At 44.3% G+C, this 72,089-nt stretch overlaps 1 protein-coding gene across 3 annotated transcripts; it reads left to right on the top strand.

Moving 5' to 3' along the window:
- Positions 1-24,344: 24,344 nt before the first annotated feature.
- PLEKHA1 (pleckstrin homology domain containing A1) lies at positions 24,345-64,502 on the top strand. 3 transcript variants are annotated; one of them, XM_073546589.1, is made up of 13 exons: positions 24,345-24,503; positions 42,533-42,693; positions 42,919-42,975; positions 43,072-43,117; positions 50,799-50,896; positions 52,918-53,049; positions 55,183-55,317; positions 58,222-58,290; positions 58,394-58,458; positions 58,962-59,025; positions 60,241-60,330; positions 62,746-62,786; positions 63,263-64,502. In XM_073546589.1, the coding sequence occupies exons 2-13, from the start codon at positions 42,553-42,555 to the stop codon at positions 63,456-63,458; spliced, it is 1,134 nt and encodes a 377-aa protein (XP_073402690.1). In that variant the 5' UTR covers positions 24,345-24,503; positions 42,533-42,552; the 3' UTR covers positions 63,459-64,502. The 3 variants fall into 3 exon arrangements, with proteins under 3 accessions (XP_073402690.1, XP_073402691.1, XP_073402689.1); XM_073546590.1 differs by having other exon boundaries at positions 62,709-62,786; XM_073546588.1 differs by lacking the exon at positions 62,746-62,786.
- Positions 64,503-72,089: the final 7,587 nt, after the last annotated feature.

The following is a 72,089-nucleotide window of genomic DNA, read 5'->3' as shown; positions in this document are numbered from 1 at the left end:
GCTGCTATGCCACCAGCAGCATCTATTGTCCTCTCCCTGCCGCCACCACCGGAGGAGTTGTATGAGGCCCTGGGAGCCGAAGCGGAGGAGAGGAGCTCCCGTCTGGACCTGATGCGGCGGCGCAGGTCCCACTGGAGACTCCCGCGGACCGGGAGTCACCATCTGTTACCACCGCTGCCACCAGGAACCGCACTGTGCCTGTACCGGACCCGAGCTTACACCGCCAGGAGGTACCAGGTATATCTCCCGGCCCTCCTAACGAGTTGCCCCCTGAATTTACACTGTCAGAGGCTGGTCTGCTGGAGCTTGAAATGGGGATGTTGGATGAGCCGTCCGGAGGCACTGGACTGTCGGAAATGGGGAGGTGGAGGAGGTCCCTACTGAGGAGGGTACGGCTGGAACAATCACGCATGATTCGGCGTCTTGAGGGCTGGGACGAATCTAGGTAACTGCGGGATGTCGAGATCCTTTGGCTACCGAGTCCCCATGTAGTCGCCTATCAGCGCCAACAGGCTGTGGCCTCCCCAGATGTCAGGCCCCGCACCCGGGCAGCGGGACCAACCGCCAATAAGGAACAATGCCCATTGGTACCAGCTGCTACCCTCACTGAACTACCAGTAGCCGAGGAATCACCAGCAGCAACTGCTACACCACCCTGGTTGTACCTCAGGCAGCAGTTATACCAGATGAATCCACCAACCAATCAAGACACCCAAAGCATCTCCGCTGGAAGCAGCCCCAACAATCAGCTTCCAGAACCCCAGGAGGGGACCACCACTAGTAACCCACAGTAAAATAACTCTTGTTACCCAGGAGGGTATTTGCACCGTTGTGCCTTTTGTTTTCTATTTTTGTACCGGTTTCCTATTTTTGATCATCATGTTCTAGTTTTGCTTTTCCAGTGTTGCCCAGTTATATTGGCAGCTTTCATATTGAACTGCGGAGATCATGAACGCTGAATGGTCCAGTACTGTTTTTGTATATAGTTTGCACCTCTTTAGGTGCTCTCTCTTGGTTTTATATAGGAATCTTTTCGTGAAAGAAGAACTACCTCGCCATAAGGACATTTCCAGACATGTTGGCCGGACCAGTGTCTACAATTGCACTTATTGATAATGTTTAAAGTTATTTTTGAATAGGAACTAGGAAGTGATAGTGTGTATCGAAAGTACTAATGACAGATTTTATAGTATTATAATGAGAAAGAAATATAGTAAATGGTATACCAAAAGTATTGAAAGAAAAAAATATATAAAATATAAATATGCCTTGAATGTGAATAAAGAATTGAAGCTACAGGTGATGAACCAGACACCAGAGGTTGCCATGTAAGGAAGAAAGTAGAAAATTTGTAAAGTAACAGAAAGGAGATGTGTTGCTAGAAAATGTGAATTGATGCTGGATATTGAGTTTGCTTCCATAGCACTTTAATTTAGGTAGCGCAATTTTAAATTTAGATAGCTAGTTAAAACTGTTTGCAACATTCAAGAAACCGTGCCTCCCATATTGGGAAGTTTAGTATAAGAATTGTTTATTTAGCATTATAAAATTTTTGTATGTTCCAGGATTGTTTGTCTCTGTTTAACTTGCAGTCCGCGGACATGCTGTGTTTAACGGGGGGGGAGTGTGGCGCCCCTGAGGGTTCGGTTGTCACAGAGGTACTAAACCTCCTCCTGAGGTGTGGTATCCCACCATCCAGGTAAGCTGGAGGCTCCTGACCACGCTCCAACACCTGCACCCATCATCACAAAGTAGTGTAGCAAAGCCACATTGCGGCTCCCTGCTTGGAGGGTAGCAGAGCACCTTTGGTGGCTCCCTGCTTGGAACACGAAACATGCTGGGAGGCGGGTGGAGTTAGAATACATAAAAGAGTGGGAAGGTTTAGGATTTCAGTTCAGTTCAGTTGAGTTCAGTTCAGTTGAGTTCAGTTCAGTTCAGTTGAGTGGAGAGAAGATCCCAGAGAGAGGGATGGAGGAAGGAAGTGCTGCAGCAGATCACAGTGATCTGGGTCTGCTGGCACGGGAATTGAAAGAAAGAGAAAGACATTGAAGAGAAACCTGATTTTCCATAAGAAGGAGAGATTAGCATGGAACGTGAGGAGAAAAGGGAATAGAGGACGTGGGTTAGAGAAGAATCCTGCCTAGAAGTTCTAAGCGCAAGGCCGGGGCCCGGTCCCCGAGGTTGTATGGATACTAATGATCCTGCAGCAGACACCGAAGGAGTAGTGGGCTCTAAATGCACTACTCCCATCTAAGACTTGGGGGCACAACAGCAACATTGATAGTGAGCCGGGACTTAGGAGCAAGGAGTCCCCAAAGCAGGCTACAGCTGTCTGCCGTACAAGTAAAGTTCTTGGGAACATCTGTCAGGAGGAACTCCAGTGTAACTCAGTACTGGGAGTACTTCATTCAAAGGCGCTATAGAGGAGACGTTCAGAAAGGCACATGTTGGCGGAGTGTTGGAAGGGAGCATTCCATCTTGCCTGGAGGTTGACTGAGTCCTTGACCCGGAGGACACAGCACGGAGGCAGGCACCTGTATGTACTACAGACTGTGAGTAAAGCTTTGGAACTACAAGCCCTGGTGTCCTCCACTCATTCCGGCGTCAACACCCTCAGCACCGCTACATCTCTGCACCGTCCACGTCTCCCCGCTATCATCCCCTTTACACTGCCCTGGTACAACAGCTCCACCTGTGGGGAGCTTCAACATCTTTACTGCACCACACCACCAGTCCCAGAGGATCTGCATGCAGCGTCGGCTTAACATGTCAATTGCCGAACACCTCAGGTGGCGTCACTAACTATTCATCTAATCTAGTGTATTTTCACCATTCAATCTCCCCGATTACTTGGGCGCCCAGGGCCACGGACCGGGTCACCGCTGCTGTGACACTTCCCGCCGATACCGGCCCGGTACCGAGTTCCCCACAGCCCTGGGAGGGCGACCCATACTTGTGGTTGTGTGTTGTGAGTTCATTTTCCCCTTCACCCTTGAGGTCTGATGAACTCCCTCTTCTGGTGAAGGAAGGTAGTGAGGCTGATTGCCAAGCACCTGGGCAGGATGATGATGACTGGGTGACGGGAATTGCTGACTGGATATAAGGCAGCCGACGCCCTTCTGCCTTGCTGGTGACCTCTCTGAGGGATTCTAGGAGACCAGTCTGATTCCTGCTCCTCCAAAAGCTAAGTTTTCTGCTCTGCTTTTTGCATTTGTGTTTTGGTTTTGTTTTGCCTTGTTTTTCTGGATTTCTGCCATTCCCTGCTGGGGTGAGCTGAATTCCTTTTTGCTCTGTCTTCAGAAAATACCTGAGTGCTGATATAGTCTTTTTAAGGCCTAGCGTCTTCAGGGCTTTTTTCCCTATCAGCTGTTGGCTCTTGTTTTGATAGGGTTTTGGCGGATTACAGACAGCAGCTTTTCTATCCTGTCCTATCTAGTTAGCTTGGGCCCCATCATTTGCTCAGCCTATCTTTCTGTGTGAGTGTTTTTTCATCTTGCTTCACCGTCATTATATGTTTGGGGCTGCCTATTGCTTTGGGGTCTGCTCTGGGGCAGTTTAAATTTCCCTTTCTATCTTTAGGCTATTTAGTTCTCCGGCTGTGATCGAGGGGTCTAGGGCACCGTAGGAACCCCCCCACGGCTACTGCTAGTTGTTGTTGATAGGTTTAGGGGTCTGCAATCCGATAGCTGCCAACTTCTCTGGTTTTCTGGACTTAGCTAGTATTTCTGTTTTTGCCTCCTACGGTGACTCATTCATAACAGTTGTGTGTTAAATACAAGTTCCTCCTTTAAGATGTTCCTTTTAACTCTACTTGTACGGCAGACAGCTGTAGCCTGCTTCAGGAACTCCTTGCTACCAAGTCCCGGCTCACTCACGTTGCTGTTGTGCCCCCAAGTCTTGTGTGGGAATAAAGTGGTGACAACTTCTATTCCTCCGGTGTCTGCTGCAGGACCATCAGTATCCATACAACCTCGGGGACCGGACCCCGGCCATGCGCTTAGAACTTGAGGAAGGGCTCTGCTCTAACCCTAGTCCTTAGTCCTCTTCTTCTCCTTACGTTCCGTGCTAATCTTTCTTTCTTATGGAGAATTAGGCTTTCTGAATATAACTCTTTCATGTGCCAGCAGACTCAGGTCACTGAAGTCTGCTGCAGCACTTCCTTCCATCCATCCCACTCAGGGGATCTTCTCTCACAGACTGCACTCGTCCTAATACTCTACCGCTCTCTTGTGCAGACTAAGCTCCACCCACCTCCCAGCACTCTTCGTGTTCCAAGCAGGGAGCCACCAAAGGTGCTTTGCTACACTACTATGTTGTGTGGGATGCAGGTGTTGGAGTGTGGTCAGGTGTCTCCACCTTACCTGGATGGTGGGCTACCACACCTCAGGAGGAGGTGCAGTACCTCTGTGGCGACTGAACCCTCAGGTGCGCCACATATGCATCCCAGCAATCCTCCATGAGTACTCCAAGAAGAGGCTAGCATACTGCTAGTACTTCTAACCAGACAGTGGGAAATTGAGCTAATACCAACATCTTGCTGAAGAGACTGAAGGGATTTAAACTTTCAGCAAGGGTGTGTTAATTAGCAGCAGAAGGTGAAGATAACTGTTGGGTCCTAAAGGGAGAAGGATGTCACTCCATAGAGAGATATAAAAATCAAGAAGGTGCTTGTAGAGGTAATCGCAATGACCTTCTACAGCCGAATCCAGGAAGACTGTTTGTTACACCTGGCACACTCCTGACAGACAATGAATGCTAGCCAGGGCTGAGATAATATAGGAGATGGGAGTGGCTAACAGTGCACATCTAAGAGCCTTAATGCTCCAGGACCAGGAGCTCTCAACTGAGCAGATTAACCCCTGCACTGCTAAAATAAACTTACATTGTTTAATATGAAGGTGAAATGCTTATAATCAGTGCAGGACTAGGAGAAATCAGACGCTGCGCTTGTAAGAAGATGAGCTGAGACAGAGTCAGCGGTGTCCAGTGCCTTTAAAGCCGGAACTATCGGGACTGTCACCACTGTTGGCAGGGGAGGTTTCTTCTAGGAGGGAGAGATCTTTCTGTTGGACAGCAGGGGGCATGGGGTATGTAAGGAGACCTGAGCGTGGGAACAGGTCAGACTTGGTGGGAAGATGACAGGGGACGGTTGATTCCTTCTCCACTGCTCGCGTTGACAACTTAACGTCACCCAACTCTCAGCGTGCTGACCTAAAGACTTCCTTTGATGCTATTAATTTACTGTCTGGACCCGTGCTTTCGGATATCCCTTTTGCCACTATGATAGAGGATAAAATGCCTAGAGACTATTCTGAAAGACTGCCAGTTGCCGTGGACTGTAAGCATACCCATGTTTCGTGTCCGGCGCCATTGCTGAGGAATCTGCCTAAAAGACTGTTTCCACATTCCGACGCACTCAAGTCAAGCAAGACCGAATCCATCAGCACCATCGGGAGACAGTGCTTCTCGTATCTCCGTACCAGAGCCAGAGACTTTGTCCATGATTTGCGACGTTGATGGGAGATTTTCTAGCCTTTTCCCTGCAAGATCTGCAAGCGATAAGTTACCGTGTTTCTTTATCTCTTATTCCTGAGCATTGTGTTTGTATGTGTTTTCCTCTGCTCTTTACTGGTCTTGCCTCCCTGCGTGGTGCATTACCTGCTAATTCCCTGTTCAGTAAACCCTTGTTAACACCTTCTCTTTCTCCGGCTATTCACTGCATCCAACGGACCTCTCCTGTTTACACGCTCTTCTGGATCCTCTCTGTTGCGGTAAACCCGTAACAGTCCCCCATTAAAATCACCAGCAAAAGCTAAGCAAACAGCTGTGAGCTGTTATTAATAGCCTGGTAACCTTATGAGATACCCGTTTCCCAGATTATTAACCTCAACCCCCAACCATGAGCTTTCTCTCTGCTGGTTATGAAAATTACGTGGGAACCACGCCATTTTTCTAATTTAATTCTTAATTTTACACATGATATAGACAGCGGGTGTTGAATACAGCTGTCATCATTGTCGCATGGTCGCGCTTAACTCAGGGAGACTAGGCGACAATGATGACAGCTGCCTTCAGCAGCCTGCACCACGGATCAGTGCAATCTGTACTGCTTTTCCCAGGCGCTGGTATGAGCACAAGTATGCCACACGGATGTGAAACATGGACAGCAAATGGGTACACGGATGTCACATAGATGTCACATACATCCATACATACGGATGGCACATGGATCGCACCAGTACTGGTTTTTCCTGTACTGGAATCACCAGGATATTGGAAGGAGGTCTTAGAACAAATCACTCCATCCACCCCATGCACAAATATCCTGTTTTGACAACTCTTAAATATTTTGCTCATGAAGGGAATCTGTCGGCCGGTCTTTGCTATGTAATCTGAAGACAGCGTGCTGATTTTTACCAACTGTGAAGGATTTATCAGTAAGCGATTAACATTAATGGATTAGTCATTCATTTGTAAACTTGCCTGATGAAGGGGCCTCTGTGCTCTGAAAGTGTGCAAATACAATTTTTTCTTGCTAGTCAATATAGGTATCACTTCTAGAATACTTTTGTTTGTTTGTTTTTTGGCACAAAAGTATTTACATATGTGTAAGAATAGATCAATTCTGCAGCTATAGGGTCAGACCTATTCTGCCATGTGACTTTACGTGAGCATAGGATGCAGAGGCAGATTATAATGAAGGCAATATGGGCTACCACCTGGGACCCGACAATCCATGAAGGTCAAAAAGTAATTGCCCCCATTATAATGTGCATTGAGGTCGCACGTTGCCTTAGTGGCAGCAGGTGCCTGACTGCTCCTTTAAATGATGCTGCGCCACTGCCCTGGTGCGGGCACATCAGATGAACACACGGATACCGACACTCTACCAGGGAGTAACTTGGAATGGCGCTACAGCATGTCTGATGACTATGTGGAGGCTTTTTCCATGTCTGATGTGTTGGCTGCTGCTTGTGTGTGCACTGCTACAATGCTATTTGTTAGAAATTATGTGGCAGTAACAGCAGTGCTCTGTATATAAGTTCAAAGAACTACACTTAGGTTCAGAAAAATGTGGACATTGACGCAAGTTTTGGCATTTTAACTGTTTGCCAAAACCTATGGAAGATATAATCAATATGGGCCTAACGTGTATGAATTACAGCTCTTTAATATGTAGCTGCTTCTTTTTCAAGGCACCTAAAGTAATTGGACAATTATCTGAAAAGCTCTTTAGTGGTCTGTATGGGCTTTTCCTTCATTAATCCATCAACAAATAATCAGGTAAAAGGTCTGTAGCTGATTCCAGGATTCCATTGGCACTTGCATTTGGAAGCTGTTGCTGTGAACCTACAACCTGCATTCCAGGGAGCTCTCAATGGAAGTGAAAGAAGCAATCATTTTCAGGGTATTCACATTCTCATTGGAATAAGGGTTTAGCCCTAAATAGTGGCTCTCCAGGGACAAAATACAATCATTGTTTGTCTCCTTAACCCTTAATACTCAGGATACAGATGGTGAAGGGCTCTGAAAGTTAACTGTCAAAAGGGTGTCATGTCTCCCTGGAAGACCTGGAGTTAGACAGTCACGGCAGGTAATGAATCGCAGGTCTTCTTTAGAGATGGTGTCATTTGTGTCCAATATTAAATGGTTTAGTTTATTCTTGTACTGAGGAGGTTAACCACCCTTTTTATGCTGGTGAGAAACATGCAGCTTCAGTTCAGCTGCTTCTGATCTGGTCATTACCTCTTCCTATAAAAACTGGTCAGGCCTTCTTCTCCCTGCCAGTGAAAGAGTCATCTTTGTTGTGAGTTCATTTTCCCCTTCACCATTGAGGTCTGATGAACTCCCTCTTCTGGTGAAGGAAGGTAGTGAGGCTGATTACCAAGCACCTGGGCAGGATGATGATGACTGGGTGACGGGAATTACTGACTGGATATAAGGCAGCCGACGCCCTTCTGCCTTGCTGGTGATCTCTCCGAGGGATTCTAGGAGACCAGTCTGATTCCTGCTCCTCCAAAAGCTAAGTTTTCTGCTCTACTTTTTGCATTTGTGTTTTGGTTTTGTTTTGCATTGTTTTCCTTGATTTCTGCCATTCCCTGCTGGGGTGAGCTGAATTCCTTTTTGCTCTGTCTTCAGAAAATACCTGAGTGCTGATATAGTCTTTTTGAGGCCTAGCGTCTTCAGGGCTTTTTTCCCTATCAGCTGTTGGCTCTTGTTTTGATAGGGTTTTGGCGGATTACAGACAGCAGCTTTTCTATCCTGTCCTACCTAGTTAGCTTGGGCCCCATCATTTGCTCAGCCTATCTTTCTATCTGTGTGAGTGTTTTTTCATCTTGCTTCACCGTCATTATATGTTGGGGCTGCCTATTGCTTTGGGGTCTGCTCTGGGGCAGTTTAGATTTCCCTTTCTGTCTTTAGGCTATTTAGTTCTCCGGCTGTGATCGAGGGGTCTAGGGCACCGTAGGAACCCCCCACAGCTACTGCTAGTTGTTGTTGATAGGTTTAGGGGTCTGCAATCCGATAGCTGCCAACTTCTCTGGTTTTCTGGACTTAGCTAGCATTTCTGTTTTTGCCTCCTACGGTGACTCATTCATAACACATCTTCCTGTGCTGTGTGCGAAAGCTATGTGGTTGGAGTGCAGTGTTATAGTAGTGTTCTGTGGTTTGCTGTAGTACGTGTGAATTTATTTCCTGGTCCCTGTTCCCATTTAGCTTATTCCTCCCTGTCCATATTATCGTCTCTGTTGTTGGTTAGTACTTTTGTATGATAGAGTTTTCTGTTATCCCTGTTTTGTTTTTTTTCTTGTTTACCTTACATTTCTGTCCCATGCCTCATGGGTTGGGAAAGGGGACAGATCAGGGGATAACAGAAGCATACTAAGGTAGGAGACTCGGGCCTCTCTACCTTCAAGAGTTTCCCCAATACAGGGATAGGTAGGGTCCCAGTTCCAGGGACAGTTTGAGGGCCCCCTTCCTTATCAAAGACTGTTACATGGTGACATTACCATCCTCCATTGTTGAGACTAATTCTATAACATTGAAAATTCTAAAATAGCTTCTAAGCATCTGATTGGCTGTCATCGTCTCAGCATATATTGTATATAACTAGAGTTACAGTCTTCCATAATTATGACATGGAAAGTGGAATATAATGTGTAAAGAGCATCTGTCACTGCATTTTTATGGCATTGGGTGGCATTGGAAAAATCATTATAGAATCATATGATTAATCTATTTCATTCAGCCAGACTGTAATGTTTTCCTTCGGCAGCTGTTCTGTGTACGACGGAGCCAAGAGAAAGCTGTGGACCAGCTGTATTCAGCTAATCAGTCGACCGTATGACCTGACCAGGGCCGGTTTTAGGCAAAGTGGGGCCCTAGGCAAAGTTTAAAATGGGGCCCCAAAAGCTAACATATTGCACATCACACAGAAGCATTTGGGTTGTATTTACATGCGCTGAGTTCAGGCTGCTAAATGAGTGTGCTCGACAATATTTATGTCGTTCAACACTGGTTTCCCAGCCTCTTTCTACCGTCTGAGAAAGAATGATGGGGACAGAACAATCACTAATGGATCATTAACAGATCACCATACAGTATTATGTTATCAGCAGCACATCTACAGTTTACACCCCATAGTCCTCTATACAGTATAATACACTCCTCAGTCCTCCATATACTATAATACACTCCTCATAGCCCTCCATATAGTATAATACACTCCTCATAGCCCTCCATATAGTATAATACACTCCTCATAGTCCTCCAAAATACACTGCTCAGTCCTCCATATAGTATAATACACTCCTCATAGTGCTCCATATAGTATAATACACCGCCAGTTATCCATGTAGTACAATTCATTTCCCATAGTATAATGCACCCCATAGTTCTTCACAAAGTATAATGTATTCCCCATAGTGCTCGACACAGTATAATGCAGCCAACATAAAGTAGAATGCAGCCACCCCACAGAGTATAATGCAGCCCCACCATACAATATAATGTAACCATCCATACAGTAGAATATAATGCAGCCCCCCCTTAGAACATAATGCAGCCACCCCACAGAATCTAATGTAACCCCCCATGGAATATAACGCAGCCCCTCCATAGAATAAATGGCAGCCCCCTCATAGAGTATAATGCAGCCCCCCATAGAATATAATGCAGCCCCTTATATAGTATAATGTAGCCCCTCCATAGAAAACAATGTAGCCCTCCTCATATAATACTGTATAATGCAGCCCTAATAGAATATAATGTAGCCCCCTCATAAAGTATAATGCAGACCCCATACAATATAATCTAGCCCCAATAGAATATAATGCAGCCCCCCATAGAATACAAGGTAGCCTCCTCATATAGTATAATGTAGTCCCCTCAGAGTATGATGTAATCACCCCCATAGAATATAATATAATACAGCCCCCCATAGAATATAATGTAGCCCCGAATAGAATATAATACAACCCACCTCCACATGATAGAATATAATGTAGCCCCCCTGATATTATATAACACAGCCTCTCCCATAGAATTTAATGTATAATGTACCCCCCAGTATAACACAGCCACATAGTATATAACACAGCCCCAAATAGTATATAGCACAACCCACATGGTAAATAATAATAATAATAATAATAATAATAATAATAATAATAATAATACATTTTATTTCTATAGCGCCGACATATTCCGCAGCACTTTACATTTCAGAGGGGATTTGTACAGACATTAGACATTACAGCATAACAATAATCACATACAGTAGATTATAACAAAATACCAAGAGGAATGAGGGCCCTGCTCGCAAGCTTACAGTCTATGAGGAAAAAGGGAGACACGAAAGGTGGGTGGTAACAGTTGCCCTGATTGTTTGGACCAGCCATAATGTTAAGTGTGTAACAATACCGACACAGAGGGCTGATGGATGCATAAAGCATGTGGGAACATGATGCGGGGAACCTGGTTATGGTAAAACTTTTGGCTGTGCCACACAGGGATAGATTAGGTTAATGTGTTGAGGCGATAGGCTAGTCTGAATAAATGCGTTTTCAGGGCACGCTTAAAATTGTGGGGATTGGGGACTAATCGTATTGACCTGGGAAGTGCATTCCAAATAATTGGCGCAGCACGTGTAAAGTCTTGGAGATGGGAGTGGGAGGTTCTGACTATTGAGGATGCTAACCTCAGGTCATCAGCAGAACGGAGGGTGCGGGTAGGGTGGTATACTGAAACAAGGGAGGAGATGTAAGTTGGTGCTGAGCTATGGAGGGCTTTGTGGGTGAGGGCAATAAGTTTGTACTGGATTCTGGAGTGGATGGGTAGCCAGTGTAATGAGTGGCACAAGGTAGAGGCATCGGTGTAACGATTGGTGAGGAATATGATCCTGGCTGCAGCATTCAAGACAGATTGGAGAGGGGAGAGTTTGGTAAGAGGGAGACCAATTAGAAGAGAGTTACAATAGTCGAGACGAGAGTGAATAAGAGAAACAGTAAGAGTTTTTGCAGAGTCAAAAGTAAGAAAAGGTCGGATTCTAGAAATGTTTTTGAGGTGCAGATGACAAGAGCGAGCCAGTGATCGAATGTGGGGGGCAAAGGAAAGCTCGGAATCAAGTATGACCCCAAGACAGCGGGCCTGGAGTAATAGTGGAACCACACACAGAAATGGCGATGTCGGGTATAGGTACATTAGTAGCGGGAGGAAACACCAGGAGTTCAGTCTTTGACAGGTTCAGTTTCAGATATAGTGAGGACATGATGTTAGACACAGTGTTTAGACAATCGCCTGTGTTTTCTAGAAAGGCTGGCGTGATGTCAGGAGAAGAAGCGTATAATTGGGTGTCATCAGCATAGAGATGGTACTGGAAACCAAATCTACTGATTGTTTGACCAATAGGGGCAGTGTACAAGGAGAAGAGGAGGGGGCCTAGAACCGATCCTTGAGGAACCCCAACTGTAAGGGGAAGGTGAGAGGAGGAGGAACCGGCAAAAGATACAGTAAAGGAGCGGTCGGAGAGATAGGAGGAGAACCATGAGAGAACAGTGTCCTTGAGGCCAATGGAACGGAGCATAGTGAGGAGGAGGTAAATAGCACAGCCTCACATGGTATACAGCACAGCACCACATGGTATATAGCACAACCCACATGGTATATAGCACAACCCACATGGCATACAGCACAGCCCCACATGGTATACAGCACAGCCCCACATGGTATATAGCACAGCCCCACATGGTATATAGCACAGCCCACATGTCATACATCACAGCCCCATGGTATACAGCACAACCCCCCCAGCACAGCCCCATGATATACAGCACAGTTTTCCCCAGCCGAGCCCCCCCAGCACAGCACCATGGTATACAGCACAGCCCCCCAGCACAGCACCATGGTATACAGCACCCTCTCCCAGCACAGCACCATGGTATACAGCACCTCCCAGCACAGCACCATGGTATACAGCACCCCCCAGCACAGCCCCATGGTATACAGCACCCCTCCAGCATGGCCCCATGGTCTACAGCACAGCCCCCACAGCACAGCCCCATGGTATACAGCACCCCCTCCCAGCACAGCCCCCACAGCACAGCCCCATGGTATACAGCACCCCCTCCCAGCACAGCCCCATGGTATACAGCACAACCCCCCAGCACAGCCCCATGATATACAGCACAGCCCCCCAGGACAGCCCCATGGTATACAGCACAGCCCCCCCAGCACACCACCATGGTATACAGTACAGCCCCCCAGCACAGCACCATGGTATACAGCACCCCTTCCCAGCACCATGATATACAGCACAGCTTCCCCCAGCAGAGCCCCCCAGCACAGCACCATGATATACAGCACAACCCCCTCAGCACAGCCCCATGGTATACAGCACCCCCCAATCACAGCACCATGATATACAGCACAGCTTCCCTCAGCAGAGCCCCCCCAGCACAGCACCATGGTATACAGCAACTCCTCCCAGCACAGCCCCATGGTATACAGCAGAGCCCCCCAGCACAGCACCATGATATATAGCACAGCACCATGGTATACAGCACCCCCCAGCACAGCCCCATTGTAAACAGCACCCAACCAGCACGGCCCCATGATATGTAAGACAGCCCACCCCAGCACAGCCCCATGGTATACAGCACCCCCAGCACGGCCCCATGATATACAAGACAGCCCCCCCAGCACAGCCCCATGGTATATAGCACCCCCCCAGCACACCCCCATGATATACAAGACAGCCCCCTAGCACAGCCTCATGGTATACAGCATGCACCCCCCAGCACAGCACAGCCCCCCCCAAAATGGCCCCACAGTCCAGTACTCACTGCTGCATTAAAAAAAACTCCTCAATTTCTCATCGTGCCCGCCCTGCTCCCAGCTCCTGTCTCCTGCTCTGCCTGGCACACACAGTGAGTGCGCAATGATGTCATCGCGCACCCGCTGTGTCAGAGGCAGAGCGGGGAATGATGGGTGAGGGAGCGTCAGCTGATGCTCTCTACTACATCATTGCGGCGGAGGCAGGAGGCGGCGCTGGGGGCTGGCGGTGGCGGGGGGAGTCGGCGCTGGGGGCAGGTGGGCCCCCCTACTTCACAGGGGCCCCATAGCGGCTGCATGATATGCTGCTAGCTGGGGGCCCCTGGGGGAGCGGGGGCCCTAGGCAGCTGCCTGGTCTGCCTGCCCCTAATGCGGGCCCTGGACCTGACATAGTCCATAATTCTGATTGGTCAGAGCACTCCCTGCAGCTCCAACCTTTTACATTCATTCAGGGACCGTGTTTAACATTGAAAAGTATAGGAGAAGCTTTGAGGGACGTCTGGAGTGAACCCGCAGGACCACGACGACGAACGTCCGTCAGGCGAGCTGGCCTTGTGAACCACCCCCTATACAGGGAGCGTTAGGGGCAGGCCCAGGGGAGACTATCGCCGCGGAAGCTGATACCCGGGGACAGGCTGAGGGAGACACAAGCAGGAGGTTGGCTGGAAGATAGGGAGCGGCAACCGGCGACCACAGGGGAGACTGCTGCAGGTCCGGAAGGAGGAGACTGAAGAGAAGGGACTAGCGACACAGGGGGAGGCAGGCTCAGGCTGGGACCGACGGGCACCAGAAAAGAGCACAGGCAGGTCATAAGGCGAGGCCAAAAAGGTGCAGAGGCGCAAGGCAGGTAGGGAGACAGGAGAACGCAGGGAAGAGTTGGCCTGAATCAAGCATGGGACACAACTGATAGTCAGGCACCGAGCAGGGGGAGAGGCTACCTGATATAGGGTGCGCGCTGCATCAGTTCCGGTTCAGGGTCCGCCCGGGTCAGACAGGAGGGAGTGCGCGTGCACCTCCAAGTCTATGATGCTAGGAGCGCATGCGCACCCGATGGGTCCCAGAATCCGGCCGCAGGACCGGAAGTGAGGGGGCCGGTTGACGCGCGCTCACACCGGCAGCGCGCCAGGAGAGGTGAGCATGCCGGGGTTCAGGGGGTGGAGAGCGGTGGAGGCGGAAGGCACGGCAGCAGAGGCAACAGCGGCAGGTGTGATATTTTTCTTTTGCCATTCCGGAAAAACACTGATTGCACACTGATCTAAAACACTAATGATACTGGTACTGTTTTTTTCCGGTACAGGTTTTATATGGACTTGCAAAGGGAGCTTTAGACACAGTTACTTGGACGTAACATACTGGTGTACGCAGCTGAAGAGAGGGCTTAGAAGATGCTATCTGTGTTATATAACTGGCATATGCCACTAATAGGGATGAGCGGACTCATGGAAGTTCGGGTTCTGTTACCCGACCTGAACTTTATTCGAAAGTTCGGTCCAGGCACCAGAAATGTACCCCGACTTCAACCAGAATCCAAAACCCTTTGAAAACAATGGAGACCCAGACTTTTGAACTGGAATATATCTTTCTCTCATCTTCCCCAAGAATTTCTTTCTCTTTCTCTCATTTACTCTTTCTCTCATCTTCCCCCGGAATCTCTCTCTCTTTGGCCGGGATCACACATGTGAGGAATAAGGCCGAGTCTCATATGCTAATATCCAACATTGCCGCCGGCACTCGGATCGGAGCGTGCGGCTGCATAGCAATATATGGAGCCGCACGCTCCACTCCTGAGTGCCGGCAGCAGTGGCGGGTATTAACATGGGAGACTCAGCCGTATTCTTCGCATGTGTGATCCCGGCCTTCCTTTGCAACTCTTAGGCTATGTACCCACGTTAGCGTTTAAAACCTGACACAAAACCGGACTCCTTCCCAGAAAACGAGCGTTTTATTTCCGCTCGTTTTTTGCACGTTTTTTGCTTAAAAACCGCACGTTTTTGATGAGTTTTTTCCGCGCGTCTTCTGGACTCATAGGAAATAGCTAAAAATGCGGACTTATGCGGAAAATAATGAACATGATGCGTTTTTAGCCGCTAAGGCTGGTTTCACACTTGCGTTTTTTTGCGCTGTTTTTTAGCGCAAAAAAAACATGCGTTTTTCCCTATACTTTAACATGGGTGCGCATAGGTGTGCATACGCATGCGCTTGTACGCGTTTGTATGCGCATGCGTTTTTTTGTAGTGTGCGCTCGGGCGCACAAAATGCATCCTGTTGCATTTTTTGTGCGTCCGACTTGCACCAAAAAACGCATGCGCACGCAATGTGTTTTTTTACAGCAAAACACCCATTATAGTCTATGTGTGTGCATACGTGCGCAGCATGCGCAAAAAAACGCACCAAAACCCGCAAAAAAAGCACACAAATGCATGATGCGTTTTTTTCATGCATTTGTGTGAGCAAAAAACGCGCAGCAAAAAAACGCAAGTGTGAAAGTAGCCTAAGCATTTCCTATGCGGAAAAAATGCATCAAGTGGCACAAAAAGGCCAAAATGCATTAAAATGAATGGGATGCTTATTTTAAGCATTTCTGGAGCATCTGATCCGGCACAAAAGCTTCAAAAACGCTTAAAAAAATGCAACGTGGGCACACAGCCTTAACATTGCAACAGACTCCTGGGTGAAGTCTGTGTTCGGCGTTTAGCACTGGACACTTAACTACCCCAATGGCTGCCATCTTGGTACTCCTCTGAAGCCCAGCCACGGACTGAGCATCATAGGGCACTGTGATTGACACCACAGGGTATTTAAAAAGTCTATGCACCCAAGATAATTTGCTAGGTTTTTTGATCATAGAAAAAATCATTCCAAGAAGAATCAGAATTTCAGAACTTTTTCCACTTTTAACGTCAGCCATAATCTGTTCAAATCCATTGAGAACCAACCGGAACAATTTTGAGAAAGGAAAAGAAAACTAAAATAATATGGTTGCATAAGTTTGAGCACCTTCTTATAATTGAGGATTTGGTTGTGTTCAGAAGTAAGCAATCACATTTAAACTCATGTTAAATAGTAGCCAATACCTGCTGCCATCATTTACAGGAATACTGATTAACCCCATATAAAGTTTAGCATATAATGTTTAAACATTTACTTACCAACTGAAGAATGGTTTCTCTAGAAGATCAAAGTTTTGGATTGTCCCATCCAGAACCCAGACCTGGATCCAACTGAAAATCCTTGGGTTGACCTGAAGATGGCGCTGTATAAAGGAGATGCCCTTGCAAGATTTTGAGCTACTGAAAGATATTACGGCGGTAACTGGCATGCCCTCTCAGTACTTCCCTACTTACCAGGTCACCAAGAGGCATCTCAGTATATTGTTTCCCCTTAGGGGGCCTGGACACTTTATGCAGGAATTTAACCCTGCTGTGTCCTGCAGAGATTAGTTTCCCAGGCCTAACCCGTGCTAGCAGGTTCTATATTAGGCAGCTCCTCCCACCACGCCTTGCCCGAACATTGGTTCCTAGCTTGATAGCACCTAGTTTATGCAGTCCACCATATTATGTTTCACATTCCAAGTTTTGACAACACTGAGTTTCATAGAACATTTTTTTAAATTCAGGATCTAAAAGTAAGATTAATAATATAACTTCTATGTCCACGTCTACCAACGGCACAGAGTGATGGCAGCATCTTCTCTTTCAATCGAGAAAAGTACATCTGTGAATTCAAGACACCATCAAGGAAATGTAGCTCTCCAACACCATCAGTATTCATGTAACTCCACATTAGAACACTAAAGTGAATTTTAAGGATGGTGAGTGCCACTGTCTTTCTACTTGCTACATGGCCTACATAAGAACACTTCCGCCACCATGTTTCACTGTAGGCACAGTGTATTTTTCTAAATTAATTTTTCTAAATGCATGGTGGTGGCAGTGTTCATAGGTGAGGCTGCATGAGTGCTGCTGGTGTCGGAGAGCTACATTTCATTGATGGTGTCATGAATTTACAGATGTACTGATCTTGATTGAAGGAGAAGATGCTACCATAACTCCATTCCCTTGGTAGACGTGCACTTTTCCAACATGACAATAATATAAAACACACATCTGTTGTATTTCTGAAGAAAAGGGTAAAAGTAATTCAGTGGCAAAGTGTCTCCTGAACTGAACCCAATCAAACACCTATGGGGAATTCTGAAGAGAAGTTGAGCATCACTCTCCATCCAGTATCCAGGCTCTAAAAGAGGTTGTTCTTGATGAATGGAAAGGATAGATGTTGGAATATGTCAGTAACTTGTTCATTCCATGCGTAGCAGACTTGGTGCTGTCCTTGGGAGCACTAAACTTTATCAGCATGCAAAGGAGACCAATGTACCTGATAAAAATCAGCAAAATCTGTTTTTTTTTGTAAGCAGGTTCTTTACTGCCAAGAGAGCAGCAGATTTTGGCTGCAAAAAAAAAAAATGCCGCAAAACTGCAACGTGGGAACATAGCCTAAATGCAGTATACGTTCTGCACAAAAAAAAACATACAAGAAAAAACCTCAATATTTGCACTAGGTGGAAACATGGACTAAAATGACTGTAATTGTTGTGAAAATAAATTTCAAATAGAAATGATTATGAAATGGAACCTGACTGATCCTGACCGAAGCACAGGCAACAAGAATCAGACACTGGGTTTTACAATATTAAGAATATATAGACCCATTATCATTAGGATCAAAAATATATATTTATGGAGGTACCATAAACTTAATCATGTTCAGACTATTACCACGATATTTAAAATTCAAGAGGTTAAAAAAATTCATATGTATACACATAGATTTAGATTATATCAATTATTGTATTATCTATTATTGAATATATCACACAGCCAAACACACATTACATATGACCTGCCCCTAAAAACCCTATTTAAAAACAGTCAAGGGCAGTGTGGTTCTAACATCAAGGATTGGTAGACAATTAATTATATACTGTAGCACACAAGTCACTATATTCCAATCACAGACAGGGGTATAATCCTATAGCATACTGTATAAGCATAAACAATTAGATATGATCAACAGCTAACAACAATTCACTAATATATATTATAGATAGATAGATCATAGGTCATAACTCTGCCATGAAAAGATATTATAAACATGCCAAGTCATATTGCCCTTCATTTACAATGAATAACAATATACAGTATGCAGATAGAAAGTTCAATATGGTTAGTGACTCAACAAACCATAAGACATAGGGCTTGAACCACACTGCCCTATACCCCAACGCGCGTTTTGCATGTTGCTTCGTCAGGACGATTATGGGGCCTGTGAATCGCGAGGTGGGGGCGTGGTGCCGATGCCAGGACTATGGGGGCCATAAAACTGTGTTGTGAGTCTGTGTGGGCCATAATGTTGTGAAACTGGAAGGGCAATTATACTGTGTGGAGGGTTGAGGGAACCTCAAAGTGTGTTGAAGCACTGTGTGGACCGCAATACTTTGTTTTGGAACTCTGGAGGCAATCATACTGTATTGTGGGACATTGGGGGGCATCCTACTGTGTTATGGGACTTTGAGGGTCATCAAACGGTGTGTGCTAGCATACTGTGGATTAATTTATTGTGGGGGTACTATTCTGTGTTTGGGTGGTGTTTTTGTTCACATCATCTTTTATGGGGGCCATGAAAGAGTCGTTGCGCTGGATGACAACACTAAGGGGCTTCAAAGAGGGAAAAATTACCTTGTCAATTCTGCATTACTTGTCTCTCTCTCTGTTTAAAAGTTGGGGATACACCCCACTGTTACTCTGCCTATTAGACACAACCCTGCGTAATCCACCAAATAATTTTTTTTTTAAGTCAATCAGGACTTTTGCTCTGTGGCCTCATGATTTCTATGTACATCCCTGTATTATATACAGTCATGGCCAAAAGTATTGACACCCCTGCAATTCTGTCAGATAATACTCAGTTTCTTCCTGAAAATGATTGCAAACACAAATTCTTTGGTATTATTATCTTCATTTAATTTGTCTTAAATGAAAAAACACAAAAAGAATTGTCCTAAAGCCAAATTGGATATAATTCCACACCAAACATAAAAAAGAGGGTGGACAAAAGTATTGGCACTGTTCGAAAAATCATGTGATGCTTCTCTAATTTGTGTAATTAACAGCACCTATAACTTACCTGTGGCACCTAACAGGTGTTGGCAATAACTAAATCACACTTGCAGCCAGTTGACATGGATTAAAGTTGACTCAACCTCTGTCCTGTGTCCTTGTGTGTACCACATTGAGCATGGAGAAAAGAAAGAAGACCAAAGAACTGTCTGAGGACTTGAGAAACCAAATTGTGAGGAAGCATGAGCAATATCAAGGCTACAAGTCCATCTCCAAAGACCTGAATGTTCCTGTGTCTACCGTGCGCAGTGTCATCAAGAAGTTTAAAGCCCATGGCACTGTGGCTAACCTCTCTAGATGTGGCCGGAAAAGAAAAATTGACAAGAGATTTCAATGCAAGATTGTGCGGATGTTGGATAAAGAACCTCCACTAACATCCAAACAAGTTCAAGCTGCCCTGCAGTCCGAGGGTACAACGGTGTCAACCCGTACTATCCGTCAGCATCTGAATGAAAAGGGACTTTATGGTTGGAGACCCAGGAAGACTCCACTTCTTACCCCGAGATATAAATAAGCCAGGCTGGAGTTTGCCAAAACTTACCTGAAAAAGCCTAAAACGTTTTGGAAGAATGTTCTCTGGTCAGATGAGACAAAAGTAGAGCTTTTAGGGCAAAAGCATCAACATAGAGTTTACAGGAGAAAAAAGAGGCATTCAAAGAAAAGTACACGGTCCCTACAGTCAAACATGGCGGAGGTTCCCTGATGTTTTGGGGTTGCTTTGCTGCCTCTGGTACTGGACTGCTTGACCGTGTGCTTGGCATTATGAAGTCAGAAGACTACCAACAAATTTTGCAGCATAATATAGGGCCCAGTGTGAGAAAGCTGGGTCTACCTCAGAGGTCATGGGTCTTCCAGCAGGACAATAACCCAAAACACACTTCAAAAAGCACTAGAAAATGGTTTGAGAGAAAGCACTGGAGACTTCTAAGGTGGCCAGCAATGAGTCCAGACCTGAATCCCATAGAACACCTGTGGAGAGATCTAAAAATGGCAGTTTGGAGAAGGCACCCTTCAAATATCAGGGACCTGGAGCAGTTTGCCAAAGAAGAATGGTCTAAAATTCCAGCAGAGCATTGTAAGAAACTCATTGATGGTTACCGGAAGCAGTTGGTTGCAGTTATTTTGGCTAAAGGTTGTGCAACCAAGTATTAGGCAGAGGGTGCCAATACTTTTGTCCGGCCCATTTTTTGAGTTTTGTGTGAAATGATCAATGTTTTGCTTTTTGCTTTATTCTCTTTTGTGTTTTTTCATTTAAGACAAATTAAATGAAGATAATAATACCAAAGAATTTGTGTTTGCAATCATTTTCAGGAAGAAACTGAGTATTATCTGACAGAATTGCAGGGGTGTCAATACTTTTGGCCATGACTGTATATTGAAAAGGAGACCATCATGGATGTGCATTTATACTCTATATACAGTATAGGAGCAGGTCTCTGAGACGATTTACATGCAATCATCCAGTACATGTTTGTATACACTTTACACAGTTAATAAGGTTGTCTTTTGACAGCTTACATTTATATGTGACGGGTTTCATCGCTATTTACGCAACAGTTTTTAGATCATCCTTCTGGGAATAAATCCAGCACCTTTCTAATCTGTAGGGAATAAGAGTATTACCTTATATTTTACACAAATACAAGTGCAGTTCATAGGCATCATTCCAATCCCACATTTTAATCTGCAGATTAACCCCATATCTGCAGGTCATTTCCGATTTTATTACATAACAGGTTCCCTTTAATAGATTGTTCCCTTTTTCATAGATGGGTATCGCTGGATAGTGCTTGTAAGGCCGGGGTCACACTTGCAACTGCAATGTGAGAAACTTGCTCAATTCTCTCGCATCAATACCCGTCACTGCTGCCGGCACTCGGGACTGGAGTATTTCTATGCAGCTGAGCGCTCTGGTCCCGAGTGCCGGGTACTGATGCGACAGAACCGCACAAGATTGCACTTTTGCAATTTACTGCTTATAAAAGTTTTTAACACTTTTCTGACGTTAAGAACTTATTGCCTAAGAAACCGACCACCGCTGCTGTGTAACTTGTAAGCACGAGTCATCCCTGAAGCTGGCTGGGGTTAGGAAGTAACAGATCCTTGTAAATCCCAAAGCACTGATTTCAAGCTCAAGTAGGGAACTGCAGGACAAACAGGTGATATCAAACGTGGGGCCAATCAATCTGAATAACGAGGATTTTACTACAATGCGCAAAAGGAAAGAAGGTTCAGATTCTTTACTGTAAGATTAAAACAACCAATCATAAGACCTACCAACCAGAAAAGACCAGACAGGGTATAATTAATCAGTAATCTTTATTATATTGGTGATTTCATATAAAAAACAATTTAAAAACAATGTGCGCATAGGGGGACAGTTTTACACAAGTTTGTAAAAATAATAAAAATTGGACGTGCATGATCGATTTTATGCATTCCTCCACTATTGTTTTGCACTTTATATAAAAGTCACTGTGGCCTTTTTTTCACAAGATATGATAGCACAATGCACACTGCACTTTGTATGGCAGTGATTAGTTAACTTACTATTGGTTCAAATTAATAATAATAATCTTTATTTAGCGCTAACATATTCCGCAGCGCTTTACAGTTTGCACACATCATCATCGCTGTCCCCGATGGGGCTCGCAATGTAAATTCCCGATCAGTATGTCTTTAGAATGTGGGAGGAAACCGGAGTACATGGAGGAAACCCACGCAAACACGGGGAGAACATACAAACTCCTTGCAGATGTTGTCGTTGGTGGGATTCGAACCCAGCGCTGCAAGGTTGCAGCGCTAACCACTGAGCCACCGTGCCAACCTCATGCACATGCACTTTTTTTATAAAAATTTTTCTATGTAAAGGCTTTTTTTCACTTTTTATGAGGAATACATATTAGAAAATGGTATATATAATTGGGTCCAATTTTTATTATTTTTATAAACTTGTGTAAAACTGTCCCCCTACGTGCACATTGTTTTTAAATTGTTTTTTATATGAAACCACCAATATACGGTAATAAAGATTATTGATTAATTATACCCTGTCTGGTCTTTTCTGTTTGGTACGTCTTATGGTTGGTTGTTTTAATCTATATATCAGTGGGTAAATCACTAATTTCACTAGACACTGGTGATAGTTTATATAATTATATTATAAATATTTAATTGATTATCACTATATATAAGGTATCTCTATATATGTAGGATATCATATATATATATATTACATATATAATACTAGATCTGGTGCTAGTGTTCTTTCCTCTTTACTGCAAGAGCAGTGAGACTATGGACTCTGTGCCACATAACATTGGAATGGATGATTCACTACACAAGTTCCAGGACGGTCTGGATGTTCATTGAAAAATACAATATTAAACGTTACCGAGCTGGGACCTTAATTTAGTGAACTATTGATTGCCGTATATGGGGTCAGGAATGAATTTTCCCCACAATATTGGACAATTAAAGGGTTTTTCCCTTGAACAAAGCACATTTTAATGAAAAGATCTTGGAATAATAATAATTTCCACAATTGGATGTGTTGAAGTAAAATGTTCCTGTGCTGAGATCATCTTATTAATGTGTCCCTGCTGTGTGCTGTGTAATGGCCGTGTCTGAAGAGAGTATACAGATATTACAGCATGGGATCACTGCTGTTGGTTTCTGTGAGGTAAAACTTTTTCCCTTCCTGTTTAAAAACATATTTTACCTCACAGAAACGATCAGCTGTGATCCCCTGCCATCTTGTCTGTATACTCTCTTTGTATCCTCCTCTGCCCAGGAGCTGTGGTATGATCAGACCATGTTCCTGTATGGTCAGACACGGCCATTACACAGTACACAGCAGGAGCACATTTATAAGATTATCTCACCACAGGAACATGTTTTTTACACATCCAATTGTTGAAATTATTATTATTCCAAGATCTATTGATTAAATGAACCTTGTGGGAAAACCGTTTTAATATTTGCTTCATGAACCTGAAAAAGCTCAGCTTCTATCCGGCACTTATATCCTGTTCATGTGTTATTCACCTCATATGTAGCCTGTTTTCTCTGCCCTCTCTGAGACTGTACTTGCTTTCTACCCTCTCCCTACTGAGATCTGTATACAAACCCCCATCCCCCCCCCCACGTTCTCTAACACCGAGAAAGAGTAGCGGGCGAGTATTGAGCCATGAATACTGAGCACAGCTGCTAATGGCTCAGCAAAAGATTTTAAAGGGGTCTGAAGATAAGATTCTGCAGGCGATCTATGCAACATCAGATTGTCAAAATTGCGCAGTGTGCACATTGTCAGGATTCCCCTCTCTTTCCAGCACGTGTGTGGTTATGTGCCCACAATTATTCAATTTCCATTTTTAGAAGAGGCCCCCAAACGATGAATGCTAGACAGCACGAGCTGCCGAGGCCACTTATTGGGCCTAGTGGTGATGAGCGCTGTCACGGTGAAAACAGACAGGAGGAGCAGAGGGGAACCAGAGATGGACCCCGGTAATAAGTAATACGCTGAGAACTTCCACCTGGCAGATCTGGAAGGAAGAAATGTGAACATACCCTAAACCCCCGATAGTAAAGGGGCAAATATATTTTGTTTTCCTACAGGAGACACAAACAATTACTGCTCATTACACAGATTAATAGACAAATATGACATTTAATCGCATCTGCACAACATGATCAGCTCCAAGACCCCAATATGCAGTGACAGTGGAAGGTGTGACGTCTGCGAGTGACGTCACCGCAGGAGGCGGAGAAAAGTCAGGGGGCTGGTACCCGTCAGTGACGTCATGCATTCTTTGCCTTTTGATTGGCTGGTCGGTTGTCAGCAGCGGCCATCTTTGAAGTGTCAGTGCGAGGCTTGAACTGCAGAGAGGAGGGAGCGGCTGGGAAGTGATGTCCGGACTTCACTAGTGAGAGCAGTGAGTGCTCCGGAGGCTCCCAGGACGCGCACCGGCCGCACAGCTATGCGACAGCTCTGCACAGGTCAGACACTCTGCATGCATGGCGCTTTACGGCTGCTCTGTGCTTTGCAGTAGGTGGGTGTGTAGTCTACAGGCGGGGGTGAGACACGATACAACTCCTAGAGAAGTGGTCTGCGGGCTGGGACTGATCACAAGCACTACAACTCCCAGCAGTAGGCATGTCGAGACTAGTAATCGGAGCTGCAGGAGAGCCACAGGTTGCTGCTCTCTGTCACTGTGGGTTGGCAAGCTGAACTGTCACACTGGAGTCTGTGGTCTGAGGGGCTCATTGGGGGTGTGTGAGGGGCCAGTGCGCGGTGGCTGATTGTGGGGGTGTGAGGGGCTGGTCTGGGGTGGCTGATTGTGGGGGTGTGAGGGGCTGGTCTGGGGTGGCTGATTGTGGGGGTGAGGGGCTGGTCTGGCCGACTGGAGGCGCGTGAGAGGCCGGTCTGGGGTGGCTGACTGTGGGGGTGCGTGAGGGGCTGGTCTGGGGGGGGTGTGAGGGGCTGGTCCGGGGTGGCCGTCTGGGGGGGGGGGTGTGAGGGGCTGGTCTGGAGTGGCTGACTGTGGGGGTGCGAGGGGCTGGTCTGGGGTGGCTGATTGTGGGGGTGTGAGGGGCTAGTGTGGGGTGGCTGATTGTGGGGGTGCGTGAGGGGCTGGTCTGGCCGACTGGAGGTGCGTGAGAGGCCGGTCTGGGGTGGCTGACTGTGGGGGTGCGTGAGGGGCTGGTCTGGGGGGGGTGTGAGGGGCTGGTCCGGGGTGGCCGTCTGGGGGGGGGGTGTGAGGGGCTAGTCCGGGGTGGCCGTCTGGGGGGGGGTGTGAGGGGCTGGTCCGGGGTGGCTGACTGGGGGGGGGGGGGGCTGGTCTGTTAGTTTATCCTGTTCATTGCAAATACAACCTTTTAAGGTTCATTGTGACAAGTTATGCTCCTTCATCATTTACCTTTCGGTTCTTTAGCATTTTCCAGATCTGTTGTTTCTGTCAGTGAGAGGTATTCTGGTCCCATGCGGTGCCTCCTTGTTTAGGGGGATAACTGACTGTTACCTCAGCGGGGTACTGCCAGACTGTCATTGAGACCATTACAGAATATCTTGTCTTTCAGCTTCTCGCCATTTCCAGAATCAATGCTTGCTGACAAATGGAACTTTCGTTTGTAGCTGCAAGCATATAGATGGATTCACATGTGCCCTGTGGGCAATAAGGGTTAATGACCCCGTGGCACAATAGCGGATCATGTGGATTTGCACTTGTGGTTCTGCGGTAACTAAAGATCCTGTCGCACTGTTATGTGGTTTCCTATCAATACTAAAGAGGTGTGGCTCACAGTAATGTAGACCCGCCCCTGAGGATCCTGTAGGCCGCGCTTCCTCACAACGACCATGAAAATATAACACTAAATTAAAAGCTGTGGGAGACAAGCACTAATTCTGGCCACTTTTTTTTTCAAAGTAAAACTTTATTGCCTCCTTATGTTACAGACAACTGTTAGTCACGTTGTACAAAGTTTTAGGTTCCTTAAAATGTTGCTATAAGACTGCAGCAGTGTACAACCAGGGACTGGGTGGTACGGAAACTGTGGCTACGTTTGACAAGGCGACCGGTCCTCTCTAAATGTATTTGGTTCATGAAGACACACCGTGGCTCATAGGCGCACGTTCAGGGGCAGCTCCTGCTATAGCATATAATATGGCCATGTAATATTACACGTTCTCCTCTAATGACCACATGGTGGCTCCTATATAAGATGGCGTTGTCTGTGATGAAACTATTAAGACCTTATTAACACGTCGTTATTTTTTAACCCAGAACAGGCGGGAATCTTTCACTTATTTTTTCTCTCTGTGGACTCTACTTCAGATTTTTGGCTTAATACTATTAAAACAATGTCTGAATGTTGATGTGTTCGTCGCCAGGTTTTTTAAAGATGTATCCCTAACGCTGCGCTCCAAGCTCGGCCTGTCCATGGGTCTTGTAAACAGAACTTGCCAACGTCCTTGAAATATAAGAGGGTGCCATGTTCTGATCAGACCCCCATGGACTGTCCATACGCTGACACAGAAGTGGGAATGAGGCATTAAGGCTCTTTTAGACTTCTGATCTTGGATTGTAATGTGCTGACTGGACTCGCATCTCCCGACTGGAGTATGATGGCCTTCCAGAAATAGATGTAGTAGTCGCACTCTGGTCTGGTGATGTGCGGCCAGTCTGTGTATTACGATCTGAGACCGGAACAATGATCAGACTTCTGAAACTGAGCCCTTTCCTGGATTCTTGATGAAGTTTTGATAAACTGACTGTTTTATGTGCTGCAGCTCTGCTAGTCCTCTCAATAATAAGCTTCTGATATTTAGTTCTCACTAGAGTTGAGCGACTTCGGTTGGATCAGGTTTCGTGAAACCCGAATGAAACAAAATTTGAGTCGGATGAAACTGGTCCGACTAGGGCAAAAAAAGTCGGAGTTTCGATCGAAACCCGACCCCAAAGCAAGTCAATGGGGAATAAAAGTCGGCATTGAGTGGATGAATGTCCTTTTTTTTAGCCTAGTTGGACCAGTTCCTTCGGACCAAAGTTGCTCAACTCTAGTTCTCACTGTTCATTGCCTCTGCCAGCTTTCCCTGTGCATAGGCAGAAAGCTGCCAATCAGTGATGTTGGTGGCAGGGCTCTGGAGTCGGTGATCCAAACCTCTGACTCCTTAATTTCCATGACACAGACTCCACCAAAATGGACTCCGACTCCACAGCCCTGGTTGGTGGGGTGATGGAGGGTTCATCACTGAGAGGACTAGCAGAATTGCAGTAGATAAAGGAGGGTTTTTTTAAAAATCAGAACTAAAGCAAGATGCCCAGTAAGTGACATATTGCTAGAGTCGGGATCTCTGCCCCAATTTTTGCAATTAGTTATATAATACTGCAAATTATTTTATTCTTTTTAATATATCAAATACAAATGTTTGTTTTCCATCCATAACTTCTACCTACGATCTGGCTGCTCTCCCTGTTACCTGGTGAATGCCTAAGTACATTCATTTTCTTCATATCTGTAGATGCACACATCTGCAGCATCTTGGCATATCTGTAGCATGATTGTTGGGGGACCAAGCTATGGAGCCCCTTAACCTGGACGTGGATGTAGGGACCGGTATCCCTTCAGTTTATTCTTGGCATAGCAGCCACTTAATTCGCGTGACTTTGAGCATTGTCGTTCTTTGCACAGCGGACTGACTGAGACGTGCCCTAGCTGTTAATACTGTCCCATCATTCTAAGGATCAAGGGGACCAGGAAGAGGAGGCATGTGATTTTCTGTAACCTCACATTGTCTAAAAAGTTGCATTTATGGACCTTAGTAGCGTAGTTACCTTGAAATGTTTGTGCAGCCCAGGTGTTGGCTATGGGCATACAGAGGGCTATTGTATCGCTACTGTTTGATTTCAGCGTCTACAGATAACGAGATTACATACACTCTTATGTATTTCTCTGCACAGTAGTTGTTGCCAGGACCTCATATAATTTCATTTCTAATTTGCCACTTTGCAGTAAATTGCTGACCTAGGTGTCTTGCCATGGAATTACTACTTGGCTCAGCAGCTTTGGTAATGTCAATGCTCAGACGTCCTCTATGGGGAGGTAAGGTGCTGACTTTTCCCCCTACAATGCTGAGGGTTGTCATGACCTACAAAAATAGATTTGCACCAAAATCAAATTCCCTTGCTTCTGGCGGTGTGATAAGAGGCCCCATGATCCATCCTTCCTGGTGGTAAATCTCCAGGTGACCTGCACGAAAGCTGTAGAGCGAGGTGGTCACCTCCCGGATGTGTCCTTGTTTCCCAGGAATCCCTCTTGACCCCTCCATGCATGTTCATGTTAGTTTGGCTGAGCGTTCATAGTTTCAATGGGTAGATTGAAAATCGAACTTTCGAGGGTCGTCTATTATTGGCAGATTTTACCAATATTAGTATAATGTGTATGGGGGCTTTAAAGGGGTTGTTCAGTTAAATCAAGTCATCCCTGATCGGTGAGTGTCTGACTGCTGGGACCCGCACCCATTGGCAGAATGGGGAACTAGTCATCATTGACAGGGCATTTTTATCCCCGCTAAAAAAAATAAAATGTAGCTGCAGGTCGGATGCTCGACTGTCTCTGTTCATTCTCTGCTGCCACAAAAGAATCTGAGTGCATCGCTCAGCAGCACCACGAAGAATGAATGGCATGCTATCCAACATCCACAATGCCACTCCGTTAGGGGCCCTGTTCTGTCGATCGGCGCAGGACGGACTGCTGAGACACGCACCGATCAGCAAGATATCGCCCATCTTTTGCATAGGTGATTACTTAGTTCCATCGGAAAGATGGATGTGTGATCACACAGGTTAGCTGCCGATTCATAGTACACACGTCTGATCCGTCAGGCTGTCTACCACCAGACATCACTATGTCAGAAATGCTGTTTGTTGAGTGCATGTTAGCAGAGGCAGAAAAGTCATGAATGGGCATGCAGAAAGATATGTGAAAACTGCACCGAGCTAGTGAGCTCGTCCGTGGACTGCTTCTATGTAGGAAAACTGGTTTGCACCCACTGATTAGCAGACCCTGCACGCTGAGAGATTGCTCCTCTGGCTGCTTGATTAGTTATGTTCTAAGTTTGGCTTGCTAAATGGCAATCAGACTGGTTACTATGGCTTTAGGTAATTTTTCCAGACCCCTGAATGGCAAATCTTGCTGGGCATGCGACTAGGGCCAGATTTGTCATTAGGCACAGTAGAAAAAGAAAACTCTCAAGTGAATCTTTCACAGAGAAATGGAGTCTGTGGATGTGATGCCACCAGCAACAGAAAATACGCACATTTGGAAATGGTCATGGGTCGCTGTGTCAGACTAAAGGATGCCACAATGCGTCACTGCGATCTGCCGCAGAACGCACGTTTCCATGTAGCGGTAGCCATATGGACGGTTTTTATTGGGTCTTGGAGGTTTTGTCTTTTATTCATAGGCATGTATGTTGTAATGCAACATTGAGGCCTGGTAAATAGTAGGGCCAATAATTGTCCTTTTTAATAATTGATATGGATCCCACCTTTGCGCCCTGTCGTGTGATGTTGCCAGTAGAGGTGTTCTCTCCATTCATTTGTATGGAGTTGTAAAAGTTAACGAATGTCAGGCCTTCTGTAGAATCCCGTTCGGCTACAAATGCATCCCATCAGGGTTTTTTGGGGGAATTTGGTGACAGAGGCATCCTGTCTAACCAGTTAGACACCAGTGTCGTTGTTGCCAGTGCCATAGCTAGGGAAGCCGGCATCCAGCACTGGCCATTTGATGTACAGAGAGCCCAGCTCTAGATAGTGCCTTGAAAAAGTATTCATACTCCAGGACCAATTCCATACTTTTTTTTTCTTATGTTACACCCATAAGTGTATTTTATGTGATATACCAAAACAAAGTGGCAAGTAATTGTGAAGTGTAAAGGACCAACTTCTACATTCTAGCTGTGTCCCCTACATGGCATGTGAACGAAGGTGCACTGGACAGATGAGACCAAATTAGAACTTTCTGGGCTAGATGGAAAGTGTTGTGTGTGACACAACTATCCCTGCACATCACCCTGAAAACACCATCTCCACTGTCAAACATGGTGGTGTCAGTATCATGCTGTAAGGATGCTTTTCTTCAGTAGGGATAGGGGAAGCTGGTTATAGTTGGACGGATGGATGGTGCTAAATACAAGGCTGGTATACATACCCCAAAAGTCTTGCAGTAGTAACTGCAGCAAAAGTTTGCCCTACAAACTATTGACTCAAACTGAAAAATGCACGTGACAATTTTCACTTTTATATTTAGAAAACATATATCATTTCTTTTACAGCTAACACATACTTGCAACCTTATGTTGGTAAATCACTGAAAATCTGAATAAAAAAACATTTATTTTTTTTTAAATTGAGAAGTGTAAAGATTCATGGGGTGTGAATGTTTTCAAGGCACTTTATATCGGGAACTGAGTGATGGACATGTGTCACATGTCAGGAAGGGTTAATAAGTTTGCAGAAAAATATTGGTAGATATAGGCTCTTAAACCGGTTGTCCAGTGTTAAAAAGATAAATCTAACACTGCTCATAAATGGCACCCACCGGACCATGGGTATTAGTATTGCAATTTCGGGTCACTAATGTGAATGGAGCCGAGCAGCACAATTCCCCTGCATTTTCTGAAGGAAACAAGTCCTATTTTACTACTCCTGAACAACCCCTTTAAGAGTATTACTCTATATATTAAAAAAAAAAAAAAAAAAAATGGTCTTTGGTCTATTCCATGAAGGGTGTCTGTATGCTAATCCATACTGCCCTGTACAATAAACTTAGCGCACCCATCCAAGCGTGTCTTGGTAGTTCTGGATGATACTGTGTTTTGGACAGGGCTCTTCTATAAATTGTTTTTTTTTTTTTTTTTTATAGACTTGCCTTTAATATTCTCCTCATTCCAATGTTACAGAAATAAAGCACTAATGTACAAATTTGGCTCAAAATGCTTGTTCTCCTATGACTGCAGTGTGACGCTGGGCTAGTTCCAGGAGGTGATGGGCCAAATATTGATCACATTGCCCTGGCTCAGGGGTTTAGTCATCAATGATGTCTCTCCTTGTGATAAACTGGATCCCCTTCCGTCAATGTGTGTGTGCTGCAGTAGGCTTTCCTTTTAAACTGCATGCAAACGTTTTTATGGGACCTGTAGTTCTCAGCGGCGCAACCTAGAAACAGAAGAAAAGGGAGAAACAAACGCTCAGTGTCTTGGTAAAAGTCCCTTGGAAAACCCCCCTTAACACTCCATTATTCAGGCGACCAGCGTGCTGTCTGCTGATTTGTCCTTGTTAGTCCTCAGTAGCACATACTGATTGGTTGTTCACTTCATCCAATGGCGTGCACGTCCTGAAGGCTACAAATTGATCTCCTCGATCTTCTATTGTACGTTATGTACAAAGTAAAGTTGCATTGGCCTAGAAGAGGCTATTTATACTGTAGACTCAGAAACCTATTGGAAATCTGTCGCCAGGTTTTTCTTGCTCCATCTGAGAGCAGCATGATGTAGGGACAGAGACCCTGATTTTAGCAATGTATCACTTATGGGCCACTTGTTGTAGTTTTTATTTAAAAACTGTTTTATGTGCTGCATATCTAGCAGAGCTCTGAATGCTGAGCTGTGTATAGCCCCACCCACATCACTGGCAGCTTTCTGTGTACACTGCATAGGCCGAAACCTGCAAATCAGTAGTGTCATTATATGGCATTCATGAACATGGGAGACTGCATGACCGCAGGGTTTACTAGTCCTTTAAGTGATTTTTATCAAAACTACAGCATGTGTCTCCAAGTGGCTCATCGTTGGTATCAGGGTCTCTGTCTCTACATTATGGAGCTTTCAGATTAGGTAGCAAAAACCGGGTGTAAGAAATGAGCAAACTAGCGCAGGAAGGAAAGTATAATAGAAAACAAGCACTGGCTTATAAGAGTCATTTACTTCAGAGAGACGGAGGGGCATGGCCGGCAGTTTTCCTATGGAGATGGTGTATAAAAGTGACCACATTTCCACCATATGTGACCAATTACTCCAGTCAAAAGAGCGGTTTGGCAGTAAATGGCTTACAACGATGGAGAAAAGCTTCACAATTATGACTTTAACCGGAAAATCTACAGTTAAATTGGAGGCGTTTATATATAGATTGGGCTCTAGAGAGCGGCGTAATTTAGATTTTGCACTAGTTTAAAGGGGTTGTCCAGTTTGGAGACATGCTGATTAAGTGGAACCCCCCACTCGGAGTACATGAGAGGTCCAGGACATATTGGGCTAGTGCATGCATTGGAGGATGAGCACAGCAGCGTCATGCTGTTCTGCAGGTTTTGTGTAAGGCTATGTGCACACGTTGCGGGTCCGCAGCAGATGTAGCTGCGTTGTACAGTACCATTGTTTTCAATGGTAAACTGAAAAACGCTGTGCACATGCTGGGGGTCAAAATCCGCAGCATGTCAATACTTTGTGCGGATTCTGCTGCGGTTTCACACTTTCTCCATTGTAGAGGTGTGAAACCGCAGGGCTAAACCACAGGCTAATCTGCAGGAAAACCGCAGGTCTTTGACCTGAGAATTTACCTGTGGATTTTTCCAAATCTGCACGGGAAAAATCCGCAAGACCTCAAACTACATGTGCACTTTAAAGGAAAGTCGCTGACCATCCTCTTATAGCCATCCATGTGTAACTTATAGGCACAAATGGTAATTAGAACTGCGCTATGTAAAGCGCTAATGCCTCATCTGAGGATAGTATAAGTAACGTCTCTGACCGCCAATGCTCCTGTTTCTGCTCATCTTTTCTACGGCATTTGTGGATTATCAGGAGACTTGGACCTCGGGTTCTCGTGGTATTAGTTGACTTTTCCCATCTCCTTTGTGCTGCGATCTGGTTCTGAAAACCTCTCTTCTATGATTGTATAGAGAGTGTTCTGAAATGTGCAGCAGTGCCGACATATCATGATCTGTGAGATTAATCAAGAAGTGCCCCCCCCCAATAAAGTCAAAAGGCCTGTTTGGAAGAGGTCTTGTATTGTGACATTATAAATATGCAAAGCTCTGTATATTGTGCCAGGAGCGGGCATGAGCGTACATGTGTTACATTGTGACGGGATGGGCGGCTGCTTCTTCAGAACACGTTCAGCTCACTTGTGACCCGCATCGCTAGTATGTAAAATATCAAGGGGAAACTTCTCCAGTGTTCTTGTGTATCTGCCAGATACCGCCATCTTTTTTTCCAGATCTGGGAAGAAAAGTAATAGGATATGAAAGACCCTTGATGATCAGTGAGGCCCCCACCTCTAGGACCTCCATCAAACGCTATGATGGAGTCTGATCCACCACTGCTCCAACTTCCCCAAGCTGACTGGCGTTCTGTGAAGCGCCACTGCCAGAGGTCAAGCTAAATATAAGATGTAATACTATTGTTCGCTGCCGCTTGCTCTGCCTGTGATATAAATTAACATAAGTATTTAAGTGGATTGGTTCCGTGCTGCTGAAGATATGGCGACGTCAATCCAAACAGGACTTGATGGAATAAACTGTGGTTTATTCAACGCGTTTCAAAGTTATAATTACTTCATCGGGAAGTGACCACATGCTTCCATGCCACCATTACCGGTCAGATCAGTATAAGTCATTGACACGAGTCTTCGCAAGAGAAATTTCACCCTACAATCAGACGTGGTGAATTCCCCCCCCCCCCCAGCAGAGGGTCTCTCAGGGCTTGGACCACCACCAATGAGCAGCACTGTGCAGCGCTTGTCATATAGAGAATGTTTTGTATTGTGACAGTTTGTCATCGATGACCCCTGTAGTAGGGTCCTCTATGGCCACGTTCTCTGCAGGTGTATCCATGCATTACATGGACGCCTGTACACCTGTATGGTCTGTAAGCAATGTCGCGTCTCCCCTGCCTGTGACTTCCCTCTTCGATATGGAGACGGTTGAGGGGCGTCTTCAGAAGATGCAGACCTGCCTGTTATGTCACATAAGAGTTTCCTTTCCTGATTATAGTAATGCAGCATTTTGGAAGACTTCAAGGCCCTATAATTCCTCAAATGTAAATATCCCAGGACTTTTGGATCTGAATGAAACAAAACCGACGGCATAAAATGGAAAGTTTTGCTGGAGCAGAGGCTAGTCGGCCATCCAGGGCTGCCTGTAATGAATGGACTATTGTCTCTGGCTCTCCACTACTGTACTCGGGAGCAGGACCTGAGCTTTGCAGTCTTTCAGCCGACATTTGAGGTGTTATGAATATTCATAGGACTCGTCAAGACCAGCTTTGTTCCCAATGGAACTGCAGCAGAATGAAGGGAAGTGAGTATGTGCCTGTTTTCCATAAACCCATCCACTTGCTAGCTGCGCCCACTGTTTCTCCAGCCGGTCTTAAGCCCTGGTCTCCAAGGGGTAATCGCATGTAACAGTGCTAGAGGAAAGACTGAGAATAGGGGGGAACACTGTGCGTCCTGCCATTGTTTCCTTGTGCCAGAACAATGACCCTAATGTGTTTGCTGCACGTTCAGCTACAGAGAAATTCATTGGGGTCTTGTACATGTGAGGGGCCACAGCAACCGGTGCCTCTTCGCCCTTCAGTATATTTATTGACCCTTTATCCTAGAAGCAGACTGAGGCATGATTCGTTCTGTTAGTATAAAATATATATATCGATGGAGAGGAAGTTACGGTAACCTTTAGAGAGGGGAAGAAAAGCAGTTTTACGAGATAGAAAGTGGCCTCAATATGCCTTACCAACGCTCTGTTTTATCCTGTATTTCCTGCATGTGACATCGTATAACTTTATAACTTGTCTTGCCATTGTTCCCTGCGTTCCTGATCCCTTGGATGCACTGTGTATAAAAAAAAGACACACAAACCCTTGTTAAACAGCAGGTAACTTTCTGATGAAGGGAATCTGCAATCAGACTTTTGCTACCCCAATCTAAGAGAACCTTGATGTAGGGTCAGAGAACCTGATTATAGCAATGTATCATTCACTTTACTGCAGATACTAGGGATGAGCGAATGTGCTGTGATAAGGTGTTATCTGAGCATGCTCGGGTGCTATCCGAGTAACTTTGGCGTGCTTGAGTAATATGTTCGAGTCCCCACGCCTTCATGTCTCGTGGCTCTTCGACACCCGCAACACATTTAGGGATTGCCTGTTAGCTTTGTACACTGGTTTTCCCAATGGAGACATTCACTTAAATGGAGTGGACGGAGTCACTGTGGACACAGAATGGTCTCTGTGGTTAACCACATTTTTGTGCAAGTCTGAAAGAATCCGGTGTCCCCTGTGACTCCGTTGGCTTTATTCACATGGCTGTTTCTGCCTGGGTTCTGGATGGAATACCGGTTTTTGATGATTCCAATGGAAGTCTGAGCGTAGAGCATTTTATAGATCTCTCATTGTACTGAGCCCGGTGTGATGTGAAGCTGCTGATCTGCAGAGACCGTTTACCGTGTCTCGCCAAGCCTAGGCTATAGATTCTTGTTCTCTATCTTGCGATGCTTCCTACGGATGCTGGGGTGGGTTAGAAGCATGCAGAGGGGATGACTGGGTTTGTTTCCTGTGTTTGCCAGATCAAAGCTTTGCCCTCAGGAAAGTAGCGGAGGTGGCCTAGCCCTTTCTTCTGCAAGTTATGAGTTAATGGCAGCTCGGGCTGACTGTAAACCTGTATAATGCCACAATATCACAATCAATAATGCACAACTCTATGGAAAGCAAGAAAATAAAACGAAGAGCAGAAAGTCCTCCTCTTCCCTGGAATAGACAGAAAGGTACATGAAGAGCAGTATTCTTAGTGCCGTACATGAGCCGGAGAGGATTGCTGCCCCATTTACCAGGATTCCTTAATGAGGTTGTCACAGATTCTTTCTTGTACTTATTATTAAAAGTCCTCTCCATTCTCAATGTCGCAGCGTTGGTTATAGTTCCATGTGGAGTGAAACGAGCACTGGTCCGTATGTGAGATCAATGATCTGGGCTCCACACAGCAGAACATCTGCTTGTGTAGAAGGGTTTTGGGGGAACTCTTCCATGAGCAGATAATTTGACTATAGCCCCCGTCAATGATGTAGCACGTAGATCTGCGCCTGTTAACGCTTCCGTTCCAATTGGCACTCATCTGTGTGAAGACTGAGTGACTGTCACTACAGCCGTCCTTCTTATACAGTCTGCCCTGTTCTCCAGTTTTAAAAAGGGACTCTCAGCACAGAATGACTGAAACCAAGCACAGGGACTTTACGCATCGCGGTGGGGACTATTTTTTTTTTTTTTTTTTTTTTTATATATATACAGTACACCTTCCCACCTGCTTGATTTCCCTCGATCCCCATTTCCCTTTTTCTTTGGCTGTATGAAGACAGAGCAAGATGGAAACCAAGCAGGTGGGGAGGTGTATACAAATGATTGTCCCCGCCATGATGCCTTTAAAGGGGCTCTTCAATCACCAGCCACTTGGTATACTCTTGTTGTGGCTGAACAGCTCAGTGCACCTTCCCACCTACTTGTTCTCCATCCATCTCCACCATTACCTTCCTTGATTGATGGCTCTGGCTTTGCAAGATGCAGAGGAAGGAGGCGATGGATGAAAACTAAAGTAGACTTAAAGTTGCACTGAACTCGCTCAGCCGCGCCAAGGGTGCACGGAGCACTTGTGCTTTGTTTGAACAGTCAACAGTCATTAGCTGCTGACCGGACTCGCTTTTAAATACTAGAAAAAATAAAATGCCAAGTGTTCCATGTAAACTATCTGTGACATCACTTTCTTCATCCCACTGATGTGTTCTGGAGCTGTGACTGCATCAGATGTATTTCTGCTTTTGTAGCTCCTTGCAGTGAGGGGTTGTGTATGTAAATTGTGTTTTTATTTCCCGGTCTCTGTGTCAGAATGTTTCCTTACCGACCTCCTTACACACACTTGTGTCCTTATTGTTTCACCTCCACGTCTCCCTCCGTTTCCTTACTTACGACACTACTTGGTGTGTTGGCCTGGTCACACATCCCTTAGGATAGAAGTGGTCCAAGAAGGGAGAATGTGTCGGTACTACAGGATGTGGGAGTGTTACTGGGAAAATGGCCGATTGTTCTCTCCTCCTAGTTCTGGACTTACATTCATAGTGGTGTCCAGCAGGTGTTAATAAGGTCGGGGCTCGGGAAGTGAGGATATTATCCAGACTGATGGAAAAGCTGCGCTCTGTGGTTTTAGGGGATAAAAGCCACTATTTATGGGATATAAATAACCTCAGATTTTGCTCTTTTCAAAGTTGCACTCAGATGTCAGTTCTTCAGCGGGACTTTGCTAACATTTTTTTTTTTTTTTTTTACACCTGAGAATTGGCCCTCATTTAAAGGGTTTTTCTCAACCATGGATGGGTAAAATTGCAAAGCACTTGTAAAAACTGCAACTTAATACAGATCTCTGCTCTCAGGAACACTTCTTACATTAGGGCTCCATAGAGGCTATGATAATTTGGTATACAGCAAAACAAAACTTAGTTTGCAGTAGACTGTGCTAGTTCGTGTACCATTATACAAAAACATGTTGGTGCACACTCCCATTAGGAGGAGCCTACAGAAGACTCCTTACTGTATGACTATACAATGGGGTACGTCTCAGCCTTTGGGCAGACGTATTTGTCCAGAGTTGTTCCCCATTCACATGTCTGATTAGAGGGCCGTAATTTGATGTGAACGGGTCCTTTAAATTATAAGGGTCTTAATGCCGGGACCCTGACTTGACTCCCATACATAAGGAGGTTCTACCAACTATAAAAACTCCAACTTCCAGATCTTCTCTCTCCACCCCCCCCCCCCCCCCCCCTTTATCATTTGTTAGGAGACCCCATACACATCAGATGTTTGACCGACTTTTTCATCTAATGTGTATATGATGTCTTTAAGGAGTTGAATATTTTGTACATATGACAGTGTGAGTCCAAACCTGTACAGGGTGCAGTGAGTCCTCACAGGGCCTTCCTACAGACCCATAGGCGCTATACTGCCATATGGCGTTAATGAGGTCCTGTACTCTGGAATGATTGCTATGTTACCTTTTTAATGACCAAACAAAAAGATGGAATCAACCACTGAGGACTATCCAGTTTTTAATATTTTTGTCTTCTGGGATCCAAGGGGTACTGTTTCTCCTTGCGGAGAGTGACATGTCAAGCCTGACATGCCAGGATGAGGAGACTTTTAAGCTTTGCAGTGGTTCTCTGGGAAATACGCAATAGACAAACTGTCTCTTCTCTGAAGAGACAATTAGTCGATCTACTGGCTGACATGGTCCAAGGATGTATAATTTTCCTGTATTCTCCTGTGATCTATCGTGTCCTCACATTTGCCCTTGTACATTGGCGGCCTGTACACTTCTAGCCGTGTGTATGAGGCCTTGTTGCTTATCGGCGAATTCATGTCGTCTGTTTGCCACAATCTGTCGTCCATTGAAATTGTCACTTGGTTTTGTGTCAGCCCTAAATCCCATCACATGAAATAGGTTTAAGCCAATGACTATCATGGGACTGACCTACAATTGATGTTAAAAAGGATCACGCCGAGGGGGCACAGTAGAGGGTAAATGCCTGAGACTGGTTTGAAACCATAAAAAGCTGAGGGTGCTTCCACATTGTGCCTCTGCACCCATCCATTGGTCCAGTCGGAGTTTACTTCCAAATCCCCCGCAAAATGGGGTCCGTACACATGTGCCAACCAGGGCTGTGGCGTTGATAAGCCAAACCTCTGACTCCTCAATGTCTGTGGCTCTGACTCCACCAAAATGGGCTCCGACTCCAAGGCCCGGCCACCAACGGGGCCATAGACTTTAATGGTGATGGCAGAGTGAACGTGCGCTCCGCCTGGCATCGTTTTCGGGAGTGTATGCTTACAGGAGGCGGATACTACAGTTAAATCACTGCAGAAGTGAAGGTAGAAGCTTCTAAAACCATCTAGGAAGTTACATGTTGTGGTGAGGCCACTCGGCGGCCGGCCATGGTTTTCTTCTCACCATTTGCAAGGTCTAATCAGCTCTGCAAATATTTGAGCCAGTTGTGATGGGGCTTTTGGCAAAGGCACAGTTCTTCCTGCCAGGATTTCAGTCTGACCCGGACTAGGAAACTAGTCGGTGCATAGTCATGGAAGGTTTCTTACTGCACAATAACAAGAAACCATGGCCACTTTCCTTAGGCTGCCCATAGATGGTTTCCCTTTTTGGGATAAATTTACAATCTTGCAACACTGGTGACATCTAAATCCCTTGACTCACGAGTTATGTTAGGGGGCGAAAGAGTTTGTCAGCCGGCCTAGAATTTCCATGGCCAGCTAAAAACAATGAGCTTCTTGAGGCTGTGCCCACGTTGGCGTTTTAAAACTGACAAAAAAAAGGACCTCCTTCCCAGGAAACGCACGTTTTTGCGCAAAAAACATGCATTTTTGATGCGTTTTTTCCGCGCGCCTTCCTGGACTATAGGAAATGGCTAAAAACGCTGACTTAAGCGGAAATTAATGTGCATGCTGCGGTTTTTGCCGCTAAGCGTTTCCTTAGCGATAAACACATCCATTGGCACAAAAGGGCCAAAATGCATTAAAATGAATGGTAAGCTTATTTTAAGTGTGTTTGATGCGGTTTGACCCCGAAAAATGCTTCAAAAAACGCAACGTGGGCACACAGCCTAAAGGGGAAATCTTCCACAATTATCTACACTTTATTTTATTTTTAATCCATCTTATTTCGGTGCAGATTCTGTACTAAATTTGTCACCAAATCTACTACATTGCAACTGATGCATGTAAATCAGTCTTTGTGATGCTTCAGAAATTTTGTTTTTCCATATTCCCAGCCTGGGGAAAAGTTAGATGTTCATGATGCAGTGTACTAGATTTATTATTGCATTATCGCTTTCCCTTTTTTATTTTTATTTTTTGCGTGCATGAGACTTTGGGAATCTCACTTTGCTGGGGCTAGAACATGCTGCACAGGAACAAACGCTACGTGTACGCATGCGCTTAGTGACTTTTTGATATGCAACACATATTTTTTTTTTTTTTTTTTAATTTCTTTTTGCGGATTCTTGTTTAGGAAATTTTTGGACTTTTTCTTATTTCATGGCACAGGGCACCTCTCTAGACGAATTAGACAAGGGGTGCACATCCAGCGGACCAGGGGCCCCAATGCCATTGTTTGTGACCCCCAGCCATCTGATTCCTTTGTGCTCAGTAATGCTTAAACTATGGGGATAGTTGCACTCGCTGTATGGTCATCTTGACCCCCTTCTCTCGTTATCTCATTCTTGCTTTAAAAAAAAAAAAAAAAATGAACCTCTTTGTATACAGTAGTGTAAGTTCCACATATAGAATGACGATGGAAAACTCTTATCTATCCCATATCGGAATATACCTCTTTTTTTTTTTTTTTTTTTTTTTTTTTTTCTTAAAGACCATTTTTGGCTGTGAGCTCATGAATCAGTCATTTTGGATAATTCAAGAAAACCGTCACGGAAATCTCAGGACAGGCAAAGCGTTTTTAAAGACCGTGCTAAAATACTTTTAAAAGGGCCCCATCACCAAGTCAAAAGTGTCCGTATTTTGCTCCTGCTGCTCCCCTGAATGTTCCGTTTTTGGTTTTTAAATTCTCCATATGGTCCCAGAGATACAAGCCTCCTTAGTCGCCCAATATGTGAATTTTTATGGTCTTTAGGGGCCTGAATAATCAAAGGTGTAGCGGGAATAAAATAAGGGCAAAACCTGACCCCTCTTGACCTGGCGTCTTGTCCGCTCTTCAATGGGTCGTCCCATTTCATCCATCTTCACATACCGAATTCGGCTTTAGGAACGTGAGTCTTCCCCATTCAGTCCCCTTCTTTATGGACAAAAATGGGTCTGGAGGGCACAATCCACTCACTTACGACATGGTCTAATTTATTTGGCATTTGTTTTTCTTCATCTCTGGCAACATCTGGAAGTATTTCTACATTGCTTTTGTCAGCCATAAAATCCTTTTATAGATCTGTTGCAACATCTTACAGGAGTGAGCCACCGAGACGTCAGAAGTGTAGTCGTTTCTTGCTATGACTGACCAATAAAACCACATACAAGTGATTCCAAGCTACACATTAACAGGATGCTCTACGTTTGAGGTGTAGTTATGAAGGTTACAAAGTCTTATCCTCACTGAATGGAAAAAAACTATAGCTGATTTCTGAGGTATTACAGGGGTTATGTTACCAGGTTGTTTTTTTTGTTTTTTTTTTTAATTTTCCTCTCCCATCCAGAGCAGCATTATGTAGGGTTAGAGACCCTGATTCCAGCAATGTCATTTTTATTAAATCCCTGCATTATCTGCTATAGATCTACCAGGTCTCTGAATGATGAGCTCTGTATAACTTACCCTCACCACTGATTTGCAGATCTGTGTGCACTGTGCATAGGCAGAAAGCTGCCAATCAGTGGTGAAGGCAGAGCTCATGAATATGCTTGACTACCTAGCAGCAAGTTTTACTAGTCCTTGTGATCACATCACTGTTTTATTAGCAGAAGGTTATCAGAATGACACTAACCAGCCCAGTAAGTGACGCATTGCTGGTATCAGGGTCTCTGTCTCTACATCATGCTGCTTTCCAATTAGGTAGCAAAAACCTGATTACCTGTAATATTAGGAATTATCACTTATGTTATATGGATGACTGCCAAAAACATGTCCCGTTGGGCCTCTGCCGGTTCCTCTGTATTACCTTTTTTGGGTATGTAATTGCAACGTAGACTATGCTGTTCCAACAAATGGTATCAGGTAAACTTACTGATGTGTCCACTACTTGCCTTTCCATGAATTTTGTTAAAGGTTTCCTCCATAGTTTCATATTGATGAGCTAGCCTAAGGATAGGCCATCAGTATCAGATTGGTGGTCAAACCCAGCTTTCTGTGACCCCGGCGGATGGATGATGGCAGCTGCAGAGCTGAACAGTACACAGCTGCGCCTTCCATGCAGTGGATCTGCTGTACCCTGCAGCGGCCACTACAGTTGATAGAGATTGGCTTCAGAACTGCTAAAATTCACTGGCACTGAGAACAGCTGATTGCTGGGGTCGGACGGCCCCCCACCAATCTGATATGACCTGTCCACTGAAAACGTCAAATATAAAACTGGAACAGCCAATTCAGGACATCGTCAGTTACAAATGTGATAAAATCTGCAGACACACGTAGCATGAACAATGGCCATCAGGGTATCCCGAATATTTTTTTTTTTTTTTTTTTTTTTTCCTGGTCATCCTGCGCAGCTTATCGCTGTATCTCTGAAGCCAGGAGAACATGTAAGAGGGGACCGATCTGTCTAGACTGAACGTATACTTTTTGGGCCCAAGTGAGTGACACCACTTTGTGGCATTCTTTGGAAGCCTGTGTCCTGGTGTAAATGGAGGTCAGATGCTTTTGGGGCCTTATGTGATATTTAAAAATTTCCATAATGTGCTGACCGCTGCCGTACTTCTCACCCAGGGTAATGTTCCAGTCCAGACATGCCTTACGTGGATCGTCAGAATCGCATCTGTGGCTTCCTGGATGTCGAGGAACATGAAAACAGTGGCAAGTTTCTTCGGAGATATTTCATCTTGGACACCAGTCTGAATAGTCTGCTATGGTACATGGACAATCCACAGGTGAGCCGTGGACTCTCTGTAATGCATTATGCATGGACCTCTCTGCATGGCAGCCTGCCTTTGGGTCTAATGTGGCGAGTCTGTAGCCGGGGGGGTAAGGACCTGCTCGTTACTCAGTATGTCAATATTTTTCAGCCTTCAGAATATATGTTTAGATTGTTTTCTGTAAATTTCCTGTTTTCTAAAATTTTTAAAAAGTTTTTCTTATTCCGTTTACTCTTACAGAACCTCCCCGCAGGTTCTCCTTCTGTGGGATGCCTGAAGCTCACCTACATTTCAAAGGCAAGTATTTCTATCTATATTGTAAAGTAAAGGCATCAGTCCCTTTTTTTTTTTTTTTATTTCTTAATAGTCTTATCCAATCCTCTTTATACATAGGTGAGCGATGCCACCAAACTCCGACCAAAGGCCGAGTACTGTTTTGGTAAGTTTTCAGTCTTCATTCTCTTTTAATCCTCCTATCATATGAGAGAGGATTATTTTGCTATAGTCAATAAATACTGGGTTATTTAAAGGGGTGGTCTAGCTCTAAAATATAATATATATATTTATTTTGATGTGTTTTAAAATAGATTTACAATGATATACTTGAATTGCCAAAAGTCCTCCCGATCTGTCCTCACTAGTCCGGCCACTGTACTTTTTCTGTAGGGACTGTAAGCCAGTCCTCTTCTCTGTTCACATCTGGTGGCGCCTGGCTTTTCTATTGTGATATCTGTCCAGCTAAGTGTTTTTATGCTAACAGCCCCTTTTTAGGCTACATTCACACCTGTGTGACAGACCAGTCTGGAATCTCCTACCCTGAACCCAACAGCCTCATAGACACATGAGGCCATCATGTTCATGTCAGAAAACCTGTAACCAGTCCATCCATCGTGGTCCATACTTGGATTGCAACACCCTTGAGTGACTCTGGCCTTATAGGCCTTTATGACTGCAGAAGCCATGATGTTATTGCACTCTCCCCCTGATGTACACCTAAATAATTCCTAGGTCTCTTCAAAATGTCACCATTTTTGGATACTGTTCATTCAATAGACCAAGCACCTAGTTTCTTCAAGAGTATACCTACTGCTGAACCCTGTTAATCCAAGTTTTGGTGGCGCACATGCCTTTTAGGGGTTCACTCTTTTGGGTAGACGCTTGGAACACTAAGTTACAGGATTCTATTTTATCACACACTGAATAGGGTGCATTTACACAGTACTAAAACAAAACCATATAAATAAACCCCTATCCTTGTCCAGGCACTAATTCAACAATACAGACCCTGTCTACTCGTACACGACTGAGCTAGTCTCAGTTCGGTCACACAAAATGGCTATTGTCCATAGAAACCACTGATGCTTTTAATTTGGTGCACACGGCCCCTCTTCTCAAAGATTCTGGCTTCTCTCCAGCTCCAACACAAATCCACTCTGCTCAGCTTCCCCGGCTGACTGACCAGTGAACACACTGCCTGGTTCTAGTCATAGCTGTCCAGGTGAAGCTAATCAGGACCTGTAGTTCTAGGGTTTAACTGTAGCCTATATGTCTTTGCTGCAGCACATACTGACACCTGTATGAATCGGATATCATGCTCTGTGTTTTGTTTTTGTTTTGTTTTTTGTGCCCCTGAAAGGTATCAGTCAGATGTGCTCCATCCTTTTTTTTTTTTTTGGGAAACAGTTAAGGTTACAAACTTGCCTATATATGCATATAAACAAATTCTTGGTAGGAGTGAAACCCTTCCCACCCGTGACTAGCAAGTGACAGTGCAACCTCAGTCCCGCTTGCATCAATGTGAGCTGCCCATACTGAGAACAACTGAGCAAGACAGCGCTTGGAGCCCTCCTGTTTATTTCTGTGGCAGAAGAGTGTGAACAGGCTGCTAAACGCTCCTGATAGCCCGGCCAGACGCATCGCGAACAGTTCCAGTGTGCTAGTGCATGCACGGCCGCTGCCGCAGGACGGAGGGGGGTAGCCGTAAAAAGGTGAAACGGCTCTTAACAATGTGATAGAAGAGGATAAGATCTTAGATATGCTACAAAAATGTTTGTAGCATATCTAAGATCTTATAAGTGTAATTACATATACTGAGAAGTTTTTTGGAGTGGAATACGAACTTTAAACCCAAAGCCCCATATTTTTGCAGCATTGATACTAAAGAAGTAGATTTTGTTTGATGCTAAATTGGTGCATCTGATTCAGCTTTTTTCTGTATCGGTTTCCTGGCTGAGGGCCTATGGTTGGAAAATCTGAGCTTGCTGAACACCTATTTTTGGAGTTAGTGTCCTCTAGAACAAGTCACTCAGCAGAAAGCTTTCTTTTCTTTGATGCGGTGTGTGCATTGATCAGGCTGTGTACAAGCGGCGTCCTGGCTGCCGTGTTGTGTAGAGGCTGAGCTGTGTCCAAGACCCCCCTGAGATGGGCTATTTTAGGGTCTAGCTTCCTGTATAGATGCGCCTCATTCTCCTCTCTTCCGGAGTAGCTTCCTTGCCATCTTGCTTTTTTTTTTTTTTTTTTTTTTTTCTTTACTGCTGAAAAGTTACTGTCCACTACTGAAGTAGCCACAGAGTCAAGAGCACTTTTTATAATAAATGTGTGACCCAGACATAATCAGATTTGCTCTTTATTTTTTGGTGTCTGCTAGTCCTACAGACATGAGAGAGATGGATATAGATAGAGAGATAGATAGAGAGATAGATAGAGAGATAGATAGAGAGATAGATAGAGAGATAGATAGAGAGATAGATAGAGAGATAGATAGAGAGATAGATAGAGAGATAGATAGAGAGATAGATAGAGAGATAGATAGAGAGATAGATAGAGAGATAGATAGAGAGATAGATAGAGAGATAGATAGAGAGATAGATAGAGAGATAGATAGAGAGATAGATAGAGAGATAGATAGAGAGATAGATAGAGAGATAGATAGAGAGATAGATAGAGAGATAGATAGAGAGATAGATAGAGAGATAGATAGAGAGATAGATAGAGAGAGAGATAGAGAGAGAGATAGAGAGAGAGAGATAGAGAGATAGATAGAGAGATAGATAGAGAGAGAGATAGAGAGAGAGATAGAGAGATAGAGAGAGAGAGAGATAGAGAGATAGAGAGAGAGAGAGAGAGAGAGAGAGAGATAGAGAGAGAGAGATATATATATATATACGCAGATGTTTAACATTAGTGGCTCCTCTAGCAATTCTGCTATCCTACCACAAAGCAAATCGACAGTATCACTTCCAAGCTGAAAAAGAGCCTGTCATCAGGGTATTGCACCCCAAAGTAATGGCGCATCTGTATATAGAAATATCTATCTCTGTAGACTGAGCGGCTGATCTCCTAGACAAGGAGCACACGTTTTCAAGCTGCTAGCGATGCAACTTGCTAGGGCTCCTCCTAAGCTGGCTGCATTCATCGAGCTTCACTTCTCGTACACTCCTCCGATGCCGGAGATGCAAAGCTGACTGATGGTGGCATCAGTCTGCGCAGTTCAGACTAGCAGCACGACCATGCTGGTCTGCATTGTCAGATCTTCAGAGCGGTGCACTCCTTGAGAAAGAAGAGTAGAGCAGCCCCTGTACAGGGAGTCTGATGGCACAACATGAAGGCTCGAGCTAAGCGCATTTAAATTGGCCAAACAGCTCCGTGCACCTTCCCCCACCAACTTGTTCTCCCTCCACTTGCCCCCTTCTTGGGCTCCTGTAAAGCCAAATCTTTCAATCAAGGATGAGGAGGACAGAGATTGATGGGAAGCATGCAGGTGTACTCAACTGTTCTGCTGCAACAAGGGAGCAGCGATCGCCTGTGCTTGGTTTGAGCAGTCATTTTGTGCGGACACTCACTTTTAATGTGCTGTCCTATATAAGGTCTGAAAGTCGCCACTCATAGTAGTCAAAACCAAAACGTTTTCGCCATTTGGTTAATAGAATACAGCATACTCATGGGTACAGAATGACTGTTCAAACCAAGTGCATCATGGTGGGGCCAAGCATTTAAATACACCTTCCAACCTGTCTTAGTTTGGAGCTTTGCCAAAGAAGGGTGGTGTTAGAAATAAAATAAGCAGGTGGGAAGGTGTATGTGTACGGTTTTCCCCACCATGCCATGATGCACCGAGCGCATGTGCTTGGTTTGAACAGTCGTTCTGTGCTGACAGTCCCTTTAAGTGTGGTGTATTCATAACCATGGCATTCCCCTTCAAAACATTGATGCTAGTTCCTCTGATTGGGCTGTTTCTGTTTGATCAGTGTAGGGGTCTGCTGTGTGTCCACAGCTCCTATCCAGGCCTATGTGTTTCCATGGTAACCTACAACAAATATCTTCTGAATTTTGACATGGCCACCCACAGGCCTCCCGAGTTCTTGTGTGTTGTATGGGATCAGAATAAAAACCCCATAGATGGTTGTGTATGGCAGCGGTGATCACAGCTTGTTACATCACAGTCCTGTGCTCGCGGATCACTGCCCGGATGAAGATTTGGAGACAAATGAGATGTTCCCCCATTATAGTAATGAATGGGAACGTGAGAGATCTGGATTGCAGATGCTTGATTTGCTGAACATTGCTGTTGACCCCGAATACTTTATGTAGGGACACCATTCGCATCACTTTTGTGTGTGTGTAAACGTCTATGGACTTTTTATATCCTGCATCTCCACTATGTGAAATTAGCATTAAAGTGTGTGCAGGAAACTGTGCTTTGCATTTGTGAGGTGTCTCGCACAGAGGAAGGCAGAGGAGGACATGGGAGGCTTTATATTTAGCAATGCTTCTCATTTCTGAGCGCTCCGGAGTCTGAACGTGAAGTCTGACTCACACACTCCGCTGCTTGACTTGGTCAGAAACTCCTTTCCTCCCACGTTTGGTCCGTTCAGTTCTCACCTTTCCTTAAAGAGGACCTGTTACCAGGTGAAATCCCGCTTTCCTCATAGACTGTAAGCTTGCGAGCAGGGCCCTCATTCCTCTTGGTATTTGTTATAATCTACTGTATGTGATTATTGTTATGCTGTAATGTCTATTGTCTGTACAAATCCCCTCTGAAATGTAAAGTGCTGCGGATATGTCGGCACTATAAAAATAAAATTTATTATTATTATTGACAGTTTTTTTATTTTATTCCTACTGTTCCTCTGAGTAGTCTTTTTTTTTTTTTTTTTTTTTTTTTTTTTCCCTGTTCCCTTCCCCCGTACAGTTCCAGAGAGAACCGTTATATTTGTTTTTTGTTTGTTTTTTTGATATAATAAAAATGATTTTCTTTTTTTTTTTTTTTTTTTTTTTTGGATTCTTTGCGTTTTGCCCCATATTCAGACCATAAAGCTTAGCAATAAATAAATAGGCCCCTATCTCCTGGAACTGCATGTCAGATTTTACAAAGGAAATTGGAGGAGAGCAGCAGGAGTTTAGTTAGCATCTACCTGCCTGTTCCTTCTTAGGCCCATGGTTAAATAAATATCCCCTTTTAAAGAGTAATTAAACTTTCTTCTTTTTTCCCCCACCATAGAAAGTTATGAAACTTTGCAAATCATTTTGTCTTCATTCCTGTAAACATAATAAACTCAAATCTTGGCTTTCTCTTTATTTCGGGCCTTCAGCTGCATTAATACCAGAAAGTACTCATTCGGAGCACAGATGATGGCAGTGACAGTCAGCACCTGTTTCACCAACTATGGTGATGAGCTGCAGCCGGGGAATATTTTGATGAGCAGAGTACTAGGCAGTGAAAGGGTCCGTTCCTCTATCACTTGTAGTCCAGCTACAGAGATATCAGGGGGGTATGGAAGCCACTTACATGTTTTATACAGGAAGGAAAACAAATCCCCCTAATAAAGTGATCTGCAAAGCTTCATAACATTGTATGCTAGACAAAAATATTTATTTTTCAAGTCATAGAAAATCACAATGGTGGTTTAGTCATGGACAATTCCTTTAAGTACCTCTGATCTTTGTTTCTTGTGAAGACTGGGTTGGTTGGTTAAAATAAAGGAGCCCTCCCATTTTTTTTTTTTTTCCCTTCCCCTAAACAGGTGCATGATGTAGTATACTGTCCGTGTATTAATATTCTCACGTACCATTGTATGAATATACTTATTATTTTTTTATTTTTCCATGGTGCTGTACATGAGAAGGGGTTACATACAAATTACAGATATCACTTACAGTAAACAAACTAACAATCACAGACTGATACAGAGGGGAGAGAGGACCCGGCCCTTTCAGGATTACATTCTACAGGATGGTGGGGAAGGAGACAGTAGGTCAGGGGGTTGCAGCAGCTCCAGTGATGGTGAGGCGGTAGCTCCAGTAGTGGTGAGGAGGCAGCGAGAATCATTGCAGGCTGTAGGCTTTCCTCAAGAGGTGGTTTTTATCAGGTTCCGTCTGAAGGAACCGAGTGTGGTTGATAGTCGGACGTGTTGGGGCAATGAATTCCAGATGATGGGGGATATTCGGGAGAAGCCTTGGAGGCGGTTGGGTGAGGGGAGAAGGAGGTCTTGGGAGGACTGGAGATTACGTGAGGGAAAGTATCAGGAGATTAGTTCAGAGACATATGGGGGAGACAGGTTATAGATGGCCTTGTAGGTCAGTATTAGTAATTTGAATTGGATACGCTGAGGGAATGGGAGCCAGTGAAGAGATTTGCAGAGGGGAGAAGCGGAGGAGTAGTGAGGAGAGAGATGAGTTAGTCAGGCAGCTGAGTTAAGGATGGACTGGAGAGGTGCGAGGGTGTTAGCAGGGAGGCCACAGAAAAGGATGTTGCAATAGTCGAGACGGCAGCACTACTCTCTCCAGTATCGAGCTCTGGTCGTCTTCTCTTCCATGACGTCACCGTTCTGCAGACTCTCTGGGTCACACTATGTTCTGTGTAACCCAGAAGTGGCTTTTACAATGTAATCTATGGAGCGTCAGAACAAGACTCCATAGTCTTTTATTGTAAGAGAGACTACTGGCTCACGTGTAGTGAGTCAGAGAGTCTGAAGAGCAGTGATGGCACTGGATCCTGGAGAAGACTGCAGAAGGTGAGTATACTCATACACTCGCGCTACATTATATACACAGAATTAGTAAAAAGCTTCATCGGAGATGTCGGCTGCACTGCTGTACAGTATGTCTTAGTAAACCTAACAAATAACCGTTTTGGATCCCCTTAGTGTAGACTATTGTGCTGCCCCTGTTATTCCTACTAGAAACGTATGTCAATATCTGGATGTTACTGTTCCCTTTGTACATAGAACATATCACTTTTCAAAGTCTAAAAAAAACAAACCAAAAAAAAAGCTAAACTTGAGTCACTTGTAGAACAGACCATAGGCAGGAGGTTGTATGAATGTTGCAAGCCACCCTTTGGCTTGGGTCATTCTAGTTCTTTTCTATGGACTTGATTGCCCTGTGGTATTTGCATGTGATCACTGCTTTTAATGGTCAATGTATGACTTCTTGTCAGCAGTAGTTTATATGTGGCATCACGGCATTTCTGTGTTATGTCTGCTAGTAACCTAGACCCGTCCCTCCAGGACAGATCCCAACATGTCCCCTGAATTCCTCGCTTTGTTTCCCCCTCTTCCTTCATTCCTTACATTTCTTCCTGGTAAATATTACATCTGTCACCAGGATGGCTGTGTACTGTACTGTGCAGTATGACTCCTATATGTAGGCTTTCTGCATTGTTTTGCGTCTTTTACAATGTTCTAGTGTGGCGTCTTCTATTATTTTCCTGTATGACCAGGAATGGTTAATGCCCTTGGATTGAGACCACAATGAGATCTCGTCTGGCTTCTGATCTATGTCTTGGGCAAATCTTGGCCCGGTCTGTGCGACGCAGGGTAGACTTGGCGGACACGTCTTCTGCATTTTGCAGTGATGTGAGAATGCACCTGTGTAATGCGGAGCCTCCAAGTATTAGTAATGCACTTTCTCCCCCATGGTTGACACCGTCCTTTCTGCCTCTTATCTGCAGTCATCACTGTCCTTCTTGGTGACGGTCCACCTTCCAGCCATTACTAACTGTATATTAGGGACTATATGGGAGTACTAGATATAGATATAGATATATTAGTTTTTTTTCTACAGTAACCCTATGCTATGACAGAACTTATCTGTGTTACTTGTGTTCTGCTTTCTTGCAGTTATAAATGCCGGTATGAGAAAATACTTCCTCCAAGCCAACGATCAGCAAGACCTAGTAGAATGGGTGAATGTCCTCAACAAGGCCACCAAAATTACAGTGAGCGTCCTTTATATTTATAGTGATTTTTCGCTGTCTCACATGTCACCAGGACACGTTGTGCTATTTCAAGGGTTTATGCCAAGTTTAAAAAATATTCTGCGCCGGGGCTGTGTCCTTGCACAGCGACATTCCCAACCTCATGCACTCCATGGCTAGTGACTAGAAGCGCTGCTGTTTTGGGGAAAACTTTGCACGCAGTGCTTCCACGGTTTCATTCTCGGGGTCTGTAGAAGTCTGAGGATGGATCCTTGCCAACCAGAGAGTGCTGGTGTGTGCCAGCAATGTGGCGTCTCGTTAGATGATGTGTAATCATACGGCGCAAGAATACTCAGTAATTGAACTTTGTTGATCAGCATATTTTTGCACTGCACACGACGGGATTACAACATATTGTTCATATGGTATGAAAGGGGTTTAGCCAAAAGTGCAAAAACCAGTTGTGGTGCTAAAAAAAAAAAACAAAAAAAAAAAAACTATACCTCTGATTAACATTGCTGTTTTCCCCGCTGGCTGTATTTACTAGGCTGCTGTGTATATATAATATAATTGCAATAAAACAATTAACTGCTTTGATCTATTATTGGAAAGGCCCTATGGAAGGCTTTCTGAGTGATCTTCTGTAGACGGCTTCCTTTTTTTTTTTTTTTTTTTTTTTTTTTTTTCTTTAAGTCCAATCTTGATACATGTAGTGGTGTCCTATTTAAAGCACAGACGTGGGAGGGTTGGTTTCCTGCCAGAAACCATCTTTCCTCCCGATCTAATGTAGATTGGCTGCAAGATAAAGACTTTCTTGGTTGAGATGTCGAGACCTTGACTTAACCTGTTCACGATTGTACGGTTAGAAGTACTTTACAGATTGTACTTTATCTTTTGCCAGTTGGCATGATAGAGAAAAAGAACTTAACTTGTGAAGCCCATTTTAATCCCCAGTTATCACTGTATTGAATGGAGAGGTGGTGCGCCTGCTCTGCCTGTGCTCCATTCTTTGTCAGTGGGATGGGCAGGCTTAGTGAATGGAGCAGAGTACAGCGCCACCTGTAGAATGGCCAGAAAGTAAACAGGTGGCACATGTGCACTTCTGCTCTCGGTCTTTGGATCGCCGAGAGTCCCAGCTCTTGGATCCCCAATTTGCAATTTGAGAGAACCAATTTAGACTACGTGCAAATTAACACTATTACAGCGCTAGATGTCAGTGGCGTGTGATGATAAACTCGGGCTTGTGGGACTCCAAACATGCCGGGTGGTGCATCTCCCAAGCTGACTGTTCAGGAGCGTGGTTAATATTTGTAATTTTTAAAATCTCATGTTTTCTACAGCGTTAAGTTACTGTATATACTTGTGTGCAAGCTGACCCCCCAATTTTGTCACAAACTGGGAAAATTTATTGACTCGCGTATAAGCCTAGGGTGCACAGTGTGTGGCTCCAGATAATGCGGCACAGTGTGTGGCGCAATCATGTTGCTGCTGCCGCTGTCTCCGTTACAAAAAAAACAAACTATATACTCACTTCCTGCTGCTCATCAGCGTTGCCAGCTCTGGAACAGGGACAGGTGACTATGGCTCCCCCCTTTCATACTCGCCCCCTCCTGGCGCTTGTCTCTGCAGCGCAGCCCCTGCTTGTTCCATGTTCTCGGCGCCGCTGCTCTTCCTGCTTCAGCAGTCACGTGGTGCTGCTCATTAAAGTCATAAATATGTGCATATTCATGAGTTTAATGAGCGGTACCACGTGACCGCTGAAGGAACAAGAAGGGGAGCTGCAGAGAAGAGCCAGGAGGGGGTGAGGTGAGTATGATCTGACACCCCCGATTTCCCCCCCCCCCCCCCCCCCCCCCCTGATTTCTCCCCCGGTATGACTCGTGTATAAGCCGAGAGGGAGGGGAGGGGAGACTACTTTCAGCCCCAAAAAATGGGCTGAAAATCTCGCCTTATACACGAGTATATACGGTAATTGTAGGTTTTATGTTGATCAGAGCTACTGATTTCTTCAGAGAAAAACAATTTCTCTTACATCTCCATAGGTACCAAAACTCAGTGACCAACCGTGTCCTGCTGACAGTGCGCACAACCAGCTGGAGTATTCGGGCAGCAAGAAGCAGATCTCCTACAAGACCGAAATAGTCGGTGGTGTCCCCATTATCACCCCAACACAGGTACCTAACTATTATTCGTTAATTCTTTACTCCTCCCTCGGGATCCAGTGCATTGGCCAGAATGTCCAATAGTTGTTCAGGGTTGGGGGGGTGCATAGCAATTTTGGACCACACGAAGCCCCATGCCAATTATCTACAGAGTTGGTCTATAGCTAGAGTTGGGGTTTCCAAAGCAATCAAGACTCCTTCATTCTTGGTATTCGTGTAGTGTTCAGACATAACACCCACTTTAGGCTACGTTCTCAGCATGAGCTTTTGGTGCGTATTTGATACCGCATATTTTGGCTGCTGCAAAATGCAGCATCTTGCAGTTCCAGCAAAGTGGATGCTTTATTTTTTTTACTCTGCACAAAATGACCTGCGGTGCGTGTTCCAATCCACGGCATGTCAATTTCTCATGCAGGTACGCTGAGATTTCTTGCATATTTTTCCCACAGGCTTGCATTAGATGCGAAAAATCCACAGGTAAAAAAAAACAAAACATGCGTTTCAGTGTATTTCCGCAGCGGAAATGCATCTAAAACTCATGTACTCAGCATCTAAGTAAATCAATAGTTTTGTCTAGGTCAAATACTAGGAAGCATCAAAGACCAAAGCAACTTAAAGCATGATACACAAACAAGACCAAAACTGCAGCTTCAAAAATGCCATTGGCCCCTTCACCAACGGTGTGTGTGTATATACACGTCATAGGTCATGTCCCTGCCCTCCATGTGGGCTCTGGTGCTGAGTATGTTTTCTGGCACATGTAACATGTGCCCCATAACGGCTGCGGGAGGATCGTGATCCGCCCGCTGCTGTTAACATGTTAAATGCCACAGTCAATCTCTAACAGCGGCATTTAACATGGCTTTGCCGGAAACGTGTCACTAATCCGCCAATCGATGCCCATGTCACATGACTGTGGGGCACCGATGGGTTGGCATGACAGAAGACCCCAGTGATTGTCATTGCAGATGTGCTATGACCGCCACCTTGTGGCCTGTGCTCAGTAGATGATCATTTTAGCTACACATAGCAGGACCGAAGCCTTGCTATGTGTGGCACAGGCGATCAGATGATTGCAGATATTACTCTTCCACAGAGACTATTGAAGCAAGTAAAAAAAAAAGTGTGTATGTGTGTGCATATATATATATATAAAGTTCAAATCTTCCCCCTTTCACCTCATGCAAAATAAAACCATAAAAAAAATGCATATTTGCTATCGCTGCATTCAAAAACGCCCAGTCTAGCAAATTATAAAGAATTAATCCGATCGGTTTACCGCAAAATGAGAAAAAAAAATTAGTCTGGGTTTTTGATTTTTAAGTGCCTCAATATTGCAATAATATGCAATAACGGGCAATCAAAAAATCATATCAAAATGTTAGCTCGGTTTCACAAAATATAAGCCTTCATCCATCCCCAGATCCTGAAAAGTGTAGACACTTCAGGGCTCAAAAAATTTAGCCCATTTTTGTTTTGTTTTTCTACAAACTTGGAATTTTTTTCACCACTTAAATAAAAGACCCTATACTTGTTTGGTATATACAAACTTATGACATGGAGAATCATAATGGCAGGTTAGTTTTAGCATTTAGTGAACATGTCAAAAAAACCAAAATACAACTGTGGAACTGCACACTTTTTTTTTTTTTTTTTTTTTTTTTTTTTTTTTTTTTCAATTTCACTGCACTTTGAATTTTTCACTGTTTTCCAGTACACTATATTGCAAAACCAAAGGTGTTCAAAAGTACAACTTCTCCCGCCCTAACAAGCCCTCACATGTCCACATTGACCGAAAAATAAAGTTATGGCTCTGATAAGGGGAACCCCCAGAAAACCAAGGTCTTAAAGGGGTTAAATGCATGCTTAAACACAAACGCAATGAAAAACTGCAAGTTGCCAAATTTAAATAATGGGTGCAGAAGTTCTACAGCGTCTAGTGGGATGATATGTCTAGTTGTGCAGCCCAACCTCATTTGAAATTGGTGAACACAGCAGCGCACTTCTGAATTCTAATTCTGCTTCTTGCCCCCATATTCACTGCAGTGCCATTTATCCTGAACTATGAAAATTTAATTGGTTCCTTTTTAATGCTTTCTTTCATACGAATGGCTGCATTTAATAATTTTTATGTATTCTATCTAGCAAGACATAAGTGAAAGTGCCAACACGGGTGACAAAGGCAATCTGAAACGCACCCAGAGTCAGCTCACATCCCCACATCGGCTCTCAGACAGCGGCGTTATAAAAGCTGGCTTCTGTGTCAAGCAAGGAGCTGTGGTAAGATACAAACTGTATTTAGAGGGTTGTCCAGCACTGTGATAGCAATGCCCTTACCTACGGGTAGGTGATTGTTATCAGATCGTTGGCACCCGGCACACCCACCAGTCTCCTGTTATGAGCCTCGGCCGGATGTAATCTGTGTACGGAGCCTGATGGCACTGCTTTATTTACTGTGCTGTGGCTGCTCTCCGGTAGCACAGCTTGGCTCCCCTTCACTTCTAGGAACTGAGATGCAGTACTGAGGAACGTCTACTATGCTGTGACTAGAACTGTAATTTTCGCCACTATACACGGTTTACGTCCACTCGCAGCTCTTAACCGCAGACCGGTGGGGGTGCCACGATTTGGACCCCCACCAATATGATAAAGTCCAATGAATAGTTTCCCGATGGCTCATTTGACTGTAAGTTATTTTTACTCTCCTCCCAACCGTGCAATTTTTCCATTTTGTGCTTTAGTTTTTGCCTTCCCGTTTTCCAAGAGCGTTATTTATTTCTTCTGCTTTCCTTTTTTTTTTTTTTTTTTTTTGTCCCCCCCCCCCCCCCCCCCCACTGGTTTGAGTATAGCTATGAGAGGCTCTTTTGCTGGATGAATTTTGAATGCCAAGATTAATTTCATCACATGATGCACTGTAAGGCGGGAATGAAATTCCAAGTGCGGTGAATGAAGCACAATCTTGCAATTAGTTTTTTATTTTTTTTTTTTTTTTATTTGCAGTGTTTATATGGTAAAAGTGACATTGAAATGATTCTCGAACAATGCCACACATACCTAGGTTTTTGTTTTTTTTTTTTTTTTTTAAGTATTAAAGTCAGAAACTGGTAAATATTTGTTTGTCAAATTCCGAGCGCATAATCGTTTAAATTTTTGGTCAGTGGCTGTGTGAGGGACTTTAGCACTCTGAGCCAATTTTTTTTTTTTTTTTTTTTAGAGATCCCATTTTGAGTTTATTTATTATTAGTAGTATTTTTTATTTATTATTCCAACATATTCCGCAGCACTTTACATTATAGAGGGGATTTGTACAGACAATAGACATTACAGCATAACGATAATCACATAGATCAAAACAGATACCAAGAGGAATGAGGGCCCTGCTCGCAAGCTTACAGTCGGAGGAAAAAGTGAGACACGAAAGGTGGATGGTAACAATTGCTTTTATTTTTATGGTTTGGACTTTCCCTAGTGTAAGAATCGGGTGTTCCTGTTGCTGCATGAACCAGTTAACAGTCTAAATATGTAACGGTACAGACACAGAGGGCTATTAAATGCAAAAAGCATGTGAGAACATGATGCGAGGAACCTGGCTATGGTAAAAAATTTAGAAATGAGCCACACAGGGATATTTACGTTAATGCGTTGAGGCGATAGGCCAGTCTGAACAAATGAGTTTTTAAGGCACGCTTAAAACTGTGGGGTTTGGGGATTAATCGTTCTAGCCTGGATAGTGCAATCCAAAGAATTGGCGCGGCTCGTGAAAAGTCTAGGAGAAGACGCATATAATTGGGTGTCATCGGCATAGAGATGGTACTGGAACCCAAATCTACTGATTGCTTGACCAATAGGGGCAGTACAATATAAAAAGAGAAGAGGAGGGGGCCTAGGACTGATCCTTGAGGAACCCCAACAGTAAGGGGAAGATGAGGAGACCGCAAAAGATACAGTAAAGGAGCGGTCAGAGATAGGAGAACCAAGAGAGAACAGTGTCCTTGAGGCCAATGGAATGGAGCATAGTGAGGAGGAGCTGATGATCCACAGTGTCGAATGCGGCAGAAAGATCCAAGAGAATTAGCATGAAGTAGTGACCATTAGCTTTAGCTGTTAGAAGGTCATTAGAGACTTATTGAGGGCAGTTTCAGTTGCGTGTAAAAAGCGGAAACCAGATTGGAGAGAGTTATCTGAGAGATAGCGGATAAGACTGGAGTGGACCAGGCGTTCCAGGAGTTTAGAGATGAAGGGAAGATTAGAGACAGGTCTATAGTTAGCAGCACAGTTTTGGTCAAGGGATGGTTTAAGTAATGGCTGTATGATGGCATGCTTAAATGAGGAAGGAAAGATACCAGAAGAGAGTGAGAGGTTGAATATTTTTGTTAGGTGAGTGGTGACAGCAGGGGAAAGGGACTGGAGGAGATGTGATGGGATGGGGTCACTGGTGCAAGTGGTAGGGCGAGAAGATGCAAGGAGCCTGCTTACTTCTTCTGTGACTGGTTCAAAATCAGAGAGTGAGGTAGATGCAGTGGGGGAGGGAGGACAGTGCATGGTATGAGGTGATTGGGAGATAATTTCCTGTCGGATATGGTCAATTTTTTTCTTTGAAATAATTAGGCAGATCATCAGCATGGAGATCCGTGGTTGGGGCCTGTACTCTTGGGTTAAGTAGGGAATGAAAAGTGTCAGACGTTTCGGGTTATTGGATAGTAAGGTGATGAGGGTGTTTGAAATAGGTTTGTTTTGAGAGGTGAAGGGCAGTGTTGTATGTTCGAAGCATAAACTTATAATGGATGAAATCTTCAGGTAGATTGGATTTTCTCCAGACGTTCGGCGCACCTGGAGCACCGCTGTAGGATGTTCGCAGCATGTGCCAGGGTTGTCGCCATCTGTGCCTAGTAAATGCAATGTTTTGATCGCCTCTCGCTGCTTATTGCACTGCTTTACTGCAATTCTAGTGTTTTCGATTTTTTTTTTTTTTTTTTTTTTCTCATTCCGCCCTTTATTGGTCATGTTAATTTTAATGATAGATGGTACCTTTACGAACGTGGAGATATCACCTATGTTTATTTATTTTTTTAATGGAAAAGAGGGAAGATTCAAAGTTCCCCCCCCCCCCCCCCATATTTTTTTAAAATGCCACTCAATCAAAGCAGAAAATATTCTAAAACGACCTATTTCTTTCCTGTGTAGATGAAAACCTGGAAAAGAAGATTCTTTCTTCTAGATGAGAACACAATAGGATATTTTAAGTCTGATATGGTACGGATGTGATGCGTTCCCGATCATTTGCAATGGACAGAAGTGTTTTTCTACTTTGTCGAATGTTTTCATAAGCTAATGCATTCATCTATTTTTCTTGTAGGATAGAGATCCGCTGCGTCTGATACAGCTGAGAGAGGTGCAGAAGGTGCAGGAATGCAAACAGAGGTGAGACGTCCTAGATCCCTTACACTGCGCGTCGGCTATATCCTTCCTATTGTCAGCACTGCCCTCTGTAAAGCCAGAGTTATGTCTTTTAATATATATCTTTACATTTTTTTTGTGAATTTTTTTACTGGTCTTGAATGAGAAGCAGTTTGAATCGCTCTTCTGGTGTGAATGTCTGGTCCGTTCTTTAATGGCAGCTGGTCTTCACTTCTGCATCCGGCCTACAGGACGCGTCTTCCACTTGCTGCCATGTAACCGAGCCTAGTAAGTGCCAGAGGTTTCCAGGGTGCCACGTGCAGAAGTGAAGACCGACCGCCTTGGAGGACTGGATGATGTACCAGGCTAGCCCGAATAGATTTGCTGGTCATCACTTTGAATGTACCGATCTGTGGACCTGTTATCTGTAGCACCAGAGATAGTAAAGTATTTGTGACACTGACGAGATGACCCACACTTTGTGACAATGCATGGGATGATCCAGTCTTTTTTTCTTTCCTTTGCAGCGACATAATGTTGAGGGACAACTTGTTTGAAATAGTAACGACTTCTCGGACTTTTTATGTACAGGTAATGTTTTTTTGCTCAGAAGATGTGAAAACTTAAAAAATCTTAAAGGGAATCTGTCACCCTTTTTTTTGGCTTTTCACCTGCTGGCATGGACATCGGGGACTTATCTACAGCACTCTGTAATGCTGTAGATAAGCCTCCGATGTAACCTAAAAGAGAAGACGAACACGTTATATTATACTCACCGAGGTGGGCAGTCCGGCGCCTCTCTTCATGCGAGGACGTCCTCTTCTCCCGTCTTGTAATGGCTCCGGGGCAGAGCAGAATTCTGCAGTGCGCAGGCGTCGGGAGAGGTCTGGCGCCTGCGCACTGCAGAATTCTGCTCTGCCCTCAACAGGGCAGAGCAGTGCGCTTGTGCCGGAGCCATTACAGGACGGGAGAAGAGGACGCCATCGCGTGAAGAAGGGAGGCGTCGGACCGGACCGCAACACCCATCGGACCGGATCGCCCACCTCCGTGAGTATAATATAACGTGTTTTTCTTATCTTTCAGGTTACATCGGAGGCTTATCTACAGCATTACAGAATGCTGTAGATAAGCCCCCGATGTCTATGCCGGCAGCCAATAGGGGGGAAAAAAGGGTGACAGATTCCCTTTAATGCATCAGAGAAAGTGACACTGACAAGCACAACGCAATGTGAAAAAATTAAACCTATAGTAGTTGCCAATATGCGTGTCCACTGCTGCTGTTCTGGTAATTTTGAGCATGGCATCCTAAAACTGGTATCTGTATCACTGCCTCCAGCAATGGTGACTGTCATGTGTTTTTCAGCCTGATATCGACCACAGTGGTCACGTGTCTACATGGCACATCACCACTGTGGAGGCATTTAAACTAATGTTGCAATTGGTGTCCTCAGGAGTTAGTCATGTAGGGGGTCCTACCTCCTCAAAAGACGGTCTTTCCCTTTTGTGCCAGTCTGAATAGAAACAGTAAACCCATGGTTAACACACTCTTGAGTAGTCAGCCTGACGCGATGTCACATGTGTGCCAGGTTAGCTAATGGGGGGGGTGTGGTTATGGATGGCTTCAAACAAGAGGTGGTTCTTGGGGCTCTAGTCCAGCGATCACCGATTACCACTGTGGCCGATGGACCGGGTCGTGCGAATCATTTTGCACCAACACTAATGTGCATCTATGCATTAGTGTGGTATTTGTTTGTATTGATTCATATTGATTTTAACTTATTTTTGTCTTTTTATTAATTACCACAGGCAGATAGTCCGGAAGAAATGCACAGCTGGATTCGAGCCATATCTGGTGCCATTGTAGCTCAGCGTGGGCCTGCCAGATCCGCAGCCTCTGTAGGTTCCATCATCTTGTAGTACATGCGGATACTACACACTATGACGTTATGACTTAAAGGGAACATGTCATGAGATTTTTGCTGGCTGAACCACAGGTAGCATTATTCTGACACTGGTGCAGTTATTGCAGCCAAGTATGTTTTACACTCCAACACTGCTGCATTTTGGAAGACCTACTGTGAAAAGTCAGATGGGTCTGTTTTGGATGACTAGTCTGAGGCTGGCCCCTGTTGTCTGCTCCTTGCCACGCACCTATTGGTGTAGGCTAGCTGGGCGAGCAGATATTGCTGAAAACCTGCCTTGGACAAGTCACACGACAAGCAGTCTCCTGGATGGCTTTTCAAAGTGTTTTTCTCTGAATTACTGCAGTGTGAAATATACATGGGAGCAATTACGCCGCCAGTGTCTGATTCATGAAGTCTTCTGAAAAGGTTCCCTTTAGATATTTCTGGTCATGTGATTTTTCCTATATTCCTTCCTTTACTATGTATTCCTGTTCTGTGTCTGCTGAATCTTCTCGAAGAATAATGCAAGAAGCTCAATACAGTTCTCACTATCTTGAGAAAATTCCATGGCCGATGTTCCCAAGCATGTGCTCGTGGGTGTGAGGAACTTTTTAACCTAGTAGTTATTTTGTGGTTGGCCAGATGGTGACCTGCAGATGCCCACAATGCTGTCAGTTCCTCTAATTGTAATGGTTTTTTGGGTCTTCTGGGAATGAAAGTTCAGTAGGTGGCGTTGAGCTGCTGAGGGCACAATTCTTAGTTTCCTAGAATTTCTGGCACAGTGGACCCATGTGGTCATCTTCTGGAGATGTCCAACCTGTTTAGAATCCACAAGTTTTCTGGATTTTTGGCCTGGTGAGTAAGAACTTTGGGTTTACTATCTGGATACATTTTGTTGGTGGCTTGTGTTTTGTTCATGTGTGGATTTTTTGAGCTTTGACATTTATATTTTACCTAGTTGTTCAAATGTACCAGCCACAAGTGCATATAAAATGGTAAAAGAAAAAAAGGGGCACCTGGGTCAAGTTCCACATCCAAAAATTGTAAATTTTTATTGTGGGTTTTTTGTATCAGAAGAAATTGTGATACAACCTGACGAATAGAGCGCTTCGCTTTAGAAAGGAGTAGAACAATAAAAATGTACTTGCTATAGGAGAACATCTGGCTCTGTTTTCTCCATTTTTGTGGACAAGTGTATCTAATATTCAGGCTACACAGATCTGTCACATTTTCCATATGAAGAAATTGTCAACCACAAACTATCAAACACCAAAAATCAACTAAGTGAATTTTTTTTTTATGATGGTCACCAGATTACTTACCGCTTAGAAACTAAGCAAGACTAGCATCAGTTAAGCTAGAAGGAAGAGCTAAATAAGAAAAACCCTTTTGTAAAACGTTGCTTAGCAATGCCATTTACCTGTGGCTAAAATGGTGTTAAAGGGATTTTCCAGCCATACAAATGTCATCTTGTGAAGTATGCCTGGATGGGCTGCTTCTCGGAATAGCCTCCAGTGCTGTGGAGTCATCATTAAGCCAAACCTCCAAGACTCCAACTCCACAGCGCTGGTCACTACTGAGCATGTACATAAAGTGCAGCTCCGACTCCTCCAAAATGGACACACACCTCATGGGAGTGGGTTTAAACCCCGGCTATGGAGTCTAAGTGCAGCTGAAAAAAATAGGATTTACTTATACTATCGGAGATGTACTGATCCCGATCCCACATCCTCAGACTCTTGTCAAAAGGAGCGTCCTTCGTTTCTCCAGGTCTTGTTGGATTGTCACTTATTCTGTGACCGTAGGGGGCTTGTGCAGAGTAGTTGCCTATCCCCTTACAGTCAAATGATCAATGGACGGAAGTCCCAAACAAAAGCATATGGACATGGTCATCGAAAAGGAACTGTGCAATGCCTTCATTAATAAGGGTCAGACTACAACAGGGTTGGCTTGTAGTCTGTTGCCATGGAGACATTAATCTTTTACTATGTTGCTGTAAACATTTTTAATGAGGACCTATTGACTGTTGCGCTTTTTTTAGTTTTTTTTATTACTATACATTTGAAGCAAATAAATTATATTGCTATGATATACTTTTTAGTGCTGTTTTTTTTCTGAATTTAATTTGGGTTCTTTGAGGTTTTTTTTTTTTAATCTTTTTTTAAAAAAAAAAACTTTTTTGCACAGGAGGATCCCACCACCATAAACCTGTCATCGTAAATCTTAGAAGTAACAATCCTCTTTTAGTAAATGTTGTTCTCTGTCTTGTAGTTGTGTGCTCAGCCTTACTTTTATATTTCCGCAGCTTTCTCCGGTTTCTTTCATCTTGTCTTCCTCTTGTTTTCCTTCCTTTATTCTACTCTCTTTAAGGTGTTTTTAATTCCCACCCTGCCCTGTCTCCCCGCAGATGCGACAGGTCAGACGTCTTTCAAATCCCTGTATTCCGAGGTACATGGGCAGCAGAGCATGCCCACACTACTAATTGCTGCCTCTCGCCATGTAACCCACCCCCATATCCACATAACCACCATCCACTAAACTCCTCTGCCCAGAGTGGACTCTGTGCACACAGCCATACTGCACCGTGCTGTTACATTTGCATGCTGTGCCATGAGACACTGACAGAGCATGCCTCATCCCATGAAAATACTGAGCCAGACGCTCACATGAATTGGTCTGCTTTGTCTTCCGCCCACCTGTAACCCTAACTGCTGCCTTCTGCAGTTTTGCCCTGTATTGGTAAGTAAAGGTTGTAAGACAGTTTGCACACTCCGTGTATATTTGCAAGTGTCGCAGCTCTGTCTTGTAAGGACAGGATAAGATCTAGCCCACCGTACATCTTACGGTCGCTGACTTTCTGGCTGTTACTAACATATTCTCGGTAACTGTTCCCATCTCATCACCTGCCTTTATTCTGTTTGCAGGAGACCACCGCTTCATGCTCTGAGCTCAGCTCCTCTTTTCGCGCCTTCAGCCTCCCTCACTCGCCCGCCCGAGCTCAACACTCTGACCCCGGGCCTCCTTATCGGCACAGGGATGACTCTAACACCGTCGCCAAGAACCAGCCAGGACACCTCAAGATCCCGACTGTCTCTGCAGGAAACCAGGCTAGCAAAGTGACTCCTCCTATGCCCAGCAGTACGCCCTTTAACTTGTTTGAACCAGTGACTGTTGACCTTGATGATGCCAGCTTGCCCGTCACTGATGTCTGAAGCCAGCGCAAGGATGTGTGGAACTAAATTTGGATAGTATACGGCTTTACCAGTCCAGTCTTCAGATCTTACAATACACCACCTCCTCCTGACCTGCCATTTACTCTTAAATCAGTGGTATGGGCTTTTGAGTTTTTTTTTTTTTCTACCAGGTCTATAGGACCAATGGCATAAGATGAAATACATTCCCAAAATAAATCAAGAACTTTCTTCTGCTGCAGCCAAAGTGAGAGGATTGACTTTAGTCCGTCCTCTGGAACTGTGTGACAGCGGTCAGTACACGAGAGCATGCCACGGTTGGCATAGTGCCTTTTTTGCCCTTATAGCGGTTTTACTTGCAAAGTAATATTCATTCTTGTGCTACAGACATCCTAGTGACACATTTGCTAACACAGTATTTTCTTGTCTAAACCTTTGCTGCAATGCAATAAATACCTGTCTGCAAGCAAAGAAAACTGGACCATTGTGAGTTCACCGGCTCTTGACCTCCTGCCACCATTTCTCGTCCCCATCCTATATTGCACGTTTTCTTTCAGTGCCACTTTTGGGGGCCAAGATCTTGGTAAAGTATTGGAATGGATTTTACCTTATTGTTACCTTTTTAGAGCTCTCCATTAGTGAACTTTAATCTCGCTGTGCCTGCAGTCAAGTTATGATGGCCCATTCCATGAAGTTCCTGGAGACAATTTTGTTCTTCCAATGTTCTTTTGTCTCCGTGTCTCAAGTGCCTGCTGATTCCTTGTGATGAATCTTGTGGTGTAAGACTGTTGTTTTGTCATCTGCTGATATTAACAAATCTGCTGTAACCATGTGCTTCCATCGGTGACATCCCAAAGTTCCTTTTTTTTTTTTTTTTTGTATGTGGGTGGTGGGTTCTAATTTATAAACTTCTTGTCAGTGTGCGTGAAATGCACCTTATGACTATATCACTTGAAATAAAAATCAGTTTTCATTTCTGTAGTGCTTCTTTACAAGATCTTGGTCTTGACAGTATGAAATGATTGTTTACAGGCTGTTTCTCTGCATTACTGGTAACTGGTTATAGGTAGTGATGAGTGAACCTGCTCGATAAGGTGCTATATCTGACCATGCTCGTGTGCTAACCAGGTGAATTCGGCATGCTTGAATAATATGTTCGAGTCCCCATGGCTGCATGTCTCGCGGCTGTTCAACAGCGGAAACACATGCAGGGGTTGCCTGTTTGTTACAGTCCCTGCATGTGTTGCAGCTGTCGAACAGCCACGAGACATGCAGCGGCGGGGACTCTTAACATATTTTTCAAGCATGCTGAAGACACTTGGCACCTGAGCATGCATTGTTAAGTCCTTATCTGAGCACTTTCACTCATCACTATTTATAGGCTGTGTTCACACATTGCATTTGCATTGAATTATTACTGTGCTGAGGATTTTTTTTCTGGAAAAAAACACCGTGTTTGTGAAATGAAAGCATTGCTGTGATATCATGGTAGAATGTCTGGAATATGTGAACTCTATGATAAACAGTAGGTCATCAGGGATTTATCACACCACACACTTGGATTTCATTCCTCGAGAAGACCATGTCACCATGAGTGCTGCCTAAACTGGGGTTGGATTTTGCTTTAAGGTCTCTTTTCCATTCTTTTGTTCCTATTTAAGTGCTCACTTTCCAAAAAGCAACTTGAGACATACCACTTTTAGCATATTAAAGTTCATCCATAGTATAATGAAACGTTATAAGATTTTCCAATAACTACAATTGGCTATTTGCAAATTGAGATCTCTTCTTGCTGTCAGTCAATATAAAGAAAGGGAAGGTGTTGTGATTTTAATTTTTTATTGGTTATACAATCAATTATTTTTAATACAAAATTAAATGAAGTACTTTAATAGCTTTTTATTTATTGACATTTGTTTGCCACTGGGGGCTACCATTTTCCTTAGTGTGGGCGTAAGTGTCTGGGCATGACACTTGCACACCTTACTTATGGCAGCCATGGGCATAGGGCACAGCTATGGAAAGAGATCATGGCCATTTTGTTGTAGCCTGCAACGTATGCTGTGGGCTTTATTTTCCCCTGTCATTGCCCACACTGCTCAGTGTGGGCAATGACAGGAGCTGCCGATACGACCACCAGTCACAGTGCTGCAGGATCATGCCGGCGTTACCCCACCGCTGACTGTGATCTGCAGCGGTGACCTGTGGTATAAAAAAAAAAAAAAAAAAAAAAAAGCAGGTGTGGGCAGATGAGAATACTGCTCCCATCAGGCTCTCTGCTGACACTGATAACCTTGACAGCAGGTGCTGCTAATGGGACAGTAGTATCTGCCAGCGCCTGTGCTTATAGTTAACTTTTTTAAGTTACATACATATTCACATAAAAAATTATACGCACCTCACACCAAATCCCCGATGCCCTAGTCTCCTAGAAATAATGTAAAATTATAAACCAACCTATACTCACCTTTCTGTTCTACCTGGCCGCCAGCGATACACTGACAGGAGGTAATCGCTTTCGCAGTGTATCACTGCGCTGCCGTGAGTTCACCGGAGCTCATAAGCTCTGGTGATCTCCCTTACGTCACTACCGCTGTGTGAGAACTTTCCCACGCAGCAGAAGTGCCGTAAGGGAGATCACAGAAGCTGATGAACTCCGGTGAACTCTCACGGCAGTGCAGTGATACACTGACAGAAGGTAATTGCTCCTGCAGTGCATCGCTGGCTGGCTTTGAGAGCAAAGTGATCAGGATTATCATGGATTACCTTCTCAGTGGCCAGGTGAGGAATACTTGCGGTTTATTTTTTTGTTGTTGCAGGAGACGAGGGCATTGGTAGATTAGGCGTTCAAGTATGGTTTAAGATTATTAAAGGAGTCTGCCGTTATTTCAAATAAAGGACTTTATTCTTAGTCACATTGTAAGAAAACAGATATCATCGAGTTAGTAATGGGGGGTGCCTTATAGATGCCTCTCCATTACTAACCTATGGGCTTGATGCCACCAAACAAAGGTGACATCAACACAACAAATATGAACTCCGTTTGCCACTGCTACAGGGCAAGTGAGAAGAGTGAGGCTAAGCGCCAGTTTTGGTGCATGTTATAGATGCCCTTTTTCTGGGGCGGCTGAGAGCTGATGGTTTTTAGTCTGAGGGACCCAATATCCATGGTCCCTTCCTAGGCTATTAATATCAGCCTGCAGCTGTCTGCATAACCTTTGCTAGCTATTACTAGCTGAAGAGCCTGGCGTTGCCCGGGCATAGTAACTGGTTAGTTATAACAAATTATGATGATGATCCTCCATCCTATAGTCCTGTGCCCATATATCCATAATACATATCCGCCATCCCATATTACCGTGCCCATATACCCATTATCCATATCCTCCATCCTATAGTCCTGTGCCATGGTGACTATGATGTTGTCAATACACACACATTTTTATGTATACATAGGGGCACACTATGTCATTTTTTTTTTGGGGGATACCCCATTTTAATAGCCAGTAAAGGCTAAGTATACAGCTGTGAGCTGATAATAGCCTGGGAAGCTCCATGGGTTATTCCCCCCCCCCCCCCCCCCTCACAGGCTATTAAACATCTGCCTCCAGCTGTCTGCTTTCCCTCTGATTATTAAAATTACGTGGTAACCCATGCAATTTTTAAGTTTTTTTTCTTTAAAATTAACAATTGGTGTCTGGTTACAGCCTATGTATATTCGTTCTGTTAACACTCCTACATAGGCTGGTGACTGTGTGCGTAGGTTTGTGTTTACTTATTTGCTGAGTGTATGAGCGTCAGCACCAACTAACAGAATCCTTGCTGCCTGCCATCTTCGGTGACTGTCTACTTGTAAGTATAACTTTGCAGTCACCAACAAAATGGCTCCGCACGCTGATTCTAAATCTCATCCTCTCATCCCTTAGCAAACACCCAGGGAGGAAAGGAGTGACATCACACTCGTGTGCAGATCAGCCCATATTTACTGTAGTGTTGTGAGCTAGTTGTTCACTGGGTTTTGGTGTCAAACTTCAGTAGCTGCTCTCCCTAGTGTTAAAAAGTGGAAATGCCAAACCTTTTAAAAATATTTTTCATATTTTTACTAAATTTTAAAATATTTTTTAAAGAAATGTAAACATTAGTTTTCTACATTTTTCTCAATTGCTGAACAAAAAAAATTCCCTTTTAATGTTCAAAGGATGAAACCCATTCTTGGCTGCATTATGGAGATACATGTGCACAGAAGACGTTATCTGAGCTGTATCTTGTAATGAGCCGTGTACCTCGTGCCCATCATGTGACCAAGACATATTATACCCTGGAAGTGATGAAAGTTTGTAAGACACAGAACACAAGATGGGGGGGAAAAAAAACAAAAATGACTTAATTTGCTAAATCTGGAATATTTCAATTAATTGTGCAGGTTTTTGACTCCCAAAACGGTCACCTTTTTGTTATCTACTTGACAATATAGCTGAATAGGTTCTAGCATGCGATCCTGCAGTGTGTGAACGCATCTTTTTAACGGCATAGAAATATGAAGACTCAGGCCGGCATTACACAGCTCTCTTATGGCTGATGTATGAACCACAATTTCCAGACTGGTTGCTGGTGGTCTGGCTTGTGCTCAACAGCCTCCTATATGGCTGTGAGAATGTTTGTCCGCAAGCCTCCTGACCCGTATTGTCTGGAAATCGTGGTCTGTGCATGGACCATGAAACAGTGTGAGGCTGACCTTTGGGTTAGATTCACACAGCCATACACTTTGGCAGTTTTGCACCCCACAACCGGTGTCTTGAGCTGGACTAAGGCCCTGATTCGTTATTGCTGTTTCTCCATTTTTATGGGGTACAGTAATTATCCTTTTTATTAGCTTTTATATCGGAGCCTTGTTCTCCATCACTAAAAAAACTTTTTTTTTTAATTTTTCTTTTTTTCTCGACAATTATGTAGATTCTTTAGGCAGATTCATGAAGTGTGACTATGAATTGTCACTTTTTTTTTTTTTTTTTTTTTTTTGGATGCTTTTCCCTCCAGTCACTGCCTGGAGTAAGGTATCTGCAGAGGTTTTCAGTTTGTGCATGTTTATGATTTTTTTTTTTTTTTTTTTCCCCTTTTTGGCGATGAGTTGGTGGAGAAAAATAAAGAGCTTTTTATTTCATTTTGCTGCAAATAAATGAACCACGTGTGATATTTTGACAAATGTGGTGCAAAAAAAAAAAAAAGTACCACAAAACAAAAAAAGTGACTTGAATAAATTGCAAATGATAATTTGGGCCTAAGGTCTTGTGTGTGTGTATGTATGTATGTATGTGTATATATATATATATATATATATATATATGTATGTACCTTTCGGGCTTGTGTCAGATTAGAAGACCCTGTGCTTGGGCTGGGAATTGGTGCTGTAACATGGACCTTAAAATATGACTGCTATACTCTTGTATGAATCTGGCTCACACGTCTGTGTCCTTTGTTCTGTCTTTCACCTGTGATTCCTGGGCCAGCCACAATTCTTTTTGCCTCGCACTCATAGCCTCTTAGGCATATGTGGCTGCTGGTTCATGTCAGGAAACCTGTGGTCGGGGCCAGAAATATTCCAAAAACGGAATGTATAAAAGATTGTGGGAGGAAGCTTCTTTTCTGAGACATTCTGACATTTAGACCAAGATTGTAACTAAGATTATTTTTAAATTTCCTTTAAAAGAAAAGTCTGATCCTAAGCATTTAGCCCTTTAATAGGACCATGAGGTTCACTAAAGTTGCTGGCCTATCCTTAGTATCGATCATCACTTTTAGTAGGGATTAGTTGACCTATTCTTTCTCCACCTGACTATCAGTTCTTTAAAGAGGCTGAAGTACTCTCCATCCTTCATCAGGCATGACAGGCACTTTTTAGTAGTAGATGTGCCTGGTATTGAAATTTTAACCCAGTTTTGTGCAACACCTGACCTGTGAGCTACTAAAAGTACAAAGCAATGAGGGAGGGAATGATATTGGTGGCCATTGATGTTACAGAACCAGGTAACCCTTATAATACACTGCTACAAATAGTGTTAGGCAGGGGTCACACTTGTGAGTGTGATGCGAGAAACTTGCGCATCAATACCCGGCACTGCTGCAGGCACTCTGGAATGGAGTGTGCAGCTGCATGTATTTCTGTGCAGCCGCACACTCTGGTCCGAGTGCCGGCAGCATTACCGGGTATTGATGCGTAAGTTTCTCGCATCACACTTGAAAGTGTGACCCCACTGGCCTTAAAGTGATTGTCATACTGAATGTCTGTTCAAATCCACGTACAGGCGCTTGGCGCACCCTAAGATTGGCCAAACGTTTAAGAGAACCTGCTTGTTTTCCATCTATCGCTGCACTTCTCTAGCCCTGTAAAGCCAGAGCTGACAATGAAAGAAGGTGAGGTAGGAGTGCAGACACATTTAAATGTTTGGCCACACCAAGGGTGCACAGAGCACCTGTACTTTGAGCAGTTATCCTGTGCTGACAGACTACCTTTTAAAATGAATCTGTCATGTAAAGAAAAGCTATTAAAGGGGTTGGCTACTACTAGGACAACTGTTTCTTGATTTGAATGTTTGGTGCCGATTAAATAAAATTACTTATACTTATCGCCGCTCCAGTGGTGTCGGCACTTTCGTTCCGGGAGCTCTCGTGCGGTTATGACACGCAAGCCCTGGGCTCAATCAGCGCTGGCGTCACGGTCTCTGGATATATTGAACCTCAACAGGAAGACCAGGCGGCTGCTGCTTGGGCACTTCCTCTTGATGCTCGATTTGCCCGATGTTGAGTGGCCAGTGGCGCTGACTGGGCGCAGGGCTCGTGTGACATAACAGTCTCGTGAGCCCAGAGAGCACAAGTGCCGACACCAGAGGGGAGGAATTTAGGTGTTTTTACGTGCCAAGCATTCAGGTCAAGAAGGGTTGTAGTGGACAACCCCCCCTGTTAACCTGTGGATTCGGGGGTTGAGCTGCAGGTTAATAACATTGTGAACCTGCCCACACTTGAGAACCCTGCTGCCTGGAGGAAAGTAGCTTTATTCCTCATGGCAGGCTCGGGTTTTCAGTCATTCCGGTCGGCAGGCACGGCTTCAGTCACACAGTGCATAGTGAGCAGCAGCTGTCACTGCGCCGGCGACACCTGACAAGTTTTTAGCTCATCTGTCAGGTGTGCGGCAGCCTGTTTACAGTGCAAGATTATCAAAAAGAATGGAGAATGTATATTTAAGGTAATCTTGCACTGTAAGTTCATCATTAAACAAGTAGCCTGTGAGATCTGATTGTAACCGTTTCATACAACCTAGTTGAGTCCTGTGCAGATGAGAACCTGATAAAGTGACCATTGCTTTGCTGCAAGTCCACGTGAAACACATACATTTTATGTTCCTCACTGGGACGTCCTATAAAACTGCTAATTCGCTGTCAATTTTCCTTCAGTTCTTGCTTTCATTGCAAGAGGTTTTTTTTTGTTTTTTTTTTTTGCAGTGAAAAACCGCGTAAAATGTCTTCTCCTCTTTAGCTTTTTTTTTTTCCCCCCCCCACTCCCAATGGTTGAAAAACGCTGGAAGCGTTTCAAATCCACAAGGGAAAAAAAAGCTACATCTGCAGGAGCTTTCAGAAATCTCATTTTACCCTCCAAAAAATGCAGCAAAAATTGCAGCTTGTGAACAATAAATAATATAAATAAAGTTAAATTTGTAAACCTATGTCTGAAAATACATGTTATATTGCAAAATGTCTCCCTCTTCATCTTTCTGTTTCCTCAAGTGCCCTGCTGCCTTTTGCTGTTGCAGCTTATTCTGGTAGATATCTTCTTACTGGAAACACTGTCGACGTGAAGGCTTTCTAAAGTGTTCTACTGTCTGAGCTGGATTTGTGTATTCTGGATTTTTTTTCCAGGAAAACTGGAGTATGCAAATTAAGTAATTACTGTAATAAGCTGCAGCTGAAGAGACTGTTAGGTTGTGGATCTCTCCTTCAAGAAATGGGAAGCTGGCTGTCCAGTGCCACTTCTTGAATTGGCTGCATGTGAGGTCACTGTCCAGCCTTAAACTGAGACTTTGTAGAACATAGAGGAAAAAAAAAAAAGCTGAGAGCTTTAACAGATCCTATTCACTTCCATGTAAAGAGTGTAAAAAAAACTTTTATATCAAAGCCAACTTTTGGCTTGTTAAAGCTCTCAGCTTCTCTATGTTCTACATGGTATTTTTGAGAGTATCCTTAGAAGTGGAATATGTTTATATACAGTTAGGTCCATATATATTTGGACAGACAACATTTTCTCTAGTCACCTTCCACGACTGCTACCTTGGGAGGTTGTCTGCCTGCCCTAATGGGGGACAGGAAACACAAAGAGATTAAATAACCCTCCCCTTCCTGCTACCTCCAGTACCTCCTACTGGGGCATGAAGAGGTTACAAGGGGCTGCTGTGGCCAGCGAGCGGAGCTCCTATATACTCACAGCTGGGCAGCTGAGGTCGGGGGGTTCGCCTCTCTGGGCGCTGCTCCTGTCTCCACCTTCCGGTGTGACTCAGGACGACTTCTGCCCC

This window comes from Dendrobates tinctorius, unplaced genomic scaffold, assembly GCF_039654945.1.
Source record: "Dendrobates tinctorius isolate UK_male_01 unplaced genomic scaffold, ASM3965494v1 ptg000149l, whole genome shotgun sequence".
Taxonomy (NCBI): domain Eukaryota; kingdom Metazoa; phylum Chordata; class Amphibia; order Anura; family Dendrobatidae; genus Dendrobates; species Dendrobates tinctorius.
Note: the sequence above shows the minus strand (reverse complement) of the source record. Positions and strands in the feature narration are given on the sequence as shown.

What these genes read in the sequence shown, in the direction of transcription:
- PLEKHA1 (XM_073546590.1), top strand. Translation starts at nt 42,553, where the DNA reads ATGCCTTACGTGGATCGTCAGAATCGCATCTGTGGCTTCCTGGATGTC. An exon ending in GTGCAGGAATGCAAACAGAG is followed by an intron (nt 58,459 to 58,961) that starts GTGAGACGTCCT and finishes TTTCCTTTGCAG; the next exon opens with CGACATAATGTTGAGGGACA. An exon ending in CTCGGACTTTTTATGTACAG is followed by an intron (nt 59,026 to 60,240) that starts GTAATGTTTTTT and finishes TAATTACCACAG; the next exon opens with GCAGATAGTCCGGAAGAAAT.